This window comes from Meriones unguiculatus, chromosome X, assembly GCF_030254825.1.
Source record: "Meriones unguiculatus strain TT.TT164.6M chromosome X, Bangor_MerUng_6.1, whole genome shotgun sequence".
In the NCBI taxonomy this organism is placed as follows: domain Eukaryota; kingdom Metazoa; phylum Chordata; class Mammalia; order Rodentia; family Muridae; genus Meriones; species Meriones unguiculatus.
In genome coordinates this window covers 123,538,869-123,610,957 of record NC_083369.1, presented here as the reverse complement: position 1 = coordinate 123,610,957, position 72,089 = coordinate 123,538,869, and the positions used below count along the sequence as shown (strand labels likewise).

Here is a 72,089-nt window from a genome sequence, read left to right as displayed (position 1 = left end):
AAACCCACATACCTACAGATACTTGATTCTTGACAAAGAAGCCAAGACCATACAATGGAAAATAAACAAATGGTGCTACTCTAACTGGAAGTCTACATTTCAGAAAACACAAATAGATCTATATTTATCACCCTGCACAAAACTAAAGTCCAAGTTGATCAAAGACCTCAACATAAAACCCAACACACTAAATCTCTTAGAAGAAAAAGTGGGGAAGAGCCTTGAACTCACTAGCAAAGGAGACAACTTTCTGATTAGAACATCACTGCACAGGCTCTAAGAGCAACAATCAATAAATGGGACCTCATGAAACTGAAAAGCTTCTGTAAAGCAAAGGACACTGTCATCAGAACAAAACAATGAACCTCAGACTGGGAAGTGATCTTCACCAACCCTATATCTGACAGAGGGCTAATATCTAGAATATATAGCAAACTCAAGGAGTTAAAAAGCAACCAATCATTGGTCGGGTCTGATGCTCTTTGGGTGGATGACACCTAAATGAACATCAGTACAAAGTCCCAATTTATTTCTAATATCAGAGATCAGACCTCTACTCTTGCCTGATGTGTCTAAAACAAAAAGGGGGAAGTGTAGAGAGCTGCGGAATGCTATGCCTTAAAGATGGAGCTGGTTTTCGCCTTCCACCTTCCCGATGGTGAGTGCTCTCTGTCACAAACAATTCCACATTTGGCTAAGGCTGAGGATCTGGATTGCTTCCATGTATGTGGACCTATCTGCATTGCCCATGTGGCACGCTGGGGTTGGCTACCCAGAGGCTATTTAAGCTGTGGGCTGGCTTTCCCCAGGGTCAGATGATTCTTCAAGGTTCCTGAATAAACTGCATTGAAAAAAAAAAGCAACCAATCAAGTAATCCAATTAAAAAATGAGGTACAGAGCTAAACAGAGACTTCTCAATAGAAGAGTATAGAATGGAAGAAAAAAACTTAAAGAAATGCTCAATGTCCTTAGTCATCAAGGAAATGCAAATCAAAATGACCTTGAGATTGCAACTTACACCCATCAGAATGGCTAAGATCAAAAACTCAAGCAACAATACCTGCTAGAGAGGATGTGCAGAAAGGGGGACCATACTCCACTGCTGGTGGAAATGTAAACTGGTACAAGCACTTTGGAAATCAATCTGGCACTTTTTCAGACAGTTAGGGAAAGCGTTTCTGAAAGATCAAGCTATACCACTCCTAGGCATCTATCAAAATATGCTCAAGTACACAACTTGGACATTTGCTCAACCATGTTCATAGCATCTTTTTTTGTAATAGCCAGAATCTGGAAACAAACCAGATTTCCCTCAGTAGAGGAATGGATGCAGGAAGTGAGGTACATTTAACAATGGATTGCTACTCTGCAATTAAAAACAAAGAAATCATGAAAGTTGCAGGCAAATGTTGGGAACTAGAATAGATCATCCTGAGTGAGGTATCCCAGAAGCAGAAAGGCACACATGGTATATTCTCACTTATAAGTGGATATTAGATATATAGTATAAGATAAACACACTAAAATCTGTACACCTAAAGAAGGTGAGCTAGAAGAAGGACCCTCAGTAATATGCTCAATTCCCACTCAGTAAGGCAAACAGGATGAACGTTGGAAGAGGGAGAAAACAGTCAACAGGACAGGAGCCTACCACAGAGGGCCTCTGGAAGACTCTGTCCAACAGGGTATCCAAACAGATACTGAGACTCATAGCTAAACTTTGGGCAGAGTGCAAGGAATCTAATGAAAGAAAGGATAGATTGAAAGACCTGGAGGGGACAGGAGCTCCAGAAGGAGAGCAACAGAACCAAAAAATCTGAACAAAGAGGTCTTTTTTGAGAGTGATACTCCAACCAAGGACCATGCATGGAGATAATCTAGAACCTCTGCACAGATGTAGCCCATGGCAGCTCATTCTCCAGGTGGGTTCACCAGCATTGGGAACAGGGACTGTGTCTGACAAGAAATCAGTTGGTGGCTCTTTGATCACACTCCCCTCCTGAGGGCAGAACAGCCTTACCTGGCCACAGAGGAAGACAATGCAGCCAGTCCTGATGAGACCTGATAGGCTAGGGTTAGAGGGAAGGAGAGGAGGACCTCCCTTATCAGTGGACTTGGGTAGGGGCAAGTACACCTAGAAAGAAAGTAGGATTGGGATGGGATGCGGGAGGTTGCTACAGCTGGGATAAAAAGAGAATAAACCAATTAATAAAACATATAAATTAAAACAATTAAAAAAGAAAAATTATATGAATTCATTTTAATAATTGAAATGACATGCAATTTGAACACAGCTTTTTTTTTTTATCTGTAGCTTGTCTTCTTTCCCTTTAAGATCAATTTCTTAAAATTTGGTGATGTGCAACTTACTAGCATTTACCTAATGTCTGACATTTTGCTGTCAACCTTTAGTGCAATTTGCTCAGCTCTTGGTACTGAGTATTTTTCCTAAAATTTTTCTATTTCATGATTATATCATGATTTGTTTAGAGTTAATTTTGGTTCAATGTGTGATATTTTGTTTAAGGTTCAAGTTCATGGATGAAGATGACTACTTGCACCAACATCATTTGCTGTAACAACTGCCTTTTATCCACTGATTTATCTTTGAGGAGGGGGAAGAAGAGTTTATTTTGGCTTACACTTCCAAAGGGGTATAGTGTATATCGTGTTGTGAATGACATGGTAACCAACTTGCAAGGCATGGGGTAAGAATAAGTGGCTGCCTCTTCACATTGTATTCATACTAAGATATTTAAAAAGTAATAAATGCTTATGCTCTGCCTAACTTTTTCATTTTTTACACAGTTCACAATCTTAGTTCATGGAATTGTCCTACTCACAGTGGATAGGTTTTCTGACCTAGTAAAAACTACCTTCAGAAATGCTCTATGAAGATGGTTCTCTAGCCAACATAGATGAATATGAGATCTCACTGTTCAGTTAAAAACCTTTTCTCAAATACAGTGCTCATGTCTGAAAATTTCAAATAAATTAAAAACCAAAATTTAAAAGTAAATACAATAAAATAAACTTTATGAAAATTATTCTAAAAAAATAAGGTAAAGAATGAAGAAGGCACCCAAAGTTAACTTTTTTCATATGTATACACATACACAGAACAAAAATAAAATTAAAAATTAAGAGAAATTTAAATAGAAGTGAGAATATTTAGGAAAAGGAAAGGGATCAAAAACATGGGGAGTGAGTACAACACAGAGAAATGGGTGAACACAAACAAAGCATATTATATACATATATAAATCTATCATAATAGAACCCATTGCTTTTATTAATCTATACTAATTAAAAGGAAAATGGTTTACCTATGTGCATGTGGCTAGAGCTTTATTCTCCATTTTGTTTTATCACTGCTATAGTATAACAATATTACTTTATTAAAATATGCCACATTTTAGTCTATCACATACATACTTTGGAAATTGAATTTTAACAGTAATTCTATTTACGTAATAGCCTCAAATATTTTTAGCAGGAATAAATTTAACAGCAATAAGCACAGCCAATATATACATCATTTTTAACATATCTAAGAAAGATGATAAATAAATGAAGTAAATATGCTGTGAGTTGGGAGGTGTTGTTCTCTGTTCTGCAAGGGCTTAGATTTCGGCTGAGGTCTGGAACTGGCTTTCAGATGGAGAATGGGGGTTTCATTTTTCTCAGAGGCAGCTAGAGCACTTGAGGGTGAGGCTTATGCACTAAGCCAGGATGTGGAAAAGGTTTTCCACAGAGTGTTACAGCTTAGCTCTTTTAGCATGAAGTCCCTGGTGGCAATGGAAGCTCAGCTGTTCCAATGCTTACAGAGATACCAAAGTCTTAAAGCTCTTGGTTAAGCTACTGTGCTAAGCATGACAGAGGTGGAAGCACATGCTTGGTTGGCTTGCAGCTTAGACACAGGCCTGGTTGAGGTCCAGGCCCAGCAGGCCAGAGGGCAGGCCTGGTGAAACGCCTCCATGATGGGGATAAATGAAGAATCTTAGATGGCTATGGTGGAAGGCATATTGTATCAAGCAGCACTCAACCCCAGCTGCACATTTATTTAAATTCAGGGATTTATAATCCTTGGGGCAATGAGAGGGATTTTGAGGGTCAATGTGTTTGATTTGCTGGGGTCAGGCGGTCAGGGACACTTGATTTACATGTAGTTGTACAGTGCCTCCTTTTCCATGCAATACCATGATCCTATCACAAGAAGGAGAACACAGTAGTTAATTATCCGATGGGGTGTGCGTGGCGGCGGGGAATCTCCAAGTACAGTTGAAGGTAACTGCTGAAGAGTAATATCCTTAGCAGGATGGAATATTTCTAGGAATGAGACTTTTAGCACCCCTCTGAGAAAAAGAAGTACATCATCATAGACCTAGTGCAAATAAATGGCTATCTGGAGACAACAGACTTCACCTTAGCCAGCGGAACCGCATAAGAGGAAGAATTTTTTTTTCCAAATTTTTGTGGTTTCAAATTTACTTTACAATTACAGTAAATATTAGCAGACTGTTACAGAAATTGATGAGGATTCTAAAAAAACTTATAGCATTCAAAAGACTGAGAGAAATCAAAGCAATATTTAAAAAGAACATCATTGATAAAAGTACTATAGTTGATATAAAAATTAATATTAAGGTTAAGACTGTAATATTTCCACAAGAAATAACATATGCTATTATTAGCAATGGAATTAAAAAAACTGAACTTAGACAGTTATTCAATTTTTGATAAAGGTACTAAAGCAATTTTACAAGGAAAGAAAAATATTTTAATTTTGTTTTGCTTGGGTTTTTTTGTCCCTTTATAGATGGATCTAGAATAATTGCATATCAATGAGGACAAATAAGAATCTTAACCTTTTTGTGAGAGCAGATATGAAAATTTCGCATATAAAAATAATAATTTTCAAGCCTTTTATCATAAGATATAAAACTTGATTCAAGTTGGATCATAGACATAAAAATAAAGGTTAAATCATACAGTGTAAATGAAAACATAGGTGAATATCTTTCATAAATCTGTAGATGAGGAGTTTGTGTACAAGGCACAGAAAACAGAAGCAATATAAAATTGATAATGTCTGTCCCATCAAAGGTTAAATCTTCTGCTCACTGTAGACATTACTAGAAATAGAAAAGTCTTGTACTAGAAGAAAATATTTGTAAAATTAATATCTGATGATACTATTACTCAGAATATGAAATGAACTCATACAACTGCAATAATAAAACTCTAAAAATGTTAAAGTGCGCAGAAGTTTCACAGTCAGCTCAGAAAGCAGTTAGTTTGTTTTTTAAAAATTGTTCATAAAATTGCCATATGACTCAACTTTCTCACTTCTACATACTTACCTAAGTGAGCTGGAAAAATATTTGCACGCAAAAACTGTAAATTAAGAGTTAAAACAGTCTTATTCCTTCTCCAAACTGAATGCAACCTAGAGAACATTCAATAGGTAAATGCATCCAGAGATTGTAGAATATTATTTCGTAATCAAAAGGGACAAAGGCAATATACGGTATCATTTTACATATCTGAATTCTGGAGAAGAAAAAGCAGCAAATGGAAGATAGATCCCTGATTTCCAAGAGTTTGAGGAGGGACAGGGGATGATTATAGAGACATTTTTAGGTGTTGGAAATATTCTGAGTGGCATCGTGCTATAGATATATGAATACGCATTTTTCAAAACCCATAGTACCATACAGAATAGAGAATGTCTCACTATATAAATACCAAAAATAATCTAGGATGTCTCCAGAACCTGGAATAAAATACACAGTGTGATAAATATATATAACTTTTATAAATATGTTATAGCATTATTTCATGAAATGAAGAGGGAAGCAACTGACTTGAAATTATGGTTATTTGGTATGTCCTGATACTATCTCAAAAATAAAGAAAAGCAGAATTGAACACAAACACTGAATTATAGATAAATCTCTTCCTTACAAGGGAAGAAACTTCATTATGTGATTGCTGGGGTTGAAAAATACAAGTGGATTAATAATAGTAAAATCAAGCTTTCTCTACCAGAAATATTACTAAGAAATAAGACACAATAATTTATTTGTTTTCTATTCCTGCCATAATAAACTTCCATGCACTTAGTATATTTAAAATAACACAAATTTATTTTCATATAGCTCTATAGATAAAGTTTCAAAAAGAATCTTAAGGGTGAAAATGACTTTTTCAGCATGCTGCTTTCCTTCTTTGCTGCTACAGAGGATGACCTGCCTACTTTTCTTTCCTTGCTTCTAGAAGGACATATGAACTTTGGCTCATGTTTTTGGTTTTTTTTTCTCTCTGTGAAAGCCAGTAATATTTTATCTCTCTATGTCTTCCTCGAAAAGTCACAGCTACCACTTTTTTTATTTAATAAAATTTATTCACTTTGTAACCCAACGGTAGCCCTTTCCCTAGGCCTCTCCCAATCATGCCTTCCCTCTCTCTTCTCCTCCCATGCTCCTTCTCCAGTCCACTGATAGGGGAGGTCACAGATACCTCTTACTCTTTTTGTGTAAGATGTAAGATATTTATGAACATTGTGAAACAATGAGCCCACACAGAAAAACCAGGGTAATCTTTGTACAGTACCAGAATCTGATTACATACAACTTAATGGGACATGCCAATTGCTTTCTGGGCCTAGGATGTGTCTTTTGGTTGGCTTTTTTTTTCTGCCTACCACAGAAAGAACAATAAAATAAACCTTTTTAATTCTGGATTAGCATTAGAGGTATCAATGTAAATTCACTTGTTTGACTACACATACGGATCAATTAAAGATAATATAGGCTTGTTTATACATTGTTTTTCTGGATGTACCTATCAAGAAGATCTAAAAACAGGAACACCTTGTCAGCAACAAATACACTCAGGTTCACACCTTGGTTTCTGTCTTAGTTACTGTTCTACTGTTGTGAAGTAATACCATGACAAAGGCAACTTATAGAAGAGAATATTTAATTAGAGGCTTGCTTACAGCTTCAGACGGTGAGTCCATGACCATCATGGTGAGGAGTATAGCAACAGGCAGGCAATCATGGTGTTGGAGAAGTAGCTGAGAGTTATATCTTGATCTGAAGAGAGAGACTGGGCCTAGTATGGCCTTTTGAAACCTCAACCTACCCACCTCCAGTGACACAACTACAACAAAGACACACTTCCTAATTCTTCTCAAAGAGTTCTATGAACTAGAGACCAAGCATTGAAACATCTGAGGCTTTGGGGGCCATTATTATCCAAACCACCACAGTTTCTGAACATTACTCTTCATTAAATCAGTTATGAGTTCTTGAACAATGATTATAAGGAAGAGTCAGCTCCCAAACAAGACAAACTTGGATAATGTTATACTGAAAGCAACTGCCTTTAAAAGTAACCACAAAAGGGGGGCCATGTCAAAATGATAGAAGGCCCAATCGGTGAGAATCCTTAATGGCTAGACAAAGTAGACAAACTAAATAAATAATTGTTTTAATGTACTATTAGTCAAAGAATATGTACATCTATATTCACATACATAATTTAATAAATAAATGGAGAATGAAGACTAAGTATTTTTCATAGAATAATTCCAATTAATAAACATGGACGAAATGAGAATAAAAGAAAATCAAAACAGCAATATTTTATGTAAGGAAGATCCACTGGTGAATGCTAAAATTAGCTGATCAAACTTTGGTGAAAATGAGATCTTTCTAGTTACCTCAAATATCAATTATGTTCTTATTTTATACCTTCAGATTTTTTTGTTACTCCTCCATATGCTGCATGGGGTTTATTAGTCTTCCGATAACTGTTAGATAGGATTGGCTATTTGTTTCTATAGAAATAATATAAAGTCTAACAATGTGTGCATTGTGTATGTACTAAGGATTTATGTTGCTGGGAAATTTCATTGTGGAAAACTTAAAAAGCACCACCTTGTCCAAGTGACTAAGGTTATCATAAATCACATGCCAGGTATCCCTGCTGTCATAGGCTGAAAGGACACTTTGCTTCATTCTTATCCTTAACGCACAGATCCCGGTCTGATTCTGACAAAACGTTGGATGAAGGCTAAGTGAGAAATGGTCTACGATACCCCTCAAGAGTGTCAATATGATGAGTCAAATGTAAAGACTGAGAAACTATGACAGATTAGATGATATAAAGGCACAGAGAAAATGTGGCATCCTAGATTGATATTGGTAAAGAAAATGACATCTATTGATAAACTTACAATAGAATTTTAGCATTTAACAGTCAGCAGCAATATGCCAGTATGTTACTTTTCTATAAATGCACATCTCATGTTTGCATAATGTTTTAACATTATAGTAATTTTTACTGTATTCTTACAACCCTTCCTTCCTTCTTTCCTTTCTTTCTTTCTTTCTTTCTTTCTTTCTTTCTTTCTTTCTTTCTTTCTTTCTTTCTTGACAGTGTTTCTCTGCATAGTCTTCACTGTCCTGGATTCACTTTGTAGACCAGTCTGGCCTCAAAGTCACAGAGATCAGCCTTACTCTGCCTCCCTGAATGTTAGGATTAGAGGCATGTGCCACCTCTCCTGGCTGCTTACAACACTTTATTAAACCGAAAATTATTTCAAAATATTTAAAGGGGCAAAACGTTTCAATAAACAGTACAAGAATAAATATAGGAAAGGCTAGTACACGTGAAAAAGTATACAATATCATTAGGCATCATAGAAAAGCAAATAAGAACTAAAAGGCAATATTAACAAACACCCTTCTAAAGAGTACAGATTAAGAAAACTGTCAACATCAAATGTGGGTAAGGCAATAGAGCAATCAGAATTTTCTTACACTTGTAATGTAAGTGGGAGTGTAAAATGCTACTACAACTTTGGAAAATAACCCAGCAATTTTTTTTTTCTTAGAACTGAATTATTCTATGGTTGAGCAATTAAACTCCTACATATTTAGTAAAAATAAATTAAAAAGTTTATGTCCACATAAAATACAGTCACAAATATTCTTTGACATTTAAGTCATAATAGCAAGAACTGAAATTATCCTAGGTGTCTATCAAAATTTAAAAAACCATCACAATAATTTGAAATAAGCTATTTTAAAATATGAAACAGGATGGATAAGTGGAAAACATTATTTTGTGTGAAGGAATCTCATACTAAGTCTGGAAGAAAAAAATATAAACATGTGGAAGAGACTAGAAAAAAAGATATGGCAAGTAGTGACTGGGTTGGTAAATGACATGATTCTGGCTTAAGTGTAATTTTCTGTATTCTGAAAATTATTAAATATGTGTGAATTTGTCACAGTGTAATGAGTGTGGTCTTAAGGCCTTTTTATTTTGTTGTATGCAATTTTATTTTCATCAAAAGAAAATCTGTTAATTATTCAAACCCAGATTAATGATAGGAGGCAAAAAGACTGGGCAAACAAGAGGGCAGGGTGAAGGTTGGGGTGAGTTACCAAATGAGAAGGAGCCTAAACAAGCAATATGGAAGCCTACTGAGATATATTCCAAGTAAAAATACAAAAGCGGTATTAAAGGCAGTTACCCTGTATGATTAGATGGCAGTGGTTCTAGAAGCAGTTTCCAGGCCCAACCAACATCATTCCTTGTCCTAGGTCTGTAATACTGTCAACAAGAATAGGTCATGGAGGCCACAAAGGCCTCCAAAATATCCCAGTTCCTTGCCTATCTTCTTGGTTGTTCAGCAGAGTTAGGGGAAAAACTCTTGTTTTAGAAAGCACCACTTACTTTGGTGGTCAGATATAGAGAAAGCAGGTTAATACTGATCTGGAAACTTCCTCCCTGTTGGTTAGCATTCAAACCACTAGAGAGTGCTAAGGGAGAAAAGGGTGTCACTGGCCTTACATAGCTGTGAACTAGAAGGAACTAGAAGGTCAGAAGAGGTGAATTATGCTCACCTCTGCAATAGTATCTTGATTTCTATGAAGGTAATCAACTGTACCCAGGCTGGATTTAGCTCCCACTTCATGGGGTAAATGTTAGGGATAAACCATGTCTGGTACTGTGAGCACAGCTAAAATCCCAAGTCTGGAGAGGTAGTAGACCCAGGTAGAGAACTCATTACTGCTGTTGAACTAGACTGACACAGCATCAAACTACTTTGTAAATATTTGTGGTTATTCTCATAGACAAGAGCTGTTCCCAGACTTAATCCAAGAAGCCCCTTCTTACAGTGAAGGCAGAATTTCATAGCTACCCAAGATGCCTGAGTCATAAATGAGACACACCATCGTCTCTAAAGCTCAGGGAACACTGTTAAAGAGGGAGCAGAAAATATGTAAGAGCCAAAAGACAGAGGAAATGGTTGCAAAATACCATCCTTTGGATTCAGTATAACCATTGTAATCATCAAATCCTCACAACTGCGGTTACCAGAACCGGGCCCAAAAACAAAGGCCTTATTAAAAGTTGGTCATGGAAGGCTATGAGGTTCATGAGAATGTGTGCTTCACCACTGGACTACCTGAAACTGATAAAAATTGAGATAGGAGGAAAGGAGGAATGAGTGATTTTAGTGGTAGCCAGTCCTGAGCCTACTGGCCTCCAATGGTTAGTTCCAAACCCATGGTTACACAAATGGCTCTGGTTAAAGTCAGTAGGTCACAATCAAATAATGAATGACAGAGAAACATGTAAATAAATCCTCAAAGTCCTTAGTCATCAGGGAAATGCAAATCAAAACAATCCTGAGATTTCACCTTATACCCATCAGAATGGCTAAGATAAAAAAACTTAAGCAACAATGCATGCTGGAGAAGATATGGAGAAAGGGAAACCTTCCTCCTTTGTTGGTGGGAATGTAAACTTGTAGAACAACTTTGGAAATCAATCTGGCACTTTTTCAGACAATTAGGAATAGTGCTTCCTCAAGATCTAAGTATATCACTCCTAGACATATATCCAAAATATGTTCAAGTTCAAAAAAAGGACATTAACTCAACCATGTTTGTAGCAGCTTTATTTGTAATAGCCAGAATCTGGAAACAACCCAGATGTCCCTCAACTGAGGAATGGATACAGAAATTGTGGTACTTCTACACAATTGAATACTACTCAGCAATCAAAAAAAGAAAAAAAAAAAACAAGGAAATCATGAACTTTACAGGCAAATGGTGGGAATTAGAAAAGATCATCCTGAGTGAGATATCCCAGAAGCAGAAAGACAAACTTGTATATATACTCACTTTTAAGTGGATATTACACATATAATATAGGATAAAAATACTAAAATCTATACAGCCAAAGAAACTAAGCAGGAAGGGGGACCCTGGGTAAGATGCTCAATCCTCACTCAGAAAGGCAAACAGTATGTATATAGGAAGAGGGAGAAAACAAGGAACAGGACAGAAGGCCTCTGAAAGACTCTGTCCAACAGAGTATCAAAGCACATGCTGAGACTCATAGCCAAATTTTGGGCAAAGGGCAGGGAATCTTATAAAAGAAGGGAGAGATAGAAATGAAAGAAGGGTGGAGGGGACAGGAGCGCCACAAAAAGAGCAACAGAACTAAGAATTCTGGGCCAACGGGTCTTTTCTGAGACTGACACTCCAACCAAGGACCATGCATGGAGATAAGCTAGACCCCCTGCACAGATGTAGACCATGGCAGCTCAGTTTCCAAGTGGGTTGCCTAGTAATGAGAACAGAGACTGTCTCTGACATGAACTTAGCGGCTGGCTCTATGATCACCTCCCTCTCATGGGGGAACAGCCTTACCAGGCCACAGGGAAAGACAATGCAACCAGTCCTGATGAGACCTGATAAGCTAGGGTCAGATGGAAGGGGAGGACGACCTCTCTTATCAGTGGACTTGGAAAGGGACATGGGAGGAGATGAGAGAGGGAGGGTGGGATTGAGATGGAATGAGAGAGGGGGCTATAGCTGGGATATAAAGTGAATAAACTATAATTAATATAAAAATTAAAATTTAATTAAAAATAAATGTATCAACAAATATGATGGCATTATGCATAATAAGAAGAATGTTTGAACTTATATTTCATAAGACAATTACAGTAATCATGGTAATGATAAAACAGAGATGTTGAAAATGCTTATGACCTTTTTAATTTATTTTATCTTTTGAGGCAAAATCTCACGATGTAGCCCACACTTACCTTGAACTCTGTGGGTAATTTTGGTTGGTTTTGTACTTGTCCTAATTCCTCAACACCTTGCATGCTGAGATTGAGGCATCATTTGGGTTCTGTTTTTACAAATACTTGTTTAAAACATTTCCATCTTTTTAAGTTAGAATACAAGGATACATCTAAGTAATTGAAAATCACACACATGCCATGTGATTTAAATTCAGTGATGTCCATGAAACATCAAGGTAACAATAATGCTCTGTACCATCATGCTAACATATACATGTTGGATAGTTTAGCATCAAAATTACTTTAAATAAAATTGTTACTTGGGTTGGAGAGGAAGGCTCAGGCATTAAGAATAAATACTGTTCTTCCAGTGGACCTGAGTTCAATTCTCAACACCCACATGGCAGCTTACAATCATGTGCAACTCCAGTTCCAGTGGAATAATGCTCTCTCTTCTGGCCTTCCTGAGCACCAGAGATACATCTGGGGCATAGGCTTCCATGTTGTCAAAATATCCATACAGATAAAATTTCAAAAGAATTATTTAAAATTTACACTTAAAATGAGAAAAGTAAATATGAAATCTATTAATTTGTTCCTAGATGATAAAGGGTTAGTGGCTCAATGACCACAATGGAATTAATTCAAAGGTTGCAGAAATTTAAGTGGTGGCATTGACACCTCATGAGACAATATTTGGTTGTTACATATACTGTTATGGGTAGCCCAGTTAATCTATATTGAAAAAAAAAAAACACTCTGTGGCCAAACAAGATATTCTAAGGTAAATTATCAATGAACTGCACTTCAGGATAGGGAAGAGTAAGTCACAAAATATTTGTTATTAAGAGGGACTATTAAGTCTGCAGCAAGAAAGACTATTTATGTAGTGCTAAGTAGGAATGTAGGTAATAAGTAAGCCTGAGGTGACTGAAATTCTGAAATGGTGATAGGTATAAAGGAGGGAGAAGAACTTGAAGAGCAAGCAAGGGAAAGAAATTTGTCCTTTCTTACGGTCACTGTCAGGTACTCAACATCACGTGTCATAGTCTCAAGAATATTGCTACCAGAAAGAACACAAAGACATCAAACTACACACAATGAAGTGTTCCAGAACCTAGAACATGAAGCTTGTGATACTGGCCAAATTAGCCTTTTTTCCTTTCTGAATCTGAACTAGAGTGCAACTGCTCAAAAATGAGAAAACTGTCAATTGAGAGATATTTGAAAATTAATAGACACATTTTCGTTATCACCAAGCTTGGTTCATGCTACTGACATTCAGAGGATGTGGACAAGTGACTGTCCTTACCTTAAAATACACAGAACCATGCTATGTAATGAAAACTTGCCCTATGTCACACACCGATTTAGAACATTGCAGTTAGCTTTAATAATACATTTTAATTAATTTTATTTTTTATATTAATTACAATTTATTTACTTTGCATCCCAGCTGTAGCCCCCTCCTTCATTCCCTTCCAATCCCACACTCCCTCCCTCATCTCCTCCTATGCCCTCTCCAAGTCCATGGATAGAGGGAGTCCTCCTCCCCTTCCATCTGACCCTAGCTTGTCAGGTCTCATCAGAACTGGCTACACTGCTCTCCTCTGTGGCCTGCCAAGGCTGCTCCCCCATCAGAGGGAGGCAGTCAAAGAGCTAGCCACTGAGTTCATGTCAGAGACAGTCCCTGTTGCCCTTACTAGGAAACCCACTTGAATACTGAGGCTTCCATGGGCTACATCTAAGCAGGGATTCTAGGTTATATCCATAAATGGCACTTGGTTGGAGTATCAGTCTCAGAAAAGACCCTGTGACCAGATATTTTGGTTCTGTTGCTATCCTTGTGGAGGTCCTGTCCTCTCCAGGTCTTACTATCTCTCCCTTCTTTATTAAGATTCCCTGCACTCTGTCCAAAGTTTGTTTATGAGTCTCAGTATCTATTTTGATACACTGCTGGGTAGAGATTTTCAGAGGCCTCTGTGGTAGGCTCCTGTCCTGTTCCTGTTTTCTCCTTCTTCTAATGTACTTCCTGATTGCCTTTCTGAGTGAGCATTGATCATCTTACTAGGGTCCTCCTTCTAGCTCAGTGTTTTTAGGTGTACAGATTTTAGTATGTTTACTTAAACTTATATTATATGTCACATATCCACTTATAAGTGAGTTTATACCATGTGTGTCTTTCTGTTTCTGGGATACCTCACTCAGCATAATCTTTTTTAGTTCCCACCATTTGCTTACAAATTTCATGACCTCCCTGTTTTTAATTCCTCAGTAGTATTCCATTGTGTAAATGTACCACAATTTCTGTACCCATTCCTCCATTGAGGTATATCTGATTTTTTTCCAGGTTCTGGCTATTAACAATAAGCTGCTATGAACATGGTTGAATAAATGTCCTTGTTGTGTACTTGAGCATCATTTGGATATATGCCTTGGAGTGGTATAACTGGATCTTGATGAAGCACTATTCCTAATTGTCTGAGGAAGTGCCAGATTGACTTCCAAAGGGGTGGTAAAGTTTACATTTCCATCAGCAATGGAGGAAGGTTCTCCTTTCTCCACATCCTCTCCAACATGTACTGTCACTTGAAGTTTTGTTCATAGCCATTCTGATAGGTATAAGGTGAAATCTTAGGGTTATTTTGATTTGCATCTGTTTCTCTGCCATTCTATATTCCTCTACAGAGAATTATCTGTTTAGCTTAATACCCCATTTTTAATTGGATTACTTGATTTATTGCTTTTTAATTTCTTTAGTTCTTTATATATTCTGGATATTAGCCCTCTGTCTGATATAGGGTTGGTGAAGATCCTTTCCCAGTCTGTAAGTTGTCATTTTGTTGTGAAGACAGTTTTCTTTGCTTTACAGAAGCTTTTCAGTTTCATGAGGTCCCATTTATTGATTGTTGCTCTTAAAGCCTGTGCTGTTGGTGTTCTGTTCAGGAAGTTGTCTCCTGTGTCAATGAGTTCTAGGCTCTTCCCCACTTTTTCTTCTACTCGATTTAGTGTGCCTGGCTTTGTGTTGAGGTCGTTAATCAACTTGGACTTAATGTGAGAGGTGATGAGTATGGATTTGTTTCCATTTTTCAATGGGTAGACATCCAGTTGGAACAGCACCATTTGTTGAAGATGCTGACTTTTTTCCATTGTATGGTTTTTGGCTTCTTTGTCAAAAATCATGTAATCTTAAGTGAGTGAGTTTATTTCTGGGTCTTCCGTTCTTTTCCATTGATCCACCATTCTGTTTCTAGGCCAGTTTCATGCAGTTTTTATTACTATTGCTTTGTAGTGCAGCTTGAGATCAGGGATGGAGAAATCTACAGATGATATGTTCTTGTACAGAATTGTTTTGGCAATTCTGGTTTTTTTTTTCTGTCTGAAATTGATAATTGTTCTTTCAAGTTTTGTAAAGAATTGTGTTGGTACTTTGATTGGAATTGCATTGAGTCTGTACACTGTTTTTGGCAGGATGGCCAAATTTTGTGGCATATCATCTGTTAACAATACATATTTTAAAGGTTATTTATTTGAGTATTGTCTTAATGTAACAATTTTTCTGTATCTTTGACTTTTATGTTTTTCTTTCTTATGTGTAATGTCTTGCAATCTTTTAATAAAAAGTTGGCTCAAACATGTATTTCATTATCCTGTCTGATGTGTTCATGTTCTTGAATTTGTAATTTGAAATATGTTTATTTTACTGTAAATTATTTTTCTTTCATTCCTCATTTATATTTCTGCTAGGTCACTGTATTGGTTTTATTTAAATTAAGTATGTAGGTAGGGTATATTATCTATGAACTTCATTTGAAGATAGTGAAAGATTGGTGAGTCACAAATTATTTGTTATTAAGAGTCAGTCCTGAGTGAGTTGTCCCAGAAGCAAAAAGACACACATGGTATATACTCACTCATATAGACATACAACATAGGACAAACCCACTAAAACCTGTGCATCTAAAGAAACTAAGCAAGAGAGAGGACCCTAACTAAAATGTCCAATCCCCATCCAGAAAGGCAAAGAGGATGGACATCAGAAGAAGAAGAAAACAGGAAACAACCTAGGAACCTACCACAGAGGGCCTCTGAAAGCCTCTGCCCTACAGACTATCAATGCAGATGCTGAGCCTGATGGGCAACTGTTGGGCAGAGTGAAGGGAATTTTATGTAAGAACTGGGAAATAGTAAGAGCTGAAGAGGACAGGGTCTCCACAAGGAGAGCAACAGAACCAGAAAATTTGAACACAGGGAACTTCCCAGAGACTCATACTCCAACCAAGGACTATTCATAGAGATAACCCAGAACCCCTGCACAGATGTAGCCCAGGGCAGTTCAGAGTCCAATTGGGTTACATAGTAATGTGAAGAGGGACTGCCTCTGACATAATCTGATTGGCCTGCTCTCTGGTCACCTCCCCCTGGGGGGGAGCAGCCTTACCAGGCCATAGTAGAGGACAATGCAGCCACTTTTGATGTGAATTGATAGACTAAGATCAGAAAGGAGAGGAGAACCTCCCCTATCAGTGGACTTGGGGAGTGGCATGCATGCAGAGGGAGGAGGGAGGAGGGAGGGTGGGATTGGGAGGGGAGGAGGGAGGAGCTTATGGGGGGATGCAGAATGAATAAAGTATAATTGATGAAAAATTAAAAAAAATAAAAAAAGAGTCAGTCTTAAGTCTCATAGGAATGAAAACTACTGATTTAGAACTAAGAATGAGAGATGAATGTAGTGAATAAGTAATACTTGAAGTAATTGAGATTGTACAATATTATTGCAGTAGGTGGAACAAAGCTTCTGTGAGAGTGAGCTACAGCACCTGAATGTTTCTGCCTGGGAAGAATTATTACTACTGTGTACCAGACCCTTATCATCTGCATGATAACTTGTCTTCATAGCAATCTTGTAGGATGGGCTTTATAATATCTTCACTTTTCATATGAGGTCATTGGACCTCAGGAAGAGGAAGCCAATTGCCATAGTTGTTAGGCTAATCAAGTGGCAGGCCTTGAAATAAAAGTTCAGTTTGCTTAATTACATGCAAGCTGTTTGTCTTTCAATAATCTGCTTTCTACTTTTCCTGGGGTCTCTAACATAGTGTTGGAAAATAAAAGTGAGGCATTCTTATTTCTACACAAGGAAATAATTTAGAGAGGATCCATGATTGAAAATCTTTGAGTATTTATTGAGTGCTTTAATTTGGGCTAAGAAACAATTTTTAAATCTATAGAATTCCCTTGCATAAATGAGTTTTGAATACAACGGGATATGGAAGATGCATAGTAAGTACAATGTTAATAGATAAAGAAGAGAAAATGGGATAGTTTAAAGAATACCAGGGAACTCTCTCTCTCTCTCTGCTGATTGTGTGTGTATTATGTGTGTGTTATGTGTGTGTGTGTATATTAGTGTGGGTGGGTGCTTTGTCTGTCTGTAGTATGTATGTACATATTGTATGTGTGTGTGTGTGTGTGTGTGTAATCCATTTGTGTCCTGTGAATATCAAAAAGAAACTTCAACAAAGATTAGTAGAATGCTTATTATGTGCATGAAAACAATTCTAGAAAAGATTTGAAGGCACAGTGTAATACTGGAATAAGAAACCAGCAGCTGTGAAAGTGGGAGGAGAATGAAAATGCACCTTTGCTACTTACAGGTGTGAGACATACAAGAAAAAAGAACTGAAACTTAAAACAAAATTCGAACTCATATTGGAAAATTGTTAGCCAGATATACTACCCAAAAGCTGGAATGAGGTTATACTTAACTCACTGAACTAGTGTCTAGAGAGAAGAGGTATGTTGAGAGGCCAAGGAAACGAGAAAAGGGTTGGGACATGCTGTGGGCGTGAATATATCCAAAGAATCAACAGGAAATGAATAAAAGATTGGGGAGCTGCCTGCAGGGCTCACTGAAGCTGAGCTTCTGGGATTTATGCATTTGTTGTTTATCCACCTCGTGCACTACCCATTGTAAATATTCAACCCAAGGCAACCGCCTCTGCCTCTGCACCTTTCACAGTCCTGGCCCCTCCAGCCAGTTTTCTGTCTCATTTATCCCTAAATTGTGAACAATCTGAGTAACAAATTATAAAGACAGTGCATACACACATAGGGTTTGCTGCTATACTAAAAATTTACAGCAAAATTAATCTGACACATATTTAATGATATGCATAATTGTTATTGTGCTGGGTGGCAATTAGGCATAAATTGTAAACAGCTCACATAAATGCCTGTAATTAGAATTACTTCTAAACAGTTAAACCAAATTCTTAGCTTCTTTCCTGGGTTTGTCAGCCTTGGTGTATTCCTCATCTGCATCTATGTCAGCAGTGTGCTGAATGAGTTGGCATTAATCACCATCTTCATCTAGTACTTCTTTGCTAGAGCACAAAAACTTGGGAGGGAGGGAGTTCTGTTTGTCCAATGTGTACTTCTAACTGCCACTCAAAAAGCCCCCTGTCTGAAGTGTTCTAATACTGTCTTCTGCCAGCCTCTGGAGGATACTCTAATCCTTTCCAGAAGGCTTTCAGAGGGATTCAGAGGAAAGTTGTTTTTTTTTTTTCTTTGATAGTTGTAGCAACACAGTGGAGTAAATGAAGTCTGAATCTCAATATTCAGAACATAATGGGAAGATAGGTCAGAAAATGAAGAGGAAAATGTCTGAATTTATTATGCACACTTCCTCCCCCTACCCTTGATACCATGAAATGACTAAGTCACTTTCAAACTATCCACTTTCTAAGGGGATAGAATATCACTAAAAAGAAAATCCTACTTCAACCTACCCATCAAGCCTCCTCCACACACACACCTCTAGCCACTAATTCAGTGAAGGCAAGGACTGGAATGCCTCTGTATTCAAAGCCTGTGTTATTTTGATTTTGCCATTAAAGATAAGTGGTCTACAAAATCCTGAGAAAGCCAGCACATCCATGGGGATACCTGTCAATAGATGATCTGTAGAGTTTCATAGATAGACCTGCACCTCCTAATCTGCAGCCAATGGAAATTTTGGTGTTTACCTTCTCTGAACCTCAATTTCTTCATCTGTAAAGTGGCAATAAATAGCACCTGTTTTTCAGGATTCTTGGTGAGGATTTAGGAAAATCATGTATATAAAACAGTACCACACTGCCTGGAACAAAGCAAACTTTCATTTATCATTAGATGCATTTGTGTTATTGTGGCTATTGTTGTTTTTAGCTGTAGCCTTGGCTTCCTCATTACTGTGCCTGTCCCTCTGTGTGTTTACTTCTTCAGGAAGTAGAACTGCAGGTAATAAATGTATGAAATGCTGGTGGTGAAATCTGTATGGCAAAGCCACTGATGACCTTAAATCAAACAGAACAGCACAGATGGCTCAGACCTTCATCTATATTCCATATTTGTTAGAAGAGGTTGGTGCTGACCCAGAACACACTGAAGTCTGGCATTTAGAGGAGAGCAAAGCCAGACCAGATAAAAATGATCATTAGAAACATCCATTTTGTTTGTGGCTATGCCACCCTAAATGTGCCTGACACTGTTTTACCTCAGGAGCTAAGCAGGGCCAGGCATAGTATTACTTAGCATTTGCAAAGGAAAATGTTCACTTAATCACCCAAAATGTATTCACTGAACTTTCAACATAAGACACTGAGTGTACGAATACTATAGGCAAGATATTTTAGAAAGTAAGGGAGAATGTAAGTTAATTTGTGCACAAGGGACCAACACAGAGTAGCTTCCACACAGTCAAAGAAGCTAAGATGAAAGATGCACTCCCTTCTCTGTGAAAGACTGAGGGAAGTTTTGACAATCAAGAGGCTTGTTTTCTCTCACAGCTTAAATTTCAGAACTTACTTTGTGTCTCTGAAATACCACGGATTTCATGGCTACTCTTTTGACTACCCTTCCTGCATAAAATTCACCCCTACCAAACTAGTATATTATAACCAAAAACTGACTTATGTTCATGGAATTTGTGGATCAGTAATCTGGGCAGGCCACTGTAGGAATGGCTTTCGTCTGCCCATGTCTGAGACTTCATTCAGGAAAGTTTTATGACTGGCAGGGTCTTGACAACAAGGAGGAAGAATCATTTACTGACCTGTGCACGCCCACATTTTACTCTTCTTTCTGCTCTAAGTCAAGTAGTCATACTCAGTGGAAGGATTTGTATACATTAGATCCTACTTCCCAATAGAAAGACTATCAGAGGATTTATGCATGTGAAATGAACCTTATAGATCTTGTATAGAAATCATTTTTCTCTCTCCAGAGACAATTAACTAACAAACATGGACATGGGAGGACAAGAAAAAGTAATGGGGGAAAAGAGCCTCCATGTGACCTTTCTGTCACGTGCTCTCCAGACTGGGGACTTAGGAGTAGTGTGACTTCTTATAAGGCATTTTAGTGCTTTGAAAGAAAGTTAACAGCCAAGACGGCCAACAATATACTACATTTTGTGGCTCAAATGTGGAAGTTATTCCTTCTATTCTGCAAGCTACTGCTGTACCCTGAATAACACTTGTTGGTGGCTATGCCATGCTGCCTTGTTTCAAGTAGTAACGAAATCAGATTCAAAACAGAAGATATTAACTCTGACTGTTGGTGGAAAGACAATTAGTGAGTTTGTGAGCATGTTTTAGACTTTCTTCAGTTTCCTATCTATCAAATCAGAATGACTCTCCATCCACTGACTAGGTAGGTATTGAAAATTCCAAATCCATTTTTTCTAATATATTTTGAGAACTTACTTTGGGACAGGCACAGAATTTCAAGACAGACACACAAAACACAGAAATAAACAAATTATTTAATAATGACCAGTTTGCTAGCTGATTATCATAATGACTTCAAAACTTATACTAAGTGGTGGTAGGTAATGCTATGTATAGAGAAGTCAATCTAGATGAGGTAGTCAGGACATATTTAGCTGATAGGAAATTTAAAGAAGGAGTGGGAGAAAACCATTAACTCTATCCAGGTCTTAGAAAGACTATTCTGAGCGGAAGGAACACCATATGTAAATATTCTAAAGCATAAAATAATTTGCAGATTCAAGAAATATAATTAAGGTCCTGGTGTGGACAGAGCACACAGAGAGAAAATAATGGAACAGGAGAAGTTTGGACTGGTAAATAGAGAAGAAATATGTAACTATTGAATAGTCCCCTGCTTCTTAGCCTCTCTTACATAATTAAGCACTAGCTTGTATACTTTAACACTACTTGCTGTTATTTTATTTTTTAATTTTAATTTTAATTTTTATGTTAATTACAGTTATTCACTTTGTATCCCAGCTGTAGCCCCCTCCCACATTCCATCCCAATCCCATCCTCCTTCCCTCATCTCCCATTTCCCTCTCCAAGTCCACTGATAGGGGAGGTCCTCCTTCTCTTCCATCTGCACTGGCAATTAGGTCTCATTAGCATTAGCTGCATTGGGTCCATTTGCTTGAAAAACATTTTTCCGGCCCTTTACTCTAAGGTAGTGTTTATCTTTGTGGCACAGGTGTGTTTCTTGGATCAGCAGAACGTTGGATCCTGTTTCTGCAACCATTTTGTTAGTCTGTGTCTTTTTATTGGAGAGTTGAGTCCATTGATGTTGATAGATAATAGTGACCAATGAACGTTATTTCCTTTTATTGTAGAATTGGTGGTGTTACTGTGTTTCTGTGCTTCTTTTCTTTTACTTTCTAGTTGTGAAGTTATCTATATCCTTTGTTTCCTTGGGTGTACTTGTTTTCATTGGATTGGAGTTTTCCTTCTAGTATCTTCTGTAGGGATGGTTTGCTGTGTAGATATTGTTTAAATTTAGTTTTGTCTTAGAATATTTTGTATTCTCCATCTATGTTGATTCAAAGCTTTTCTGTGTGTAGTAGTCTGGGTTGACATCAGTGGTCCCTTAGAGTCTGCATGACATCTGCCCAGGCCCTTCTGACTTTCATAGCTTCTGTTGAGAAGTCTAGTCTGATTCTGCTAGGTCTACCTTTGTATGTTACCTGGCCTTTTTCCCTTGCTGCTTTTAATATTTTTTCTTTATCCTGTGGATTTAGTGTTTTGACTATTATGTGAAGTGAGGAGTTTCTTTTCTGGTTCACTCTATTTGCTGTTCTGTAGGCCTCTTCTATGTTTATGGACATCGCTTTCTTTAAGTTAGGAGAATTTTCTTCTATGTTTTTCTTGAAAATATTTTCTGGAACTTGTAGCCGGGAATCTTCCTTTTTGTCGATTCATATTATTCTTAGGTTTCGTCTTTTCATGGCATCCTTGGTTTCTTGGATGTTTTGTATTTAGAACATTTCCAATTTTACTTTTTCTTTGAGATATGCATCAATTTCTGCAAGTGTATCTTCAGCACCTGAGATTTTTCTCTTGCATCTCTTGTATTCTACTGGAGATGCTTACCTTTGTGGTTCCTGATCCTTCACCCAAATTCTCCAGCTCGAGGGTTTTCTCTCTTTTAGTTTTCTTTATTAATTCTAATTCTTTTTTCTTGCCTTGCAATATTTCCTTCATCTGTTTGAATGTAGATTCCTGTCTTTCCATGATGTCCTCTATTTTTCTGTTCATTTCCTTTCTATATGCCACTAATTTTGCCCCTACTTGTTTCCTCTATTTGTTTGGCTGTAGTTTGCCTGCATTTCTTTGAGAGCTTTGTTCGTTTCCTCTTTATTTGCCTCTGTTTATGTGGTTACTTCTTTGAGGGATTTGTCCATTTCCTCTTTATATGTCTCTAATAACTGGATAAGCATAGCTTTAAAATTATTTTCCTGTGTTTCTGATGAGTTAAAATATCCATTGGTTTTGGGGTTTGCTGGTAAAACCATGATGCCCTGATTTTTGGACTATGTGTTCTTAAGCTGACCTCTAGCCATCTGCTTATCTGTAACCTTTGCTGTTTGTTCCTGGAGTCTGTAATTCCAACTTGATCCATCTGTCTCTGGTGTCTGGAGTATTCTTCAGGAAGATGAGAGAGGTGAGATGAGTGTGTGTGTTGGTGTTTCAGCTGTCACTAAGGAAAGAAGGTCACAAGCGCAGGTGTACAAGTGCAGGCAAGCAAGCATGGGTGTGTGCATGGAAATACACCTGAAGGACAGAGTGCTAGAGCTTGTAGATGCCTAGAATGTGGGGCTTAAGCTCAGAAGAGGGTGAAGGTGCTGGCACTGTTTCTGGGCACAATGCACATGTGTGTGCATGTTCCTTGAATACCTCAGTGGCCTACAAGCTTGTCATACTGTCCTCATATTCAGATATGTCTAGGCTCCTGGAATTGTTTGCCTAGACTCCACTGGTAGACCCACAGAACAGAGGCTTCAATGTTGAAAAACCTGTCCCAAGAATCCCCATGTTGCCCACACTGGGTGTATGCATGGGAGGGATCTGATATCTGGCTGCTTGCATAGAGGGACCCTGGATCTGGGGTTCTACAAGCACTCACTTGAAGGTGTACACACTCATTGCGTGCCTAATAAGTAAGCATAACATTTCTCCCTGTTCTCTAGTCTCAAATTTGGGGCTGCATGGGGCAAATGAGAGTGTAGGAGATATGTCAGGTCAGGGGTGTCCACTGTTTGTCTGCCTGGCAGGGAGACCCGTACTTATGGTAGCCACTTCTGTTGTCTCAGTCATGGAGCATGGAGGCTCCTGGTAGGAATAGCTGCCACCCGCTGCCACCACTGCAGGCCTCAGAGGCTGGTACAGTCGCTCCATTGGAGGCCCTGGGAAGCCTGTACAGCAGCCCACAGAACTGAAAGGTCCTGGGAAGCCCATACAGCTACCTGCCATGGGGGAACTGGGAAGCCAGTCTTTGCTGTGTAAGTTACTGAGCAAGGTGGTCTGTGCTTGGAGTAGAGGGCACTGCGGGCACACCTCTGCCAAGGAGAGAGGAGAGAGACCTGTTAAGGGGAAGTGCAGCGGGGTTGAATATTCACCAATCCCAGTTCCTACAGATGTCCGTGGGTGACCTAGAACCAAATGGTCTCAGCTCCAGGGTTGTCCCCTCTTGCCAAGGAAGCCTCAATGTGGAAGTTCTGGCTTCAGCTGCCCCTCCACTCAACAATTTCCAAGTTTCAGATTCTGTGCCCCTCAGATACCCTGCGTACTGGTCTCTGCCATCTTGGATCTGCTTTGATTATTTCTTTCCATGGAAGAAAAATACGAGTTAGTGAAGCAGAAACAAATGTGGTTTCTGCAAAAATAGTGAGCTAGAGCCAGTGCGATGACAACATTCGAGCAGTCATTAGAAGCTAGAAGCATCAGGCATCAGCCTTTCTATCAATTAATATGCAAAACACTTTTATTCAGAACATTTTTTTAATTCATTACCAGGAATGATAGTGAACTAAACCCCAGAAAAACAGACACTTCAGAAAATTGCTCCGTATTTTTCTTGGATCTGCTTTTAAACCACTTCCAGTGATTTAGATAACTTCTTGACCCCATACTACTTTACTATATCAAGAGAGGACCTGATGATAATCACAAAAGATAATGACAATAACTGCTAAAATAATAATTAACAAATATCAAATATGTGTCATGAGCCAGGGATTTTATGTACCAACTCTTTTAATGTTTTCAGAAGCATGGAGAGATAAGGTGCTATTAGTATTACCATTTTCTGTATAGAGATTTGAAGACCATTGAAACTAAGTTACTTACTTAGAGTCATAGAACCAGTTGTCAGAAACTAGTGTAAGTGGCAGGTCAGCTTCTTAAAGCATTATTAAATGCTGTAAGTATTCTACATAACAAGAAACATCTGGGGACCTTAAAACATGTCATATACAGTTCTTCTAAAAGGGAACAATTATTTAAATTTTCATTGTAACCCAGATAACTGGCTTTATATTGGCAAAAGTGTGACCCACGTAAAAGTATTTCACCTTGTTCAAGGCATTGCCTTTATATACTGATTATTAATTTTCCAGCAAGAATTAGATCCTTAAACCTACACAGAGCACCATTTTGAATTTCAGTTCTCTTAAGAAAGTATGATGTGTAATCTGCTTCCTTGAGTACCTCGAATGAAGTGATATGCAGAGGACACCTTGCCTTTAATAGATTTCCTTGCCAGATCTCTCTCAATAGGGTCCTGGTTCAAGTATTTACAAAGAAGAAATCCAATTGGCTGCAATTACTGTGCTGCATGGATGTGTTGCCTTTTAATTGGCAGAAGAGAGCTACTCTGTCATGGAAGTATTGGCTTAACTTTTCCATATGGATATATCCCTCTCCTTCTTCACCATACTTCTATCCTCCAAGTGTATCAGAAAAGTTGCATAGATCTAAAATGAAGAATCCAGAGTTAACAATAGAATTATAAGGGCGGGATTCTGTTGAGGAAATCAAAACTGATTCTTCCCAGTCTTGGCTTCACTGAGCAAAAGTTCACTGGATGCAGGCTCTGTCCCATGTGCTGTGAGAGGGTCAGTGTACAGAATGAAGAAGTCACAAGAAAGGTTCATACGAAACAGTTTTTGCCCAGGAGTTTACACTTAGTGTTTAGGATGACATTTATATTTAACATTTTCGTCATGGAAAGCACTGTAGCTGAAGTCCAAATGGGTAAGAAACAAGGATTTGTCTGTAAGGACACTAACTTGATTTTCAAAAAGAAGAAGAAGAAGAAGAAGAAGAAGAAGAAGAAGAAGAAGAAGAAGAAGAAGAAGAAGAAGAAGAAGAAGTTGACTTATGTCTAAATAAATTTTCACTGTAGTCTCTAAAATTGGCTTGTTCAACATATTTGCTTTTAATTTACACCAAGTTATTAAACAGGAATACTTTTTCTTTTTTCATTTTTGAAAAAAATATTTTTATATTAGTTATGTTTTATTCACTTTGCACCCCAGATGTAGCCCTCTCCCTCTTCCACTCCCAGTCCCACCCTCCCTCTTCAAATCATCCCATTCACCTTTCAAAGGCCACTGATGAAGGAGGTCTTCCTCCATTTTCATTTGACCCTAGCCTATCAGGTCTAATCAGGGCAGGCTTCATTGTGGTCTGGTAAGGCTGCTCCCCTATCAGGGGAAGATGATCAAAGAGTCAGCCACTGAGTTCATGTCAGAAACAATCCCTGTTCCCCTTAATAGGGAAGCCAATTGGAAACTGAGGTGCCATGTAGTGTATTTCTGCAGGGGTTGTAGGTTCCCTCCATGCATGGTCTCTGTTGGAGTATCAGTCTCAGAAAAGACCACTGTGTCCAGATAGTTTTGGTTCTGAGCTCCAATCCCCTGCAGGTCTTTATATCTCCTCCTTCTTTCATAAGATTCTCGACATTATGACCAATGTTTGGTTATGAGCCTCAGCATATACTTTGATATTCTGCTGGGCAGAGTCTTTGAGTAGTCCTTTGTGGTAAGCTTGTGTCCTGTTCCCTGTTTTCTCCCTCTTCCTATGTCCATTCCATTTGCCTTTCTGAGTAAGGATTGACCATCTTATCCAGCATTCTCCGTGCTTAGTTTCTTTAAGTGTACAGATTTTAGTATGTTTATCCAATATTACATGTCTAATACATACTTATAAGTGAGTACATATGATGTGTGTTTTTCAGCTTTTGGAATACCTCACCCAGGGAAGATCTTTCCTAGATCACACCATTTGCCTGCAAATTTCATGTTTTCCTTGTTTTTAATAGTTGAGTAGTAGTTTGTTCTGTAAATGTACCACAATTTCTGTATCCATTCTTCTGTTGATGGACATCTGGGTTGTTTCCTGGTTCTGGCTATTACAAATAAAGCTGCTATGAACACAGTTGAGCAAATGTCCTTGTTGTGTACTTGAGTATATTTTGGATAGATGCCTAGAAGTGGTATAGCTGGGTCTTGAGGAAGCACTATTCCTAATTGTCTGAGAAAGCACCAGATTGATATCCAAAGTGGTTGTACAAGTTTACATTCCCACCAGCAATGAAGGAGGGTTTGCCTTGCTCCACATTCTCTCCAGTATGTATTGTCACTTGAGTTTTTTATTTAACCATACGGATGGGTGTCAGATGAAATCTCAGGGTCGTTTTGATTGGCATTTTCCTGATTACTAAGGACTTTAAGCTTTTCTTTAAGTGTTGCTCCACCATTTGATAGTCCTCTGCTTAGAATTATCTGTTTAGTTCTGCACCTCATTTTTAATTGGATTACTTGATTTGTTGCTTTTGAATTTCTTTAGTTCTTTATATATTCTGGATAATAGCCCTCTGTCACATACAGGGATGGTGAAGATCCTTTTCCAGTCTGTAGGTTGTTGTTTTGTTCTGATGACAGTGTCCTTTGCTTTACAGAAGCTTTTCAGTTTCATGAAGTCCCATTTATTGCCTGTGCTGTTGGTGTTCTGTTCAGGAAGTTGCCTCATGTGCCAATGAGTTCACGGCTTTTTCCCATTTTTTTTTTCTATCAGATTTAGTGTCTGATTTTATGTTGAGGTCATTGATCCACTTGGACTTTAGTTTTGTGCAGGGTGATAAGTATGGATCTATTTGCATTTTTGTATGCATCCAGGTAGACATCCAGGTAGACCAGCACCATTTGTTGAAGATGCTGTCTTTTCTTTTTTTCCACTGTGTGGTTTTGTCTTCTTTGTCAAAAATCAAGTATTCTTAAGTGAGTGAGTGTATTTCTGGGTCTTCTATTTGCTTCCATTGATCCACTACTCTGTTTCTATGCCAGTGCCATGCAGATTTTATTACCAGTACTCTGTAGTACAGCTTGAGATCAGGAATGGAAAATCTATAATCCTGTTCTTGTACAGGATTGTTTTAGCAATTCTGGGTTGTTGTTTTTTTTTGTTTTTCCGTATGAAATTGATAATTGTTCTTTCAAGTTCTGTAAAGAATTGCGTTGGTATTTTGATTGGAATTTCATTGAATCTGTAGATTGCTTTTGGCAGCACGTCCATTTTAACTATCTTAATCTTGCCCAGCCATGACCATGGGAGATCTTTCTATCTTTTGATTTCTTCTTCAATTTCTTTCTTCAGAGAAATTGATTTTTTTTCAAACAGTTCTTTCACTTGCTTGATTTAGAGTCACGCCAAGGTACTTTATGTTATTAGTGACTATTGTGAAGCATGTAGTTACCCTAATTTTTTAAATCACTTTTGTCTTTCATATAAAGGAGTGCTACTGACTTTTTTGAGTTAATATTGTATCCAGCCTCTTGCTAAAGATTTTTATCAGCTGAAGGAGTTCTCTGGTTGAATTTTTGGTGTTGCTCATGTATACTATCATATCCTGCAAATAATGATACTCTGACTTCTTCCTTTCTTATTTGTATTCCCTTCATCACCTTTAGTTTTATTATTGCTCTAGATAAGACTTCAAGTACTATGATGAAGAGATACAAAGAGAGTGGGCAGCCTTGCCTTGTCCCTGATTTCAGTAGGATTGATTTAAGTTTCTCTCTATTTAGTTTGACGTTGGTTATAGACTTGCTATATATTGTATTTACTATATTTTAGTATTTGCCTTGTATTGCTGATCTCTCTAAGATTTTTAACATGAATGGGTTTTGGATTTTGCCAGCATTTTGACAAAATTCAGTATCTAAAGAGATGATCCTTTGATTTTTATACTTCAGTTTGTTTATACAGTGGATTAATTTGATGTATTTCTGTATATTTAACCACCCCTGCATGTGTGGTATGAAGCCTACTTGGTTATGGTGGACGATATTTTTTATGTGCTCTTGGATTCAGTTTGCAAGTATTTTGGTGAGCATTTTTATATTAACATTCTTGAGAAAGATAAGCCTGAAGTTCTCTCTCTCTTTTTTTTTTTTTTTTTGGTTGGGTCTTTCTGTGATTTAGGTATTAAGGTGACTGTGGCTTCACAGAAAGCATTTTGTAATCGTCCTTCTGTTTCTATTTTCTGGAATAGTTTGGAGAGAATTGGAGTTAGCTCTTCATTAAAGGTCTGGTAGAATTCTGCGCTGAAGCTATCTGGCCCTGGGCGATTTTTTGGAAGGGCGATTTTGATGACTGCTTCTCTTACTTTTAGGGATATAGAACTATTCAATCTATTTTGAAATCTATCAAGAAAATTGTCCATTTCATTTAGATTTTAAAATTTTGTGGCATATAAAGTTTTGATTGTTTGGATTTCCTCAGTGTCTGTTGTTATGTCCCCCTTTTCTTTTCTGATTTTGCTAGTTTCTCTCTGCCTTGTAGTTAGTTTGGCTAAGGGTTTGTCTATCTTGTTGATTTTCTCAAATAACCAGTTCTTGGTTTCATTGATTCTTTGAATAGTTTTATTTGTTTCTAATGTTTTGATTTCTGCCCTGCTGCGATGTTTCGAATTTCTTCTTGAAGGCACTTAGTGCTATGAACTTTTCTGCTTTCATAGTGTTCCATAAGTTTGCCTAAGTTGTGCCTTCATTTTCAGTGAATTTTAGGAAGTCTCTAATTACTTTTTTCATTTCTTCCCACATCAAGCTGTCCTTGAGTAGAGAATTGTTTATTTTCCATGTGTTTGTAGCCTTTTTGTTTTGTTTGTTGTTGAGGTCTAGTGTTAGGCCATGTAGTTCTGATAGGATATAAGAGATTATTTCAATCTCTTGTATCTGTTGAGGTTTGCTTTGTACCTGACTATATCGTCAATTGTTGAGACTTTTCTTTGAGATGCTGAAAAGAAGGTATATTGTTTTGCATTTGAGGAAAAGTTCTGTATACATCTATTACTTCATTTCATTTAGGACTTCTGTAGGTGTCATTAGTTCTCTATTTAGCTTCTATCTAGATGATCTGTCCCATGGTGAAGTCTCCCACTTGGTGAAGGTGTTGGGATCATTATATCATTTAAGATTTAATAATGTTTATACACACACACAATCACACACACACACACACACACACACACACACACACATATATATATATATATATATATATATATATATATATATATATATGCAGGTGCTCTTGTATTTATAGCATGGATATTTAGAATTATCATGTCCTCCTGGTGCATTTTTTTTCTTTGATAAGAATGAAGTGCCCCCCTCATCTTTTTAGATTAATTTTGGTTGAAAGTCTATTTTATTAGAATTAGGATAGCTACCCCAGCTTGTTTTCTGGGTATACTTGCTTGAAAAATATTTTTTCAGCACTTTAAGGTACTGTTTATCTTTGTGGCTGAAGTGTGCTTCTTGGCTGCAAGTTGCATCCTGTTTCTGAAAACATTCTGTTAGTCTGTGTCTTTCGTTGGAGATTTGAATCCATTGATGTTGATAGATAATAGTGACCAATGAATGTTAGATCTTTTTATTGTGGGGTTGGGATTCTTACTGTTTCTATGATTCTTTTCTTTTAATTTTTTGCTATGAAGTTATCTATATCCTGTGTTTTCTTGAGTGTAGCTGAGTTTGTTGGATTGGAATTTTCCTTCTATTAACTTCTCTAGGGCTGGATTACTGTGTAGATACTGTTTAAGTTTAGTTTTGTCATGGAATATTTTGTTTTCTCTATCTATGTTGATTGAAAGCTTTGCTAGGTATAATAGTCTGGATTAGCATCTCTGGTCTCTTAGAGTCTGCATGACATCTGCCCAGGCCCTTCTGGCTTTCATAGTTTCTGTTGAAAATTCTGGTGTGATTCTAGGCCTACCATTACATGTTACTTGACCTTTTCCCCTTGCTGCTTTTAAAATTTTTTCTTTGTTCTGTAGAGTTAGTGTTTTGACTATTATGTGACATGAAGAGTTTCTTTTCTGGCCTAGTCTATTTGGTATTCTATAGGCCTCTTGTATATTTATGGACATCTTTCTTTTTTTTCTCATTCTTTATTTTAATTTACTTTTTATTATTAGTTACATTTTATTAACTCTGTATCCCAGCTGTATCCCACTCCCTCATTCCCTCCCAATCCCTCGTTCCCTCCCTCATTTCCTCCCTGCACCTTTCCAAGTCCACTGATTGGGGAGGACCTCCTCCCTTTTCATCTGACCATGTTTTATCAGGTATCTTCAGGACTGGCTGCAAAGTGCTCCTCTGTGGCCTAGCAGGACTTCTCTTCCCTTGAGGGATGGGGAGGTCAAACAGCCTGCCATTGAGTTCCTGTCAGAAATAGTCCTTGCTCCCTTACTATGGAAAAACAATTGGTTCCTGAGCTAGCACAGGCTTCATCTGAGCAGAGGTTCTAGGTTATATCCATACATGGTCCATGGTGGAGTGTCAGTCTCAGAAAAGACCCCTGTGCCCAGATATATTTGGTCCTTGTGGAGCTCTTATCCTTTCCACGTCGTACTTACTCCCCCTTCTTTCATGATTCCCTGCACTCTGCCGAAGGTTTGGTTATGAGTCTTAGTATCTGCTTTGACACACTTTCAGGGACCCTCTGTGGTAGGCTCCTGTCCTGTTACTTGTTTTCTGCTATGTCCAATGCACACCCCATTTTTCTTTCTAAGTGAGGATTGATCATCTTACCTCTTTCTTGTTTATCTTCTTTAGGTGTATAGCTTTCATTGTGTTCATCATATCTTATAAGTCTATATAAGTGAGTATATACCATGTGTGTCTTTCTCCTTCTGGGATACCTCACTCAAAATGATCTTTTCTAGATCTCACCATTTTCCTGCAAATTTCATGATTTCCTCGGTTTTGATTGTAGTAATCCTTTGTGTAAAAATACCACAATTTCTGTATGCATTCCTCCGTTGAGGGACATCTGGGTGGTTTCCAGGTTCTAGCTATTACAAATAAAGTTGCTAGAAACATGGTTGAAAAAATGTCCTTTTTGTGTACTTGAGCAAATTTTGGGTATATGCCTAGGAGTGGTATACCTGGATCTTGAGGAAGCACTATTCCTAATTGCCTGAGAAAGTGCCAGATTGACTTCCAAAGTGGCTGTACCAGTTTACATTCCGAACGGCAATGGAGGAGAGTTCCCCTTTCTCTACAACCTCTCCAGCATGTGTTGTCACATGAGTTATTCATCTTACCCATTCTGATGGGTGTAAGGTGAAATATCAGGGTCGTTTTGATTTGCATCTCCCTGATGGCTAAAGATGTTGTGCATCTCTTTAAGTGTTTCTCTGCCATTCTATATTCCTCTACAGAGAATTCTCTGTTTAGCTCCATACACAGTTTTTTTAATTGGATTACTTGATTTATTGCTTTTTAACTTCTTTAGTTCTTTATATATATTGAATATCAGCCCTCTGTCAGATACAGGGTTGGTGAAGATCCTTTCCCAGTCTGTAGGCTGTCGTTTTGTTCTGACAACAGTGTCTTTTGCTTTACAGAAGCTTTTCAGTTTCATGAGGTCCCATTTATTGATGTTGCTCTTAGAGTCAGTGCTGTTTGTGTTCTGTTCAGGAAGTTGTCTCCTGTGCCAAAGAGTTCTAGGCTGCTCCCCACTTTTTCTTCTAACTGATTTAGAGTATCTGGTTTTATGTTGAGGTCTTTGATCCACTTGGACTTTAGTTTTGTGCAGAGTGATGTATATGGATCTATTTGCATTTTTCTGCATGTAGACATCCAGTTGGACCAGCACCATTTGTTGAAGATGCTGTCTTTTTTCCATTGAATGATTTTGGCTTCTTTGTCGAAAATCAACTATTCATAGGTGTGTGGGTTTATTTCTGGGTCTTCTCTTCGGTTCTGTTGATCCTCCTTTCTGTTTCTATGCCAATACCACGCAGTTTTTATTACTATTGCTCTGTAGTACAGCTTGAGATCAGGGATGGAGATACCTCCAGATGATCTGTTGCTGTACAGGATCGTTTTGGAGATTCTGGGTTTTTTGTTTCTCCATATGACACTGAGAATCTTTCTTTCAGGTTCTAACTGAGTTGGTGTTTTGATGGGAATTCTGTTGAATCTGTAAATTGTTTTCGGCAGTATGGCCATTTTCACAATATTAATCCTACCAATCCATGAGCATGGGAGGTATTTCCATCTTCTGATATCTTCTTCAATTTCTTTCTTCAGAGACTTAAAGTTTTTTTCAAACAGGTCTTTCACTTGCTTGGTTAGAGTCACCCCAAGGTATTTTATGTTATTAGTGGCTATTGTGAAGGGTGTTGTTTCCCTAATTTCTTTCTCGGCCCTTTTGTCTTTGGTATACAGGAGGACTTCTGATTTATTCGAGTTGATTTTGTATCCTGCCACTTTGCTGAATGTGTTTATCAGCTGAAGGAAGTCTCTGGTTGAATTTTTCGGGTCGCTTATGTATAGTATCATATCATCTGCAAATAGTGACACTTTGACCTCTTCCTTTGCAATTTGTATCCCCTTGATCTCCTATAAGTTGTCTTATTGCTTTAGCTAGGACTTCAAACTTCAAGTAGTATGTTGAAGAGATATGGAGAGAGTGGGCAGCCTTGTCTTGTCCCTGATTTCAGTGGGATTGATTTAAGTTTCTCTCCATTGAGTTTGATGTTGGCTATAGGATTGCTGTATATTGCCTTTACTATGTTTAGATATGTGCCTTGTATCCCTGATCTCTTTAAGACATTAAACATGAATGGGTGTTGGATTTTGTCAAATGCTTTTTAGCATCCAAGGAGATGATCATGTGGTTTTTCTCCTTCAGTTTGTTTTTATGGTGGATTACATTGATGGGTTTCCCTATGTTGAACCACCCTTGCATGCCTGGGATGAGGCCTATTTGGTCATGGTGAATGATATCTTTGATGTGTTCTTGGATTCGGTTTGCAAGGATTTTATTGAGTATTTTTGCATCAATGTTCATAAGAGAGATAGGTCTGAAGTTCTCTTTTTTTTTGTTGGGTCTTTGTGTGGTTTAGGTATCAAGGTGACTGTAGCTTCACAGAATGAGTTTGATAATGTTCTTTCTGTTTCTCTTTTGTGGAATAGTTTGGAGAGAATTGGAGTTAGCACTTCTTTGAAGGTCTGGTAGAATTCTGCGCTGCATCCATATGGCCCAGGGCTTTTTTTGGAAGAGAGACTGTTGATGACTCCTTCCATTTCCTTGGGGGATATATGTCTATTCAATATTTCTAACTGATTTTGACTCAATTTTGGTAGATGGACTTTATCTAGAAAATTGTCCATTTCTTTTAGATTTTCAAATTTTGTGACATATAGGCTTTTGTAGTATGACCTATGATTGTTTGGATTTCCTCAGTGTCTGTAGTTATTTCCCCCTTTTCTTATCTGATTTTGATGGTTTGGATAGTTGCTCTCTGCCTTTTATTTAGTTTGGCTAAAGATTTGTATAGCTTGTTGATTTTCTCAAAGGACTAGCTCTTGGTTTCATTGATTCTTTGAATCGTTTTATTTGTTTCTAAATGATTGATTTCAGCCCTGAGTTTGATTATTTCCAGCTGTTTTTTCCTCTTAGGTGTATTTGCTCCTTTTTTTTTTATCCAGGGCTTTCAGTTGGGCCATTAAGTTGCTTGTATGAGAGGACATCTCTTTCTTTACATTGGGAAAATTTTCTTGAAATTATTTTCTGGACCTTGGAGCCTAGAATCTTCTTTTTTTGTCTATTCCTATTATTCTTAGATTTTGTCTTTTGATTGCATCTTTGATTTTTTGGATGTTTTGTGTTTGATAATTATATGATTACTTTTACTTTGAGAGATTTATCAGTGTTTGCAAGTGTTTCTTCAGCACCTGAGATTCTCTCTTCCATCTTTTGTATTCTATTGTTGATGCTTACTTTTGTGGTTCCTGATCTTTTTTCTAAATTCTCCAGCTCCACTGTTTTCTCTTTTTGTGATTTCTTTATTGATTCTATTTATGTTTTCATGTCTTGCACCATTTCCTTCATCTGTTTGAATGTGGATTCCTGTCTTAACATGATGGCCTCTTTCTTTTTGTTCATCTCCTTTCTATACGCTACTAATTGTACCTTTATTTTTTGGCTGTAGTTCCCTGTATTTCTTTGAGAGCTTTCTTGTTTCCTCTTTACATGCCTCTAATATCTGGATAAGCCTAGAAGTAAGGTCATTTTCCTGTGTTTCCAATGAGTTAGCATGTCCATTGATTTTGGGGTTTGCTGTTAAAACCATGTTGTCCTGATTTTTGTTGGATGTGTTCTTATGCTGACCTCTAGCCATCTGCTTACCTGTAACCTTCACTGTTTGTTCCTGGGGTCTGTACTTCATACTTGGTTTGTCTTTCTCTGATGTCTTCTTAAGGAAGATGAGAGAAGTGTACCAGTATGAGCATGGATACTGGTGTTTCAGCTATCACTAACGGAGGAAGGTTGCAGGTGCAGGTGGACAAGTGGGGGAGGCAACGGTGGGCATGTGTGGATGTGTACCATGAAGGACAGGGTGTTAGATCATTAGAAGCTTGCAATGTGAGGCTTAAGTGCAGGTAGGTGTGCTGGTGCTGGAGCTGTTTGTGGGCAAAATGTGCCTGCACAGGTGCTCTGAATGCCTAAGTGGTCTACAGGCCTGTCATACTGTCTTCTTGGTATTCAGGTTTGTCTGGCCTCCAGGAATTGTTTGACTGGACTCCACTGGTAGATCCACAGAACATCACATGGCTTCAATGTTGAGAACACTATCCCAAGAATCCCTATGTTGCCCACATTGGGTATGTGGGTGGGAGGAATCTGATGTTTGGCTGTTAGTGTAGAGTTACCCTGGATCTGGGGTTCTGAATACACTCACTTGAAGGAGCACTTACTCGATAGCAGGCATAATTAGAAAGCATATGTGTTCCCTCTGTTCTCTCCTTGCAGATTTGACCCTTTCAGGGGCAAATGAGACTTTAGGAGATCCATCAGCTCATTGGTGTCCACTATTTGTCTGCTGGGAATGGAGACCCTTACTTGGTGTAACCACTCCTGTTGTCTCACTCATGGAGCAGGAGTATGGAGACTCTTGGGTGGCTATCTGACACCCCACCTCTGCTGTTACATACCTGGGAGGCTGGTACAGATACCCACTGGGAGGGCTTGGGAAGGCCATACAGCCCCCTGCAGATCTGTGAGGCCAGTACAGTGGCCCACTGCTGGCTGCTGCTGTGGAACTGGGAGGCCTACCTCTGCTCTCCCAGTTACCGAGCAGGGAGCTCCAAACTTGGAGCAGTGGGTGCTCTTGGCCGTCTCCACAGAGGATAAGGGGAAAGGGAGGCCCGGGTTAAGGGAAGTGCAGGGGGGGTTGAATATTCACCACTCTCAGTCCGTGGAGAAGTCCGCAGGTGACCTGGATCCAAAAGGCCTCAGCTGGGGGGATGTCCCCTCTCTCCCAGGAAGCCTCAATGTCAATGTTCTGGCTTCAGCTACCCCTCCACTCACCAATTTCAGAGTTTCGGATCCTGTGCCCCTCAGATAAGGTGTCCGCTGGTACCTGTCATCTTGGATCTCTATGGATACCTTTTCAAAAAGTAATTAATTTAATGTAATTCCCACCTCAAAATATATACCTCTCATGAATTTAGTTGCACAAACAAGAGATAATAGATACTATCAAATCCCATATGTCCTTTTATATGTATCTATAGTTAAGTGTAAATATTTTAAATTTATTATTTTTTTTGTAGTCCTGGACCTCACTATCTAGACCAAGCTGATGTCTAATTCACTAATATCTATCTGCCTCTACCTTCCAGGTCCTGGGATTAAGGATGTATACCATGATAACCAGCTTTAAATTATCTTCTTTGCACATATGATGCCATACTGTAGTAATTATATATATATATATTGGAGATCTCTCTGTATAAACAAAAAGAGCTGACTTTTTTCTACTGTTGCTTGTTTTCTTTATTTATGGATATATTATATTCATATGTGTGGATGTCTTTAAGTCATAAAACTAGTCACATTGCTTTAAACCCTTTTTATATGAATATTCCTGAAATAAATAACCAAAAGTAATTTTAATATGCAGATATTTTTATCTTTTTCACTTTTACCGTAACTTTGGAGATGAAGACTGGGATTTCAGTTACATTCTGAATGTAAAAGAATGTTTATCCATTCTTTTCTGCTGTCTCATGTAAACCATGTTCTCTTAAGGAAAGTGAAACATAACTTTGTTTTCCATTGCCCAAGTAAATTGTCTTAGACAATTTTGGTTTTTCAGTTTTCTTTGGTTAATAAAAACAGTGAGTTTGGTGTTAAGAAAATTATGGGCTCAAGTTCAAACTCTTGTTTCAAGACTGTCTAGGAGAATACTATAGACATTTCTGATTTGTTGGAATATTTTGTTGTATCAATTTTCTTAGAGTTACCTTCACATCCTTTTTCTTAGGGTGTAAGTGATAGGGTTGACAGCAGGAGTAAATACTGAACACAAAAGTGAGAGCAACTTCAATACACCTTCTTACTGAGTCACTGATGAGAAGCCATAAACAATGCCCAAAGTCTCACAGTAGAGAATGTCCACTGTTTAGTAGGATGTACAAGTGGAGAAAGCCCTCTGTTTCCCTGTGGTAGAAGTAATCCTTAGAATGGTGCAGATGATGTTAATATAGAAAGTCCAGGTAAGTAGGAAAGGACCAAGAGCAAATAAAGATTTACATATAAGAGAAGTCATTTCAGATACTTGAGTATTAGTGCAGGGCAGTTTCATTATTGACTTTAAGTAGCAAAAGAAGTGGGCAATCTCAAAGGCAGAACAAAATGTTAAGCAAAAAATGGAGATCATGAACAGGACAGTTGCCAGAAACCCAGCCAACCAAGAGGCCACTGCTAGCTGGAAGCAACCCCAGCAATCCATGATACTGGAGTAGTGTAGTGGGTCACAGATGGGTATATATCTATCATAAAATATTACACTAAGGAAGAGGAATCCTCTTGCTACCAGGAAAGCAAAGAAATAAAACTGAGACAGACAAGTTGGAAAGGAAATAGGTACGTGAGCTGATAATAATGTCCTCAGCATTGTGAACTCAATGTTTGTGGTATAGCCAGTCTCTAGGAAGGAGAAGAGACCAAGAACGAAATACATGGGTGTGTGAAAAGAACTATCAGCTGACACCATAGTGAGAATTACAATGTTTCCCATGAAAGACATCATATAAATGGCCAGAAATATGCCAAAAAAGAAGAAACTGAAGGCCATGGAGATCCCCAAAACCCTAAAGAACAGTTTCTGAAATTTGGGTGATATTTTCTTCTTCACTGATAGACATGGATTTAAGTAGGTAAAAATTTGAAAAAGAACAGTTGATCAAACACTATTTTAGGAAAAAATTTGAAGTGCTGAGCACTTATCCATAGCAAACCTAATTGGTTTCTTCAAGATTCTGAAACTTAATATATTTGAATATAGTCTCTCAGGAACCATTTAGAAAGTTATTCCTTTGTTTAAATTACCATGTATTATTTAGAATGTGACTATGACATATAGCTATACACATTTCCAAATATTTATTTGGGAAACAGGAGGCAATATTCAATCCTTAGAGATCTTACTTTGTTTTGTTTGTTTGTTTGCTTGCTTGTTTGTTTGTTTTTTAAACTTTTGTGGGTGGTGCTATCTCAGTCATCAATAATCGTACTCATACGTAAAAGGAAAGTTTTTATTGTCTCTTTTACAAATCAATTGCTTTGTGTAGATTATGTTTCATCATGACAAAATACATCTTGTCCTTAAAATTTTATTTGATAACAAGTCATGAAAATCAGTACAAGAAGAATAGTAGACCAAGAGTTAACAATGGACAGCAGGGAAGCAGTATGGAATAATGGGGGGGAAAAAGTTGTACCTGGATGCATAGCTCAAGTATGTCACTATGTCACTTTTACTAGCTGTGTTCCCTGTCATGAGTTACACTTCTCTGGTAGTCATTTTCTCATCTATAGAATAGTATATTAATTTTACATATTACATTTTACACAACTACTGATCAATTCTAGGTACCTGCTATATTCCACAAAGATGTCTCTACTATGAGTCAAATTTGCTTAAAATACTGAAAAAGTCAATCATTTCTAACAAATGAAGAATGCTCTGTATTTTATGGAGTTAACATTCTGGTAGACTGTAAACACCCAAAACAAAGAAAGTGACCTACAAAAGAATGTTGAGCTACCTGTTATGAATTTAACAAATACACAAAAGAGATGCATGTATGAGAGAAGGATATTTTGCCTGAGGTGATCAAAAAAAAAAAAGGCTAAAAAGACATGAAACCTAAGAAATGGAAAGGAGACAGTAAGTCAGAAATTAGAAATGGGGATAAGGGTGAATATTCTAAACAATGCACTAGGTCTTGAGCTAGGAAAGAACAAGTTTTGAAAATCTAATGTAGGTTGCGGGGAATCTTATGAAAGAAGTGGGAGTTAGTAAGACCTGGAGGGGACAGGAGCTCCACAAGGAGAGCAACAGATCCAAATAATCTGGGCACATGGGTCTTCCCTGAGACTGATAGTCCAACCAAGTAACATGCATGGAGATAACCCAGAACCCCTGCACAGATGTAGCCCATGACAGTTCAGTCTCCTAGTGGGTTTCATAGTAATGAGAACAGGGACTGTCTCTGACATGAACTGATTGGCCTGCTCTTTGATTACCTCCCCCTAATGGGGGAGCAGCCTTACCAGGCCACAGAGGAAGACAATGCAACCACTCCTGATGAGACCTAACAGAATAGGATCAGAAGGAAGAAAAAGAAGACATCCCCTACCAGTGGACTTGGGGAAAGGCATGTATGGAGAAGGAGGAGGAAGGAAGGGATTGGGGGGAGAAGGGGGGAACTACAGGGGAAATACAAAGTAAATGAAGTGTAATTAATAAAAAATTAAAAAAATCTAAAGTAAACTAATAACATAAGAAAGTGCAAGAGAGGAGGGAGGAAGAAGGATGAGTATGGCAGCTCATTCAGTTTCTTTTACAGTATCCTAAATAAAGTATATTTAACTAATACATAAATTCACAGGAGTGTATTATGTAGTAATTTTTTCTCATGTATGGCTTCAAACACTTCTGGTGCTTTTCAACAAATAATTAGAATAAGAGTTTCAAAGAGTAACCAAATTAAAAGACTATTCAGTGGACCATATGAGACCCAATAGAACACCTGATTGCCAAAAAGACAGAAGGAAGACAAATTGATGTGTTTAGGAGGTAGAAATATCAGGATTCATTAACTATAGATGTGAGGAATACAGGAAAGGTGAATGATAAAAAATGAATTGTGAGTTTCTGGTTTGAATAATTGATACTCTTTACTTAGATAGTGAAGTTTGTGTGTAAGGAAAATTTCAGGGTTTTCAGTTTGCATTGTCTGAAATTTGTGAAATTCTGTGTAGAGAGGAGCACACAGCCAGGTCTGTATGTAACCCAGAAGAGAGGGCTAGGCTGGGATATAAACTTAGAAGTCTTGTGAATATGGATAATATTCAAGGAAAATATTCAAGGAAATTTGACTTGATGACATGACCTGGAGAAGGATTATAAAATAGAGAAGAATGTCTACCACCCAAGTTTGACTTTCTCTTTCATTTGGATTAAACAGAGAAGAAGAAAGATGGGGAGATTGAAAACAAGAAGTCAGAGAGGTGAGACTGAAACCCAGGAAAAAGTAGAATAAGAAGATTCACATTATAGAATTATTAGGTTTAAACTTACTGGAAGTTTATGAGGGAAATAGACTCATCTCTTAATCTAGTTATATGGATAGTAGATTGATGAGGGAGATAAGAACAGAAGAGAAACAGGGGAATTGGTTAGAGAGGTAACATTGTCCTACCTTTTCTATGAGGCATTATAGAGGGGAGGTTGGTGATACATAAATAAATGAGGAGCTAATTTGTGGTAGTATATTTTTTAGAAACTGAAAGAGAATGGAATGTAGAGCCCAAGTGCTCCCTTTTTGATTCAGAAAAGTACATCTTTGTACTGCTGTTGTTTTTAATCAAGAGGAAGGATATGGAAGATTGTCAATGTTAAATTGTTACATTTAATCTTAGGGAGATGTCTGAGTTTGCATGTGCAGTTCCTGTTCTTTCAGTAAAGTATGATTGACCATTCTCTAAGGGGTGGGTGAACGTATGCAGGAGGCTCGAGGGCAAAGAAACGCTGTAAAACAGTCAGAACTGGATGTAAGGCTACATCCCAGTTAAAGAAATTCTGAACCTAGGCAGTGTTGAGTGGTTATTTGATATTTAAGATTATAAGTTTAAAATGTAGAGCTAAAATAAACCCATTTGTCTATACTCAATAAATTTGTCTTTGTAAGAAATTGGCTTTCAGAATTATTCTCCATAGAGTCCTGAGCATCACTTAGGTAATTGCTTAGCACTTGGGTAACTTTCACAAAGTCAGTGTAATAATAAATAAATCTGAAGTTGAGAGTGCAAGATGTTAGGGAACTCCACACTGGCATAGATATGATTAAAATGCATTGTATGCATCTATGACAGTCTCAAAACATAAGTGAAAATATATCATTAAAAATATTTGGCAATACTTAGCTTCTGAGATCATGAAGCAGATAGTAGATTAATACCAGCTTGGGGCTTTGGTATGTTAGAAGAATAGAAGGGAAGAAAAGCAAGAAATTAAAAAAATATCAATTATAGTGAAATATGGCAGGTCTCCCCCATTCTACCATAGGATGCTGAAGAGAGAATGGATTTTTAACCCATCATTTTACCAAACTCTTTATTTGCTCACTGCCTGGGAAAGAACAGACAAGTAAATTATCATTCCTAAGGTCTGAAGTCTGGTATAAAAAACAGAGCAAGAGTCAGCACCAAGTTTTCATATCTAACTCCTGCTCCTTCCACTGCAATATGCATTTGTTTGTTTACTTATTCATTCATTTATTTTTTCATTTCTCTTTTCATTTTCCTCCAGTATCCCAAGGGACCATGTTAATGTATATTATGTAAGCACATGAAGGAAGGATTACTTGCCATTTAGTAACTCATATGTTGTCAGCATAACCTTTGGAAAAGTCTCAGAACTTTTACAAGTTTTATTCTTTCTAAGTATCTAATGAAGCATCTGGGAGTAGTTCTTTGATTTGCTTCAGTGGACTTACAGATGAGAAAATGGATACTGATGATTACACAGTCACTACAATATAGTGGTATTTCAATTATATCTCTTTCCTCTGGAGAGAAAAACTTAATCTTATGCATATTGATGAAAGTGTGAATTTATAAGATCTAATTACATTATGAGCCAGAAGTTTTGGTCAGGTAACTGGATAATAGGAACCATATGGGGTTGCCATCATTTTGGAATTTACAGCAAATGCAGGACATTGTGGTAAATTTTCAGGACAGAGTTGTAAAAAACAAATAAAAAAGCTGCTGTTGGAAGTAAAATTCTTGCAAGGTAGAATGACATTGTGATGGTTCCATGTCTGAAAACAAGGAGGGATAGCGATCTTCCAGAAAGAATGTTTAAGAAATGGTCTAGTAAGGTGGGTTTCATGTTGGTCATTGGATTTAGAAAGATTTTACTGGACTGAGGGCTAAAGAGAATTGACAGGAACACACTGTTTGTGAAAAAGAAAAGACCCGAAAAAGATTTCAAAAATGAGTCACAAGAGTGGGAGAAACAAAGAAAATGTCAGAGTATACTGCTGTAGGTAGAAGGGGAAAGGAAATAACAGACATGAACTCTAATATGAAGAATATTTTGCCAAAAGACAGACAAAAAAGAGACAAACACAGAGAGAGGGGGGAATAAAGAGAAGGAGTGGGGAAAGAAGAGACAAACAGACAGACAAATACAACAGAGAGAGACAGATCCAGATATAGAAATGAGGATAGAGGGAATATTTTCATTCTTGCTCTCCTTTGTAAAGTAGAAACTTAATCTAGTATCTAAGCAAATAATGTCACTAGAGAGAGAAGGAAAGAGGAGAGATGTGCAAGGAGATGTGTCATTGAGCCAGGAGTAACTCAGAAGAAGGTGAAGGGGCTAGGATGAGTAAAAAATATATGGCTAGAGGTGCTGTATTAAGGTGGGACTGAAAAGGAATCCTTTAGAAAAGTAGCAGTTAGTTAAAGATGGATATTAAGCATAAAGATAATTAGCTCATATTTCTGTTCCATTTTTTAAAAATTAATTTTATTTTTATTAATTACAGTTTATTTATTTATTTTTACCATGCTGATATTTAACCTTATTCATTTAAAATTTTATATTAATTACAGTTTATTCATTTTTATCCCAGCTGTAGCCCCCTCTCTCATTTCCTCCCATACCCTATCTCTCTCATCTCCTCCCATGCTCCTCTCCAAGTCCACTGAGAGGGGAGGTCCTCTTCCCCTTCCATATGGCCCAAGCCTGTCAGGTCTCATCAGGACTGTTGATGATTTAAGCCATTCTTAGATATCTATGATGATCCCATGTTGGATATGTTCACTTCCCTTTCCTCAAACCTGTCTTCTTGCTTTGTCTGTATTTGCAGAGCCCCAAGCACTTAGTGGAGGAGACCAAAGTAAGAGTCTAAAAAGGATAACTAGTTCTCAGTAACATTACTGTGTTTTTTAACCAGGAATTGATCTGGCAACAGGATGCAGATGTGTCACACACTCTTTAAGTGTTACACAGAACCTTAGGAATCATGACTTACCACCATTCTTTCTGTTTCTGAACAATCATAACTTTCTAACTTCTTTGAATATCAGAAGGCTTCCAAAGGAATCGTTAAGGAGTCTGACACCTGAAATTACTTTTAGTTTTCAAGTTCTTGTGACCAAACTGTTTTTTGGCCCCATACGGTAACCTCCTTTAGGTTTCAAATGGGCACAATGCTCACTAATATATCTCCCTTTTAAACTAGCCAACAATCTTCTGCAAGCAGAGCCTGGGTAAAACAAAAACCAATTATCTTTAAGTTGGCTCTCAGGGGAGCTTTGCTATTTAATTGAGAGATCGATGTTGGGTCCTCATGACATCCTGAACTCCCATTCAATGACTGCAGACTAATGGTGTAAAATTGGATATTGGAGTATGTGACATGTCGTATGGGTCAAATGCATCATCCATCTAGGTCAGACTCTAGAAACTGTTGAAAGTAACAAGCAGTAGTTTCACGGAGGGCACAATGCTAAAAGCGCTGAAAGTAATGACTGAAAATCAAGGCATTAGATCCACATATTTCTAGGCCTGTATAATTTTGTGTCACTTATATTCACACAGATCTAGTTTTTCCTACTTTGAATTGTCCTGCTGACCTTACAAGGATGTTGTTTGACTCAAATGCAGTGTTGTGTGAGGAGTCCCTGTATTAGCTGGTAAACTCCCGAATACATCTTACTAGCATTTTTATAGGAAAAAAAATGAATGATGCTACTGATCACAGAAGTTGAAGGCTGTTTTGTCTTAAAGTTCAAGGAGGTTTTAACCCTCCAAATTGGAAGCAGAAGTCTACTTTATTTTTTATATCATTAACTAGAACCTGAAAATACCCAAATTTCTTTTACCTCAAATATTCAGGAAACCTTAAGTAAGTTTTACATACTAATTGACAACACAACTGCTATGGTTTGGTTTTTATAGTCAAGTTATAAGTCCTCTTACACAAGATGTCAGAGGCAGTTTTTCAAACCACTTACCTTGTCATTAATCCTGTGTTGGACAGATTTCATGCCCCTCCTAGGTATGTTACCTAAGCATATGATTATAAGATTTTCCTGCTTTTCAGGCTATGCAGAATAGAGTTCATAAGTGGAGTAGAATATTTCTGTAAATTATTTTCCTGTTTCTTTGATGCTACCCAACTACAATTACAAGCACATCACTAAATCTCTGGCTTTTTAAATGTGGGTTCTGAGGGGTTAATTCAGTTTCACATGCTTACTGAGTTATCTCCCCAGCCCCTATGTGAGCATCCTTTAAGTATCTATCAGCACCATAGAAAACCAGGGGTCTGATATAGTCTTTGCCATCTCAGAACATCATAATTGCCAGAACACCATCAGAAAGTACTCAAACAACATTAGGTACCTCCCCTGTAATTTAGAAAATCTCTAAATGGGAAGAGGACAAATGGGAGGGAGAAAGTCTGCAAAGCTGAGTGTATGACTATGCAGTCAAATATCTACTGCAAGTGGCAGTCAAACAAAATAATCAAACTGCTACATGATCAACACAAATTAAACTCTATATAATCCATAGCAAAGAGGTTTTCAGGATAAGTTACTGAAGATGTTGAAACTGTAAAGATGCATTGGAGGCCCTGCTATCTGCTTTGATCTTTGCTTACAAAATTGTTTCTTAATAACATCACACATATCATTACAAACCATTGGACTTTGGAGGATGAATAGAAGTCTGTTATGAGAAAAAGACAAGCTAGGGAGTTCTCTAATGATACCTGTTACCCGGGCAAACAGATGAACTATAGCAAACATAGGTAGATATACACATTTTACTAAGAAAGGTAAGACTAATATATATGTGGAAAAAACACAAGGATTCTTCAGATACAGCTCTTGGCCTTGAATAGCTCAGCAAAGTAACACTGTCTCCTACTGCCCAACTTGTGGGTAGCTAAAATTCAGCAGAAAGTTTGGTTAAAACCAGTAAGTACCACATAATCTATACACACACACACACACACACACACACACACACACACAATGCCAACCTAAAAATCAAAAGAGGCAGTTTTTTTTTTTAAATCTATGCTTTTTGCAAAACAAACAAACAAACAAACAAAAAAACTCGATTTCATGGACAATGCATAGTTTTCACACAGGGAATAATAAAGAAGACAGTAGAAGCAAGCCTCCCATCATCACCAAGCCTTTAAAAGGTAGCTACTAGAAGGCAGTTATGGGTACTGGAGGGAAGTTTGTGTACTTATACTATCCTGAACACATTCTTATTTCAGTATATTTTTACAATAGTGATCATAAAATGCATGATGCTTTTAGGGTGCTTCTAGTTTATCTTAGAGACCTTTCTGCATTGAGAAACATACATAGAGCAGATCTCACTCATTTTAAAGTTTTCATACTGTTCTTACAAAAAAGTCTAGCTTTTGTTGTACCTGCTCCACAACTCCTGAGGGTTTTCATTCCTCAGGAATTAGATGTTGTTGACTGAATCTGTTTGTCACTGGACAGAGTGCTGGTGTGTTGTCTTTTCCCTTATAGCATACATGTTAAAAGAGTGAGAGTCCTGAAATTATAATTATTTTTTTCTCAAATGTCTGTTTTGAGGTTGTGCTGAAAAGATTAACAGAAAAGCAGAAATTCTTTTTTTAATTTTATTTTTCTTATTAATTACATTTTGTTAACTCTGTATCCCAGCTGTATCTCACTCCCTCATTCCCTCCCCAATTCCACCCTCCCTCCCTCATCTCCCCCCTGCCCCTTTTCCAAGTCCATTGATAAGGGAGAACCTCCCCCCCTTTCATCTGACTCTGTTTTATCAGGTATCTTCAGGACTGGCTGCAGTCCTGAAAACTCTTATACATTGAAAGAACAGATAAAGTTCAAAATTTAAATGTTTTGGTGTCAGAAAAGAATACTTACCTTAATATATTTTAGCTAGTATAAGAGTCACAATGAGTATCCATGAACATTTTTTCTAGTATTTCCTTCTAATAACAAGGCCTTAAATTGCTGATGCAGTATACACATATTTTTAGACATACTGACTCTTGCAAACCCCTTCTCCAAAGTTATGTGCCCCTCCTTCTTGTTGACACTTGATATTAGATGTTTTTATTTAAGGTAATCTGATAAATAGCAGCTAGTTTCATTATGCTAATTTAGTTTGATTCTCTCTGAGTACTAATGAGTATAAGCATGTTTTCATCCATGTGCCTGCCACCTAGGTTGTGTATTCTGTGCATTGGTCATTAATATCTTGTGAATAATTAACTTATATTGTTTTAATGGATGTGATCCTTTGTGCAGCCCACATTTGTGTTTTTCTTGTTTCAAATGTCTTTCCCATACCATTTGTCTGTTGATTTTGTATTATTGCAATATCTTATAAAACAGAAGGATAGGGGCTTTGTCTCTTTCTGTGGTTGCGGTCAAAGGAATCAGTCTTTTAAAACTTAAGTGATGAGGTGTGTCTTATTTAAGAATTCACTTTCTATAGTACAGCTTGAGATAAGAGATGGAGATACCTCCAGATGATTTGTTCTTGTACAGGATTTTTTGGCAATTCTGGGTTTTTTGTTTTTCCATATGAAATTGAGAGTTTTTCTTTCAAGGTCTATAAAGAATTGTGTTGGTGTTTTGATGGGAATTGCATTGAATTTGTAGATTGCTTTTGGAAGGATGGCCATTTTCACTGATAATCCTACTGATCCATGAGCATGGGAGATCTTTCCATCTTCTGATATATTCTTCCATTTCTTTCTTCAGAGACTTGGAGTTCTTTTCAAACAGGTAATTCGCTTGCTTGGTTAGAGTCACCCCAAGGTACTTTATGTTTTTAGCGGCTATTGTGAAGGGTGTTTTTTCCCTAATTTCTTTCTCAGCTCTTTTGTACATAGGAGGGCTTCTGATTTTTTTTTGAGTTAATTTTGTATCCAGCCACTTTGCTGAAGGTGTTTATCAGCTGAAGGAGTTCTCTGGTTGGATTTTTGAGGTCACGCATGTATACTATCATATCATTTGCAAATAGTGATACTTTGACTTCTTCCTTTCTGATTTGTATCCCCTTGATCTCCTTTAGTTGTCTTATTGCTCTAGCTAGAATTTCAAGTACAATGTTGAAGAGATATGGAGATAGTGGGCAGTCTTGCCTTGTCCCTGATTTCAGGGGGCCTGATTTAAGTTTCTCTCCATTAAGTTTGATGTTGGCTATAAGCTTGCTGTACATTGCCTTTACTGTGTTTAGTTATGTGCCTTGTATCTCTGATCTCTTTAAGACATTAAACATGAATGGGTGTTGGATTTTGTCAAATGCTTTTTCAGCATCTAAGGAGATGATCATGTTTTTCTCCTTCAGTTTGTTTATATGGTGTATTACAATGACAGATTTCCATATGTATACCTAAAGAAGCTAAACAAGAAGGAGGTTCTGGGGTAAGATGATCAATTCTCACTTAGAAAGACAAATGGAATAGACACTGGAAGTAGGAGAAAACAAGTAAAAGGACAGGAGCCTACCATAGAGGGCCTCTAAAAGACTCTACCTAGCAGTGTACCAAAGCAGATGCTGAGACTCATAACCAATTCTTGGGCAGAGTGTAGGGAATCATATGAAAGAAAGGGGATTTAGGAAGACTTGGCGAAGATGGAACACCACAAAGACCAAATATATCTGGACACAGGGGTCTTTTCTGAGACTGATTATCCAAACAAGGACCATGGATGGATATAACCTAGAACTCCTGCTCAGATGTAGCCCATAGCAGCTCAGTCTCCAAGTGGGTTTCCCTAGTATGGGGAACAGACACTGTCACTGACATGAACTCAGTGGAGGGCTCCTTGACCTTTCCTCCACCCCGAGGGAGGAGCAGCCTTGCTAGGACACAGAGGAGGAAAATGCAGCCAGTCCTGATGAGACCTGATAAGCTAGGTTCAGATGGAAAGGGAGGAGGTGTTCCCCTATCAGTGGACTTAGAGAGGGGTAGGAAGGAGATGAGGGAAGGAGGGTGGGATTGGAAGGGAATTAAGGAAGGGGCTATAGCTGGGATACAAAGTAAATAACCTGTAATTAGTATAAAAAATAAAAATAAAGAATTCACTTTCTAAATAAACAAAACAAGCAAACCCAACCAAATGAAACAACCCTATAAATTTAAAACAGAAGAAGGAAAGAAAATAATACCTAATCTGAAGATATGAAAGAGCAAATAAAATTATTTCGAAATATTCAAAAATATTGGATATTTCTTTGAAAAGGTTTAAAAGTTATTTTACTGTCTTCTTATTAAAGCTGTCTGGAATGTATTTCTTTATATGATGCAATGTAGAAATTGATTTAATTTGCTCCAATATGAGAATATGATCCTCTCTAAACAACTGAACCATCTTCATGACTTGAAATGTGAGTTATACCATACACCAAGGTTCTTTGTGTTCTCAAATTTGTACTCAGGTATCTTTTCTCTCCCATTAATCTGTTTGCTTCTCTGCTCAAATATTATATTCTTCTAATTACATGGTCTTTTGAAATTTTAATATCCGTAGAACTAGTACTTTCTACTTGTTCTTTAAAATTATCTTGCATATTTTCGATCCTTTGTTTTTAGAAGCAGCTTTTCAAGTTTCATAAAGCACATCTTTTGGAACTTTGAACTACTGTGGAATTTAATTTTTTGAGAAAGCAGGCATTTTTTTTGGTTGAATTATCCTTTTTAAAATCTTTTTATTTTTGAGATTATAATACAATTGTAACATTTCTTCCTTCTAATTTCCCCTTCCAAAGCCTCCCATATACCTCTACATCTTCTCTTTCAAATTCATGTCTTTGTTTTCATTTACACACACACACATACACACACACCCACACCCACACATTCCTAAATATAACCTGCTCAGTCTGTATGATGTTACTTGTATGTATGCTTTCAAGTCTGACTGTTTGATATTGGATAATGAGTGGGTATGCTTTTCCTTTGGGAAGACTTTCTCCTGCTCCCAAAATTCCTCAGTTATCTGTGATTCATTGTATAGTGTTGAGGCCTCTGGGATACCCACTCTGCCATTTCTATGGTTGTAATTCTTGTTCAAGGCATGTTTGGAGAGTCAGGTGGTGAGACTTCATGTGTGTAGCTTCTATCATTATTATTAGGCATAGTCTCACAGAAAATCCTAGATCATTTGGCTCTTGCAATCTTTCTGTCCACTCTTCTACAATGTTCTCTGAAGCTTAGGTGAGGGAATGATTTGTAGATTTATCCATTTTGACTATGCTTCAGATGTCTGTATTCTAAATGTTTGGTCTCCATCTGTTGCAAAGTTTCCTTGATGAGGGGTGCAGACATTTACCTGTGGGTAATCTACAAATACTTATAGATTATTGATACAGATTGTGCTGATATAGTAAAGTAGTGGGTAAAGGTTCTCCTTCACTACCTATGGCATCACTAACACTGTGTAATTACCTAGGTCTTCAGTACCAGCATGTTTTCCTTCTTGTTGGGCAGATGTTAAATATAATTAGAGAGATGTTATTTATGAGTGTGCCCTAAGAGTTATCATGTCATGCTGGTGGTTGATGTGGCTCATTGGCATTATAGTTGGATTGAACTGCTGGTTAACGTCCTCCTTTAGAAGCTTATATGGTGCTTTCTGATACCAAGAAAAATAGGTACCAGGAAGAAGACATTCAGGTCAGTTCTAGCTCAGGGGTCTCTGATTCAGGATTCTGAAATGCATGGTGTGTTCACCAATAAGGACTTATCTTTTACCTCTGAAAACAACCAAGGGCAACAGTAATAAGCTAGGGTTTTGTTTTTGTTTTTGGAGTCTCCTTGACAGCCTTGACCAACAACTCAAAAGAGGGCTTCTTATGTCTGATATTCTGTTTTTGTTAGGTGATATTTGCCTCTAGGAGAAAGCATTTTTTATTGTTTCTTCCATTTATGTCTTTCACTATTGTTTATAGTCTTTTCCATCAATATCACACACATCTTTTTTTTTTTTTAGGTGTGTACCTATACACTTAACAGCATTGCTTATTTTTGTGAATGGCAGTTTCAATTTTGATACCTTTATTGTAGTATGCTATACAAAAAAAACCCACATTCATCTATTGTGATGTTATGAATTTTAGCAAATGTGTGTAATTGTGTCATTAAACAAACAGAACCAAAAAAATCCCTGCAAAGACTGATACCCCAACCAAAGCCAATGCATGATGAGGACCTAAAACTGCTACTCAGATGTAGCCCATAGACTCAGTCTCCATGTGGGTTTCCTTGTAAGGGGATCAGGGGCTTTCTCTGGCATGAACTCAGTGGCAGTCTCTCTGACCACCTCTCCCTGGGGGATGCAGTCTTGCCAGGACACAGGGGAAGACAATGCAGTCCGGATGAAACCTAATAGGGAGGAGGACCACACAATCAGTGGACTAGTGGAGCAGCATAGGAGGAGAAGAGTGAGGGAGGGTGGGATTGGGAGGAGACAAGGGAGGGGGACACAGCTGGGATATAAATTGAATAACTTGTCGTTAATAATAATAATAATAACAATAATAAATCAATAAAGAATCCATCTTTATCATCTAAAAAGATACCTCAAGCCTCTTGAATTATAGTCAACATATTAATATGTGTAAATGGGTCATTTGTTCTTCAATATCTATATTAACTTACTTTTTAGTCAATAGTACATATTCTTACACTATTTTTTCTTCCATTTCTAAGATGGTAAGTTCAACATCTCATAGTAATAAGGATTTATCCACTTCTTATTTGGTAAACTTGTTTGATTTTTCAAAACTTTAGGTTTTTGGAAAATAAAATGAGAAAATATAGGTAGAGGAAATAGATGCAGAATTAATAGGCAGTAATAAGCATCATATCCTCCACTCATAAATCTAGATGTACTTTAGCTTCCAGGTCTGGCTGCCTTTGGACTAGTGACATCAGTAAGACAAACTTGTATAGACATTACCCAAGCTTACATTGGCATGAGTTTTTAATTGATCAGTGATTGTCTGATGGACTTTATATCAAGAAATCAAATCAGTCTATCATCTGGCCAACATGAAGAATGCAGTCTGTAGATAAAAACAGGATCTTGCCCTCAAAATATTGAGTCTTAACCAACCACAACTTATTTCAGTCATATGCTCAAAGCTATCAAGACCAAATTATGGAAACTGGAGAATGATCTTTCCTATTGTTATGCCCCATTCATGAGACCCCTAAAAGCAACCAGGAATTGACTCCTCTGCAAATACATGATGATCTTTTATTTAGGTACATCCCAAGCTCGAGCCTGGGATGCAAAACATCCTGTGCAAGCAGAAGAGGAATATGGCCCCGGTCTAGGAGAACAAGGTTTTTAAAGGAAAAAACACAATCAGGGAGTTACATGCCTTGGAGTTACATGACTGGGTAAGGAAAACTGACTTTTGAAATGATTCGTTTACTTTCGGCATCAAGACAATAAACGGTTTTAGCTTGCCCGTTTGGGCCAGTTTTCTATCAACTGAATCTCTAGCGGACAGGAAAAGAAGGCATTAAAGCTAGTTCCTTTTCCCAGGTGGCTGCACTTGTCTCCACTTGACTGGCCTTCACTCCGGCCTGTGCTCCAAACCCCAAATTAACACTCAAAAATCTCTTACTATATGTGGTATGTATGGCAGAAGGTGATTATTTATATGTTAATGAGACCTATAAACAGGTTATGACAGAAACCCAGTCTTCCCAACTACTTCCTCATTTCAGCAATATCTTAATTCCAAACATGCCTTACAACTGGATCTAGACCAACCGGGCTTTTATTCATTGAAGTCTGACTGTACAAGCTTTGGTCTACAGTTCCCTTCTCTTCGTTATCCTATCCATGCTCACTACTTCTTCATCTTTATATGCTTTCTTCAAACCATTTACATATTTTAGGTACCCCTTTACAATCCCAATCCACTTTTCTTCTAGACAACAATCTTATAGTTTACATTCCTTGGTGTGGCAATTGAGAAAGTGACATATTGTAGTGAAAAGAACATAAGCCCTTTGGGCAAAGAAAAACAAAAACGAAACCTTAGATTATTCTTTATCATTCACCAGCTGCATGGCAGTGTTTACCTTTGAAACTTTTATTTGTAAAATGAGAATAACTGTTAGAACTAACTCAAAGATAACTTGCAAACATTAAATGTAATGTCTGATTTAGCTATTAGCACACTAAGGACAGTCAGTACGTCTTAATTTAGTAAAAAGTTTTAATTTAGCTTGGCTCTTGAGTGGATCTTTTGTCTTCCCTAAATAGATGATCACTGTAGCTTGCTACTTTATGATCTCCTTTCACTTCTGTGCCTGGTATAAATGTAATAAGTGATAAATTCATTTGGTGTCCTGAGTAAACTTGCTGCAAGGCCACAAGTATTAAACCACCTATGAAAAAAACAGATCTAGGAGGCTGAACTTAGAAATTTGTGACAAAATTTATCAGAAGGGGAATTGTTTTAGAAATGGAGCTTTTAAGGTGTGAAGAAAAAGTAGCATCTTACCCACAGTGTAAGGGTGCGATGTAGAATAAAAGGGTTTTTACAATTGGACAGTACTGAGTTGAAATCTGAGTGCCACTATAGACAAACTATATAATATACAAATCAGCAAAGAACTTAGGGCCTCAGTTTCTGCATCTACAAAGAGTGGCTGCCAACTTGCACTGTGGAAATATGATTCAAGACATAAATGACTTAAAATTATCAGAACTTCCTAATAATGGTTGGAGGCATAAATCTCTTTTCTTACTTCCCTTTGTTTCTCTTTACTCTTTTGAATACAGGGGGTAATCTGGGCACAGTTAAAAAGAGAAACTATAATATTTTCATGAGGATATTGTTAAGAGTTTTCTTCATCTCTCTCTGTATTTTTTAATTTTAATTTTTATATTTTTTCTTCACAATTTATTCCTTACATATCCTGAGTGAATTCCCTTCCCTTAACTCCTCCAAGTTCCACTCTACCTCCTTCTTTCCCCTATACCCTTCCCCTAGTCCACTGAAAGGGGGAATTCTCCAGTATTTTCATATGCCCATAGCTTGTTAAGTCTTATCAGAACTGCCTGAATCCTCTTCCTCCGTGGCCTGGAAAGTCAACTGAGTTCATGCTAGAGGCAGCCCCTGCTCCCCTCACTCAGAAATCCACATGGAGATTGAGCTGCCAATTGGCCACATCTAAGTAGGTGATCTAGGTCCTCTCCAAGCATGGTCCCCCATTGGTGAATCAGGCTCTGCAGGACCCCATGGTAATATTGAATGGCAGAGAAACACTTAAAGAAACACTCAACACCCTTAGTCACCAGGGAAATGCAAATCAAAACAACTCCAAGTTTCCATCTTACACCCATCAGAATGGCTAAGATCAAAAATTCAAGTGGCTACACATGCTGGAGAGGATATGGAGAAAGGCGAACCCTCCTCCATTGCTGATAGAAATGTAAATGTACAACCACTTTGGAAATCAATCTGGCACTTCCTCAGACAATTAGGAATAGTGCTTCCTGAAGATCCAGCTATGCCACTCCTAGGCATATATCCAAAAGATGTCCCACCATTCAATAGGGACATTTGATCAACTATGTTCATAGCAGCTTTATTCGTAATAACCAGAATCTGGAAACAACCTAGATGTCCTTCAATGGAGGAATGAATATAGAAATTGTGGTACATCTACATAATGGTATATTACTCAGCTATTAAAAACAAGGAAATTATGAAATGTTCAGGCAAATGGATGGAGCTAAAAAAGATCATCCTGATTGAGTTAACCCAGAAACAGAAATGCAGGCATGTCTCAGTTCTTAAGATGGACACTGTCTGGAATAAAACATTCAGTATGTCTCTACCTAATGAGTACATAGAGAATAGGAAAAGAGAACTGAATATTGTGTCTCCATAGTTCAGAATGACTCATCAGGTATGAAGTAGGAATGTTTTATAATAACAAGGAAGGCACATGTATAGGAGCAAAAGATATTTATCAAAGACAAAGACTTACTAAACTTGTCTTTGGGTTAGATAAGAAACTGGAGATCAGAGCAGATTAGATTATGTACTAGGTGGGTTTGTTGGAAAGATAAGAGAAATAATACTGACATGAGGTTAACATAAGGTTAGATGAAATATTACCGACTAAGGCCAATTGCAGAACTGGTAGCTATTGTCTGTCTGCAAGATTAGCAAGACGGATGTGATAATATGGTAGAGCAGAGGACTGAAGATGGCCACATAGTAGTCATTGATTATAGACGCCACTGGGAACAATACCTGACAGTGAAGATTTTAAAATAGTTCAATTGAACTCTATTTGTCAATGAGAGAACCTCAAATATTGATTCGGTTTCCATAAGATTTCTTACATTTACATGTTTTTTCATTTTCCAGACTCCAAATTCTATCTATTATACTTAAAATGTGGTAATCAATAGGCCTGAAGCTTCCAAGAGAAGAGGAAGCCAGGATGAATAATTTGCCATAGAAATTTGCACACAAGATGTGTCATATCCTAAGAGGAAAAGGTGTGTCCATACAGGTCTTTAAATTTCTTATGTCTCACCATTATCATTCATGCCACTGCTGAATACCAGAAGTGACCTAGGGAAGCATGAAGGGCGAGCAAGTTAAGAAAATTCTTTCTTTTTGCCCTTATTGGTTCAGTGTGATTGAACAGATGAGCTTTATTTTCTTTGCCTACGTAATCATCATCCTCTCTTTGCAGTTGGTCCTTGACTGGTTACATCCATATCTTTCTTTCTTAGCCATGTGGTCTTTACAAAGTTTCGTAAGTATCTTAAGTAAAAATATCTATCTAAAGAAAATGAAATTAGTATGTCAAAGAGACATCTGTACAATTATCTTCATTCTGGTACTGTTTACAATAATGAACCACAGAATGGACAGAAAAAGAAACATGGTATATAGTCATGGATATATACTATTCAGCCCAAAGAGATTGAAGTCCTGTCATATGCAACAAAACATATTATATTAACATGCTAAACAAAATAAATCAAACACAGAAAGATAAATACTATATGATGTCAAGTGTGGAAGCTAAAAGTGTTATTCTTATGGAAGATGAGAATAGAGTAGTGTCTGGGAAGGGTAAGGATGAATAAGCTGGAAAAATTTATCAATGAGTATAAATTTACACAGATAAGATAGTAAGCTTTCATGTTTTATGGAACAGTAGGGTAAATGTAGTTAACAACAATATAGCATATAAGTTAAGAGCTAGAGGAATTTGGAATGTCCAAATTGTGAAGAATTTATATGCTTCAGGAACCAGTTATGCCAGTTATGTAGTGTATAGTGTATCAAATTTTATACTGTATCTCCTAAGTATATTTATTATGCATGAACCAAAATATAAAGTATATAATTATACATATATACGAATACAATTTTAAATGGAGAAATGTACTAACTGGGGTCTCAAAAGGATCGAAAACACAAATAGTTGTTCATGGACTTGGATCTGGATTCCTGGGACCTGGGATCCTTCATGACAAAGATACCTCACCTCTGATTCTCTTTTAGAAATATAGAATCTTTCTCCTCCTACAATCACATTGGGTGAGGGTAGGTTGATTCATGCACAGTTTGTTTGAGTAATAACAACGTTAAGTCCAACAGAAGACCATGTTTACCCTTTTTCTTAGAGAGTCTGTCAACGTCCGACTATTTTTTTTCAGATCTTTTTATTTTATTTTATTTTTTGTTATTAGTTTATTCACATTGTATCCCACCTTTAACTACCTCACTCCTCACTCCTCACTCCTCCCTCTCCAAACCCACCCTCCCTTCCTCTGTCCCACCCAAAACCCTCCCCCAGTCCACTGATAAGAGAGATCTTCCTCCCCTTTCTTCTGATGAATTCTATCAGGACTCAGCAGGACTGGCTGCATTATTGTCCTCTGTGGCCTGGTAAGGCTACACTCACCTGAGGGCAAGGTGATCAAAGAGCAAGCAAATAAGTTAATGTCAGAGACAGTCCCTGTTCCATTACTATGGAACCCACTTGAACACCCAACTGCCATGGGCTACATCTGTTGCAGGGGTTCTGGGTTATCTTCATGCATGGTCCTTGGTTGGGGTATCAGTCTCAGAAAAGACCACTTTTTTATTCTGTTGCTCTCCTTGTGGAGCTCCTGTCCTCTCGAGGTCTTACTATTTCCCATTTCTTTCATAAGATTCCCTGCAATCTTCAGGACCTGATAAAACAGGATCAGATGAATGGGGAGGAGGTCCCCCCTATCAGTGGACTTGGAAAGGGGCATGGTGGAGATGAGGGAGGGAGGGAGGGACTGGGAGAGAATGAGGGATTGGGACACGGCTGGGATACAGAGTTAATAAAATGTAACTGATAAAAAAAATATAAAAAAATAAAAAAAAGATTCCCTGCAATCCTGCAATCTGCCCAAAGTTTGGCTCTAGCTCTCAACATCTGCTTTGATACCCCGAAGGGTAGAGCCTTTCAGAGGCCCTCTGCAGTAGGCTCCTGTCCTGTTTTCTCCCTCTTCTAATATCCATCCTCTTTGTCTTTCTGAATGGGGATTGAACATCTTACCCACAGTCCTTCTTCTTGAGTATTTTCTGTAGGTGTACAGATTTTAGTATGTTTATCCTGTATTATATGTCTATTATCCACTTATGAGTGAGTATATACCCTGTGATTCTCTTTTCCTATTTTTATTAATTTTTATTTGTTTATGTTAATCCCAGGTTATTTACTTTGTATCCCAGCCATAGCCCCCTCCCTCATTCCCTCACAATTGCACCCTCCCTCTCTTATCTACTCCCTGCCCCTTTCCAAGTCCACTGATAGGGGAGGTCCTCCTTCCTTTCCATCTGACCCTAGCTTATCAGGTATCTTCAGAACTGGCTGCCATGTCCTCCTCTGTGGCCTAGCAAGACTGATCCTCCCCCCCTTGGGGGGCGGCGAGGCAAAGGAGCCAGTCATTGAGAACATGTTAGAAAGAGTTCCTGTTCCCCTTACTAGGGAAACCACTTGGTTACTGAGCTACCATGGGCTACATCCAAGCAGGGGTTATAGGTTATAACTTATATGGTACTTGGTTGCAGAAACAGTCTCATAGAGGGCCCCTCTGCCCTGCTATATTTTGACCTTGTGGAGCTCCTGTCCTCTCTAGGTCATACTAACTCTCCCTTCTTTCATAAGATTCCCTGCACTTTGCTGAAGGTTTGGTTATGAGTCTCCTCATCTGCTTTGATACAGTGCTAGGTAGTCTTTCAGAGGCCCTCTGTGGTAAACTCCTGTCCTGTTACTTGTTTTTTCCTACTTCCCTTATCCATCCCAATTGTCTTTCTAAGTGAGGACTGATCATCTTACTCTAGTTCATCTTTCTTGTTTATATTCGTAAGGTGTACAGATTTTACTATGTTTATCCTATCTTATAGGTCTAGTACCCACTTATAAGTGAGTATATACCATGTGTGTCTTTCTGCACCTGGGATACCTCACTCAGGATGATCTTTTCTACATCCCACCATTTGCCTGCAAATTTCATGGTTTCCTTGTTTTTAATTGCTGAGTAAGATTCCATTGTGTAAAAATACCACAATTTCTGTATCCATTCCTCCATTGATTGACATCAGGGTTGTTTCCAGGTTCTGGCTCTTAAGAATAAGGCTGCTACAAACATGATTGAACAAATGTCCTTGTTGTATACTTGAGCTCGTTTTGGATATATGCCTAGGAGTGGTAGAGCTGGATCTTGAGGAAGCACTATTCCTAATTGTCTGAGAAAGAGCCAAATTTATTTCTAAAGTGGTTGTACCACTTTATATTCACACCAGCAATGGAGGAGGGTTCCCAGTTCTCCACAACCTCTCAAGCATGTGTTGCCACTTGAGTTTTCAACTTTTGTATTCTGATGGGTGTAAGGTGAAATCTCAGGGTTGTTTTGATTTGCACCTCTGTGATGGCAAAGAACTTTGAGCACCTCTTTAGGTGTTTCTCCATCTACAGAGAATTCTCTGTTTAGCTCCATACCCCATTTTTTAAAGGATTGCTTGATTTATTGCTTTTTAATTTCTTTAGCTCTTTATACATTCTGGATATCAGCCCCTGTCAGATATAGAGTAGGTGAAGATCATTTCCCAGTCTGTAGGCAGTCATTTTATTCTGATGACAGTGTCCTTTGCTTTACAGAAGCTTTTCAGTTTCATAAGGTCCCATTTATTGATTGTTGCTCTTAGAGCCTATGCTGTTGGTGTTCTGTTCAGAAAGTTGACTACTGTGCCAATGAGTTCTAGGTTATTCCCCACTTTTTCTTCTAACCTATTTAGTGTATCTAGTTTTTTTAATTATTTATTAATTACACTTATTCACTTTGTATCCTCCCCTGTGGTTCTGTTCCTCCTCCCTTCATAATCTCTCCCTTCCTCCACCGTCTGCATGCATGCCCCTTCCCAAATCCACTGAACTGATAGGGGAGTTCTTCTTTTCCTTCCTTCTGATCCTAGTATATCAGATCCCATCTGGAGTGGCTTCATTGTCTTCTTCTATGGCCTGGTAATGCTGCTTCCCCCTCAGGAGGACGTAATTAAAGAGCAGGCCAATCAGTTCATGTCAGAGACAGTCCCTGTTCCTATTACAATGGAACCCACTTGGATACTGAACTGCCATGGGCTACATCTGTGCAGGGGTCTTAGGTTATCTCCATACATGGACCTTGGATGGAGTATCAGTCTCAGGAAAGCCCCCTGTGCTCAGATATTTTGGTTCTTTTGCTCTCCTTGTGGAGTTCCTATACTCTCTAGATCTTACTTTTTCCCACTTCTTTCATAAGATTCCCTACACTCTGCCCAAAGGTTGCCCATAAGTCTCAGCGTCTACATTGATAGTCTCCAAGGCAGAGGCTTTAAGAGGTCCTCTGTGTCAGGCTCCTGACTTGTTCCCTCTTTTCTCCTTCTTCTGATGTCCAGTCTTTTTGCCTTTCTGGATAGGAATTGAGCATTTTACCAAGAGTCCTTCCTCCTGATTAATTTCTTTTTTTGTGTGTGTGTTTTTATTTTTTTATTTATTTTTTTCTTTTTTATTTTTTATTAAAGTAATTTAAACATTCTGCATCCCTCCATAAGCCCCTCCCTCCTCTCCTCCCAATCCCACCCTCCCTCCTCCCTCTGCTTGCATGCCACTCCCCAAGTCCACTAATAGGGGCGGTTCTCCTCTCCTTTCTGATCTTAGTCTGTCAGTTCACATCAAAAGTGGCTGTATTGTCCTCTACTGTGGCCTGGTAAGGCTGCTCCCCCCCCCCAGAGGGAGGTGATCAAAGAGCAGGCCAATCAGATTATGTCAGAGGCAGTCCCTCTTCACATTACTATGTAACCCAATTGGACTCTGAACTGCCCTGGGCTACATCTGTGCAGGGGTTCTAGGTTATCTCCATGAATAGTCCTTGGTTGGAGTATGAGTCTCTGGGAAGTTCCCTATGTTCAAATTTTCTTGTTCTGTTGCTCTCCTTGTGGAGACCCTGTCCTCTCCAGCTCTTACTATTTCCCAGTTCTTACCTAAAATTCCGTTCACCTGCCCAACAGTTGCCCATCCGGCTCAGCATCTGCTTTGATAGTCTGAAGGGCAGAGGCTTTCAGAGGCCCTCTGTGGTAGGTTTCTAGGTTGTTTCCTGTTTTCTTCTTCTTCTGATGTCCATCCTCTTTGCCTTTCTGGATGGGGATTGGACGTTTTAGTTAGGGTCCTCTCTCTTGCTTAGTTTCTTTAGATGCACAGGTTTTAGTGGGTTTGTCCTATGTTGTATGTCTATATGAGTGAGTATATACCATGTGTGTCTTTTTGCTTCTGGGACAACTCACTCAGGATGATCCTTTCCAGATCCCACCATTTACCTGCAAATTTCATGATTTCCTTATTTTTCATTGCTGAGTAATATTCCATTGTGTAGATGTACCACAATTTCTGCATCCATTCTTCAGTTGAGGGGCATCTGGGTTGTTTCCAGCTTCTGGCTATTACAAATAAAGCTGCATTCTATAGGTGTACAGATTTTAGTAGGTTTATCCTATATTATATGTCTATATGAGTAAGTATATACCTTGTGTGTCTTTCTGCTTCTGGGATAGCTCACTCAGGATGATCTTTTTCCAGATCCCACCATTTACCTGCAAATTTCATAATATCCTTGTTTTTTTATTGCTGAGTAATATTCCATTGTGTAGATGAAGCAAACTTTCTGTATCCATTCCTCCACTGAGGGGCAACTGGGCTGTTTCCAGCTTCTGGCTATTACAAATAAGGCTGTTAAAACATGGTTGAGCAAATGTCCTTATTGTGTACTTGAACTTCTTTTGGGTATATGCCTAGGAGTGGTATAGCTGGATCTTGAGGAAATGCCATTCCTATTTGTCTGAAGAAGTGCCAGAATGCTTTCCAGAGTGGTAATACAAGTTTACATTCCCACCAGCAATAGAGGAGGGTTCCTCTCTCTCCACAACCTCTCCAGCATGTGTTGTCACCTGAGTTTTTGATCTTAGCCATTCTGATGGGTGTAAGGTGAAATCTCAGGGTCGTTTATATTTGCATTTCCCTGATGGCTAATGAGGTTGAGCATTTCTTTAAGTGTTTGTCTGCCAGTTGATACTCCTCTATTGAGAATCTTCTATTTAGCTCTGTACTCCATTTTTTTAATTGGATTACTTGATTTGTTGCTGTTTAACTTCTTGAGTTCTTTAAATATACTAGATATTAGTCCTCTGTCAGATATAGGGTTGGTGAACATCCTTTCCCAATCTGTAGGCAGTTGTTTTGTTCTGAGGACAGTGTCCTTTGCTTTACAGAAGCTTTTCAAGTTCATGAGGACTCATTTCTTGATTGTTGCTCTTAGAACCTTTGCTGTTGGTGTTCTGTTCAGGAAGTTGTCTCCTGTGCCAATGAGTTAAAGGATCTTCCCCACTTTTTCTTCTAAGTGGTTTAGTGTGTCTGGTTTTATGTTGAGGTCTTTGAACCACTTGTACTTTAGTTTTCTGCAGGGTGATAAATATGGATCTATTTGCATTTTTCTACATGTAGACATCCAATTGGACCAGCACTATCTCTTGAAGATGCTGTCTTTTTTCCATTGTATGGTTTTGGTTTCTTTGTCAAAAATCAAGTATTCATTGGTGTGTGGCTTTATTTCTATTCGGTTCAATTGATCCACCTTTCTGTTTCTATGCCAATACCATGCCGGGGTTTTTTGTTTTTGTTTTGTTGTTTTTTTGTTTGTTTGTTTGTTTTATTACTATTGCTCTGTAGTACAGCTTGAGATCAGCGATGGAGATACCTCTAGATGATTTGTTCTTGAACAGGATCTTTTTGGCAATTCTGGGTTTTTTGTTTTTCCATATGTAGTTGACAATTTTTCTTTCAAGGTCTGTAAGAATTGTATTGGTATTTTGATGGGAACGGCATTGAATCTATAGATTGCTTTTGGCAGGATGGACAGTTTTACTATATTAATCCTACTGATCCATGAGCATGAGAGATTTTTCCATCTTCTGATATCTTCTTCAATTGCTTTCTTCAGAGACTTGACGTTTTTTTTTTCAAACAGGTCATTCACCTGCTTGGTTAAAGTCACCCCAAGGTACTTTATATTATTAGTGGCTATTTTCAAAGGTGTTGTTTCCCTGGTTTCTTTCTCAGCCCTTTGTTCTTGGGTATACAGGAGGGCTGCGGTCTTTTGTTTGTTTGTTTGTTTGTTTGTTTGTTAATTTTGTATCCAGCCACTTTATTGAAGATGTTTATCAGCTGAAGGAGTTCTCTGCTTGAATTTTTGGGGTCACTCAGGTATACTATCATATCACCTTTGAATAGAGAAATTTTGACCTCTTCCTTTCTGATTTGTATCCCCTTGATCTCCTGTAGTTGTCTTATTGCTATAGCTGGGCCTTCAAGTACAATGTTGAAGAGATATGGATAAAGTCGGTAGCCTTGCCTTGTCCCTGATTTCAGTGGGATTGATTTAAGTTTCTCTCCATTGAGTTTGATGTTGGCTATAGGCTTGGTGTATATTGCCTTCACTATGTTTAAGTTTGTGCCTCATATTCCTGATCTCTCATTAAAAATGAATGGATGTTGGACATTGTCAAATGCTTTTTCAGCATCTAAGGAGATCATCATGTAGTTTTTCTCCTTCATTTTGTTTATATGGCAGATCACATTGATGGGTTTCCATATATTGAACCATCTTGGCATTTCTGGGATGAAGCCTATTTATTCATGGTGAATGATATTTTTTATGTGTTCTTGGATTCGGTTTGCAAGTATTTTGTTGAGTATTTTTGCATCAATGTTCATAAGAGAGATAGGTCTGAAGTTCTATTTTTTTGTTGGGCCTTTGTGTGGTTTAAATGTCAGGATGATTGTGGCTTCATAGAATGAGTTTGATAAAGTTTCTTTTGTTTCTGTTTTGTGGAATAGTTTGAGGAGAATTGGAATTAGCACTTCTTTGAAGGTCTGGTAGAATTGTGTGCTGAAACCATCTGGCCCAGGGCTTTTTTTTTGGAAGGAAGACTGTTGATGACTGTTTTGATTTTCTTGGGGGATATAGGACTATTCAATCTTTCTACCTGATCTTGATTTAATTTTGGTAGATGGAATCTATCAAGAAAATTGTCCATTTCTTTTAGGTTTTCAATTTTTGTGGCATATAGGCTTTTGTAGTATGACCTAATGATTGTTTGGTTTTCCTCAGTATCTTTAGTTATGTCCCTGTTTTCATTTCTGATTTTGCTGATTTGGATAGTTTCTCTCTGCCTTTTAGTTAGTTTGGCTAAGGGTTTGTCTATCTTGTTGATTTTCTCAAATAACCAGCTCTTGGTTTCATTGATTCTTTGGATAGTTTTATTTGTTTCTACTTGATTGATTTCAGCCTTAATTTTGGTTATTTCCAGCTGTCTGTTCCACTTGGGTGTATGTGTTTCTTCTTTTTTTTTTTTCTTGGACTTTCAGTTGGGCCATTAAGTTGCTTGTATGAGATATTACAAATTTTTTCTTGAAGGCACTTAGTGCTATGAGCTTTCCTCTGATCCCTACTTTCATTGTGTCCCATAAATTAGGTTAATTAGGTTATGTTGTACCTTCATTTTCATTGAATTCTAGGAAGTCTTTAATTTCTTTCTTTATTTCTTCCTTAACCCAGCTGTCATTCATTGAGTACCAAGTTGTTCATTTTCCATGTGTGTGTAGGCTTTATGTTATTTCTATTGTTGTTGAGGTTCAGCTTAGTCCATGGTTGTCAGATAGAATACAGGGGATAATTTCAACTCTCTTGAGGCTTGCTTTGTGACCAACTATATTATCTATTTTGGAGAAGCTTCAATGTGGTGCTGAAATAAAAGATTACTCTTTTGAGTTTGGTTGAAAAGTTCTGTAGACATCTATTAAGTCCATTGGAATTATGGCCTCTGTAAGTGCCTTTATTTCCCTATTTGGTTTACGGCTAGATGATCTGTTCTTTGGTGAGAGTGGGGTGTTAAAGTCTCCCACTATTAAGGTGTTGGGATCAAAGTGTGATTTAACTTTTTTTTTTTTAATGCAGTTTATTCAGGAACATTGAACAATCCTCGGACCCCGGGGAAAGCCAGCCCACAGCTTAAATAGCCTCTGGGTAGCCAACCCAGGCGTGCCACGGGGGCAATGCAGATAGGTCCACATACATGGAAGCAAGCCAGATCCTCAGCCTTAGCCAAATGTGGAATTGTTCATGACAGAGAGCACTCACCATCGGGAAGGTGGAAGGCAGAAACCAGCTCCATCTTTAAGGCATAGCATTCCGCAGCTCTCTACAGTTCCCCCTTTTTGTTTTAGACGCATCAGGCAAGAGTAGAGGTCTGATCTCTGATATTAGAAATAAATTGGGACTTTGTACTGATGTTCATTTAGGTGTCATCCACCCAAAGAGCATCAGACCCGTCCGATACCTTTTTCTCAGAGGCGGGACCTGGGGCATCAACCCGCATGCAATCAGACATGCTCTTCTCTGGGTCCAAAGCGGCTGACCCTGAGTGCAGTGCTTAGCCTCGCATCCTGAGCGTATCATTTTAGCTTTTTATGGTATCCAACCATGTTTGGGGAGAATGTCCTGCTTCAATGGCTGTAAAGGCCTGAATGATCATGGCTGCATCACACTGTTGTGAGACTCTAATCTTGCATATATACCACAGGCAAACCAAGGAGACCAACACCAGAAGGCCTGCTAACACTCCCATGCCCGCCCATCCTTCAGATGATTCATGGCTGCAGCAATCCATGTTGATAATCCTGTGGCTAGTCCTGTGCCCACTCCGGTAGAATTTACTGTGACAATGGCCACTCTCAGCTGCTCCATCGTAGTATCGAATTCTCCAGTCCAATTACCTAAATAATGTTTCCTTTACTAATGTAGGTGTTCTTGTATTTGGGGCATAGATGTGCAGAATTGTGATTTCTTCTTGATGGATTTTTCTTTTCATGAGAATGTAGTGTCCTCCTCATATTTTTAGATTAATTTTGGTTGAAAGTCTATTTTATTAGATATTAGGATAGCTACCCCAGCTAGTTTTCTGGGTCCATTTGCTTGAAAAATCATTTTTCCAGCCATTTACTCTGAGGTGGTAGTGTTTATCTTTGTTTCAGAGGTGTGTTTCTTGGACACAGCAGAATGTTGGATCCTGTTTCCACATCCATTTTGTTAGTCTGTGTCTTTTTATTCGAGAGTTGAGTCCATTGATGTTGATAGATACTAGTGACCAATGAACGTTAGTTCCTTTTATTTTGGAGTTGGTGGTCTTATTGTGATTCATTGCTTGTTTTCTTTTAATTTTTGTAAGGTCATTATCACTATCCTATGTTTTCTTGGGTATAGTTGTTTTCATTGGATTAGAGCCTTCTAGTATCTTCTGTAGGGCTGGTTTGCTGTGTAGAAATTACTTAAGTTTAGCTTTCTAATGGAATATTTTGTTTTCTCCAATTATGTTGTTTGAAAGCTTTGCTGGGTATAGTAGTTTGGATTGACATCTGTGGTCCCTTAAAGTCTGTATGACCTCTTCCCAGACCCTTCCAGTTTTCATAGTTTCTGATAAGTCTAGTGTTTTTTCTGATAGGTCCACCTTTATATGTTACTTGGCCTTTTTCCCTTGCTGCTTTTAATATCTTTTTGTTGTTGTTGTTCTGTATATTTAGTGTTTCGACAATGATGTGACGTGAGGAGTTTCTTTTCTGGTCTAGTCTGTTTGGTGTTCTGTAGGCCTCTTGTATGTTATGGACATCTCTTTCTTAAAGTTGGGGAAATTTTCTTCTATGATTTTCTTAAAGATATTTTCTGGACCTTGGTGACTGGAATCTTCTTTTTCATCGATTCCTCTTATTCTTAGATTTAGCCTTTTCATGGCATCTTTGATTTCCTGGATGTTTTGTGTTTGCGATTTTTCTGATTTTACTTTTTCTTTGAGAAAAGTGTCAATTTCTGCAAGCGTAGCTTCAGCACCAGAGATTCTCTCTTCCATCTCTTGTATTCTGTTGATGATGCTTACTTTTGTTGTTCTTGATCTTTTCTGTAAGATCTACAGCTCCAGGGTTTTCTGTTTGTGGTTTCTTTATTGATTCTAATTCTATTTTTTTGTCTTGCACCATTTCCTTCATCTATTTCAATGTGGCTTCCTGTCTTTGTATGATGGCCTCTATTTTTTTGTTTGTTTCTTCTCTATATGCCACTAATTTTGCCTCTACTTGTCCCTCTGTTTGGCGATACTTGCCTGTGTTTCTTTGAGGACTTTGTTCAGTTCATCTTTCTTAGCCTTCATCTTGGAGGTCAATTCTTTGAGAGATTTGGTCATTTACTCTTTAACTGTCTGGATTTGCTTGGCTATTTCTCTGAGAGATTTGTTTGTTTCCTCTTTATGTGACTCTAATAACTAGATAAGCATATCTTTAAGTTCATTTTCCTGTGTTTTCAATGAATTGGAGCATCCATTGATTTTGGGAGTTGCTGGTGAAGCCATAATTTCCTGATTTTTGTTGGGTGTGGGTTTTTTTTTTTGCCTACCTCTGGCCATTTGCTTAATTGTAACCTTCACTGTTTGTTCTTGGGTTCTGCAGTTCAGATTGGTACCATCTTTCTCTGGCATCTGAAGAATTCTTCAGGGAGATGAGAGAGGTCCAATGGTTTTAGCGTGTGTGTTGGTGCTTTAGCTGTCCCTGTGGGAGGAAAGTCCATGGTCAAGGAAGGAGCAGGCGAGCATGTGCGTGTGCGTGGAAGTTTGCCTTGAGGGACAGGGTACTAGAGAATGTAGAGGCCTTCAATGTGAGGGAGGGGCGCCTTGCCATCACCAAATGGGTCACAGGTGCTGAAGTTATCGCATGTGTTAGTGATGATCGCTGAGTATGTCAGTGGTCTCTAGGCCACTGGTAATCATCTCTAACTGAGCTCCAGGAGTTATTTGCCTAAATGCCACTGGTAGCTCCACAGAGCCAGGGCTTACTTGTCCCAAGAAACCCTTTGTTTCCCAGAGTGGATGTGTGGGTGGGAGATTTCTTATGTCTGGCTGCTAGCTTAGAAGCACCCTGGATCTGGGGCTCTGCAGACACTTGGTGGTACACTCACTCTCTAGCAGGTCAAATTGAAATGCACAGAGGTTTCTCCTGTTCTCTACTAACAGGATTGGACCTGATAAGCCAAATGTGTGCTCAGAAAGCTCAGTGGTGTTGCAGCTGCTGTACCCGGGAATCCAGTTGTGGCTGCAGAGCTGGGGTATATAAGTGCCTGCCAGAAAGTCTTGTGTAGCCACTATGGTGGCTCGGCATTTGGTTCCCCTGGGTGGTTTTGCAGGACCGCTGGACTTTGGTGGGTGCACAACCACTGAGGGACTAAGAGGCTCTTACAGTCAGGCTTTGTGGAGTTGGTAAGGCCAGCTGCTCACAGGCGTAGGACCCAGGCAGGATTAAACCATGGATCTTGGGCTTCGGATGCAGGTGAGGCTGGCTGCTGAGGCTGAGCTGCTAGTATTCCCGCCTCTGCTGTCTCGGTTCTCAAGCAGCAAGATCTGTGCCACTGGAGCTGTGTCTCAGCTCCTTCGAGCTGGAGGGAGCCCTGAAGAAGAAAGTGCCCCTCTCTGTTCACAAAGAAGTCTGCTTCTGACCTGAATCAAAAAGTTCTCTGCTTCTGTGGTGTCCCCCCTCTTTCATGGAGCCATAATGTCGATTTTCCGATTTCAGTTGCCCATCCACTCACCAATTTTGGAGTTTAAATCCTCTGCCTTTCAGAAAGGGTGCATGCTGATCGCTGCCATCTTGGATCCCCCCTACCCTGTGTTTCTTTCTGTTTCTGGGATACCTCACTCAGGATGATCTCTATTTTTATATTACTTTTCTGTAACACTGCAGGATACTAAAGGGCAAACTACAGCTTTGCACAGAGGATTTATACAAGGGATTTAGACTCTAGATATTTGAGTTTCAGTCCTGATGCATGTGATTTGTGCTCTGTGCTCTGAGCTCTGTATTTATTGTAAATCCTTTTTGAGTCATAGGATCTTCATCTGTAAAATACAAATAACAAATCTTTCCCTTCTAATATCACATGTTTGTTGAAGAGGTCAGGTAAAAGCTTCAAGAAAAAAAAAATGCTTTGTGAGCTGTAAATAAATTAAGAGTGGATCCTCAGAAATCATGTACTGGGATACTGTTAAAAGTTTACTATGATTAAACTTAAAAAGTTTATTATGATTATTGTTAAATTGCTATTCCTGAGCCATTCTTTTCTGGGTTCTGCTCTGATACCTTACCTCGTGATAGGTTGCCCCCATTTCTCTTTGTCTTGTAACCTCTGAGACAAAGCCTTGTAAAAAAAAAAAAGAGAGAAAGAAAAAGAAAAAGAAAAAAGAAAACATCATGATGACTATCTTGCAACACATGTTAAATGACCAGTGCCTTTCTATCTACCTCGAGGTTGTATCTGCCTGTTTTGAATGGTTGTTCCATTAATGTTCCCATGATAGCCACTGTTGAAAACAGATGTTCAGTACCAGTTGTTCAAAACTGAAATATTATCCTTAGTATTGTAACAGCTGTTGTTAACACAGTACTTAGTACCAGTGTATTGTTTGATTTTTAATAAGTCATTTTATTTGATCTTCTAAAAACTGTACACAGAAACTACTATTGTAATTCCCATTTCAATAAAAAAAAAACTGAGACCTGAAGAAATAAAATTCCCACTGAAATTCTCATAGTTGTGTATGTGGTAGAATCTATATCAAACAAAGGTTGATGAGCTGTGCATGAAGGCCAGTTTAGTGGTAACGCACCTGCCTGATGTATAGGGGGGGCTCTGAATGTAATCCTTAGAACTGCCAAAAAACATTAGCTTAATGAAAACAAAATGAGAGACTATTTTCAAGGAAAAAGGGAATCAAAAGAGGAAAAGAGAATGAATGTGGAGGATAGTACAGGAAGAATAACAGCAAAGCATGTGTGTGTGTGTGTGTGTGTGTGTGTATGAAAATGAAAATATCACAATGCACAACATACCCATCATTTTGTATGCTATCCAAAATAAATGTTATTTATTTTTTACCGTATTTTATTTTTTATATTAATTACAGTTTATTCACTCTGCATACCGGCTGTAGCCCTCTCCCTCATTCCATCATAACCTCACCCTCCTTCCCGGATCTCCTCCCATGGCCCTCTCCAAGTTCACTGATATGGGAGGACCTCCTCCCCTTCCATCTCATTTTAGTTTATCAGGTCTCATCAAGAACAGCTGCATTGTCTTCCTCTGTGGCCTGGTAAGGCTGCTCCCCCTTCACGGGGAGGAAATTAAAGAGCAAGCCAATCAGTTCATGTCAGAGACAGTCCTTGTTTCCTTTACTAGTGAGCCCACTTGGATACTGAAATACCAGGGCTACATCTGTGCAGGGATTCTAGGTTATCTCAATGCATGGTCCTTGGTTGGAGTATCAGTCTCAGAAAAGATTCCCAGGTCCAGAATTTTTGGTTATATTGTTCTCCTTGTGGAGCTCCTGTCCCCTCCAGGTCTTTCTGTCTCCTTCTTCTTTTATAAGATTCTCTGTACTCTTCCCAAAGTTTGACTATGACTCTCAGCATCTGCTTTAATGCCCTATTCGGTAGAGTCTTTCAGAGCCCCCCTGTGGTAGGCTCCTGTCCACTTCCCTATTTTCTCTCTCTTCCAAAATCCATCCTGTTTTCCTTTCTGAATGAGGATTGATCATCTTACCCAGGGTCCTCTTTCTTGCTGAGCACCATTAGACGTACAGATTTTAATATGCTTATTCTATATTATATGTCTAAAATCCACTTATAAGTGAGGCATATATATAAAATATGCTCAAGTACACAACAAGGACATTTGCTCAACCATGTTCCTAGCAGATTTATGCGTAATAGCCAGAATCCAGAAATAACCCAGGTCTCCTTCAACAGAGGAATGGAAGCCGAAATTGTGGCACATTTACACAATGAAATACTACTCAGCAATTAAAAGCAAGGAAATCATGAAATTTGCAGGTAAAATGTGGAAACTAGAAAAGATCATCCTGAGTGATGTATTCCAGAAGCAGAAAGACATGCATGGCATATACTTGCTTATAAGTGGATATTAGCCAAAATATCTTTTAAAAAAAGCAACTCAGGTCAGTAATGCTAATGCTAGTGTATTATTCACATTACCTTTCCTAAATATAGTCTCACACAAGTGGAGACTGCTAAAGTTTTCTTTTTCCAGCCATTCATAAATCTATCTTCTCATCATGCTAATCATTTGTTTGTTTGTTTTTGTTTTCGTTTTTCTGTTTGCTTGTTTTTTTAAGACACTTTCTCTGTCTAGCCTTGGTTATCCTGGACTTGCTTATTAGGCCAGGATGGCCTGGAACTGACAGCAATGTGCTTTCCTTTACTTCTCTGAGTGTTGGTATTAAAGGCACATATCACAACATCCAGATCATTATACTAATTTTAATGAAATTGTTTCTCTTTATTTTGCAAGCTACAAATGTGAAGCATATTTTTCTTGGGCATATACACATTTATTCATTGAACAAAATATTCATGAAGTCCTTCGTGTAATTCAAGCAGTGTGATAGACACTAGGGTAAAAAAAGTGAATAAGAGTCATACATACTCTGATGGACTTTCTAGTTGGAAAGAAGTGACGAACAACAAATAAAAATCAGTGTTTTACAAGGATGGTAACACAAGACATGCTAATAAAGAATTGGTGTGAGAAGCTCAGTAGGCCTCAACAAGGTACTACAGCCAAATAAGGAATTCGGAGAACAGGAGAAATGTTGTTTCCAGGGAACAACACACCAACTGCTTATCCAATACTAACTAGTCAGCCCTAAAAACATACATACAAGTAACGTTATATAAACCTATCATGTTGTACTTATGTATTTAGCAACACACACACACACACACACACACACACACACACAGCAACAACAACAATTAATGAAAAAAGAACCCGTGAATTTGAAAGAAATCAGGAGCTAGTATATGGGAAGGTTTGGAGCAAGGAAAGGGAAAATGATATAATTGCATTATAATATTTAAAATATAAAAGAAGTAATAAACATTAATAAACAAAAAATCAGTAAGTGTTATAGATAGTAAAGTGGTTAATTATACAAAAGTAGGATAAGTTAGTGAAGAAGCACTTAGGCTTAGAGGACTAACGCTATGCAGTATGGCAGCAGAAATCTTGGAGGAGGTGATAGTAAAACCTGAAATCTGAATGGTAATAAAGGAGTTATTCAGACACCTTGTGTGTAAACAGATGCTTGTAAACAGAAACAAAGCAAAGTTTCTTTTTTTAATTTTTTATTTAACTTTTATTAATTACACATTATTCCTTTTGTATCCCCCCATAAGTCCCTCCCTCCTCCTTTCCCGGTCCCACCCTCCCTCCCCTTTCTGCATGCATGCCCCTCCCCAAGTCCACTGATAGGGGAGGTCCTCCTCTCCTTCTTTCTGATCTTAGTCTGTCAGTTCTCATCAGAAGTGGCTGCAAGTTTCTAAGCCTACATGAAAGCATGGTCTAAGCAGAAGCTGATGAGGCTGACTGAACATGTAGGATATTTAATCCTTTATCTGTAAGCATTCCTGACCTTTATCACGAACTTTTCTTCTTGAATGTACCCAGAAGTCACCAGCAGCCACTAGCCTTTTGCTGTTTCTGTACTCATTCAGATAGATCCAGGCTGGCTTTGGTGTTTGGGTTCTTTCCAGTTGTTCCCTTAGCAAGCACAGAAAAGCCCATGTGTCATAGCAGGAAAGCCTCTGGAACTAAGGTTCAAGTCTTAATCCTTTCCCATTTCTCCCTCTAGACTTGTCCATTACTCTGTAATTGACAGAATCATTAATAATAAAAAAAAAGCTTCTGCCTTCTTTCCTGGTCTCCTGAGATACCCAGAAAAGTAAGCCCAGAGGCTGAGCAGTGATGACATCAAAGGTGGCTACAGCAGCAAGCACAGCCA

General features: G+C 38.1%; 1 pseudogene; it reads right to left on the bottom strand.

The window, feature by feature from the left end:
- Positions 1-37,203: 37,203 nt before the first annotated feature.
- On the bottom strand, positions 37,204-38,163 carry LOC110543675 (olfactory receptor 10A4-like; annotated as a pseudogene).
- Between the last annotated feature and the right edge of the window lie 33,926 nt (positions 38,164-72,089).